Here is a 72,089-nt window from a genome sequence, read left to right as displayed (position 1 = left end):
GCCCGAAGCACTTTTCGCTTGTAATACATTGTTATAAAAAGTAGTTGTTAGCCTTGTATTTTTTATTACTGATAGGTTTCATTATAAGATGTTTTGGGTGTATATATTTCCTGTTATAGCAAAAAAAATTAAAGAGTTTGAATACTCCTTTTTTAAGTGTACTGTGATATCTTAAACTATGTGAATTATAAAATTCAAAGGAATGTTTTAAAAAATAAATTTGATTTTCAAACCACATTCTCTTTCCATTACTTTTAATCTCTGAGAAAAAAACAAGGGGTTCAAAATTTTTAGTTGTCCGAGAAATGGAAAATATCAGTATCAAAAGGCACCCTCAATTTTTGTATTGTTTTATAAAATTTAGTGAGATCGCAGATTTTCGCGAGTTTTATTCATTTACGCGACATCTCGTCTGCCCGTGATCACGGTTGCTGAAAAGTAACCGAAACGTCGGGAGTATGTAGTTTTTTACAAAAATAAATCACGAGTAATTTATCCGAAAAATACTAGTTTCATTTAAATTATAAAATTTAGGTTTGGAGCAAATTTCGAATAAGTCTTAACAGATAGTAGTGAAGGGAGAAACAATAAATATAAAAAAGTAAACTCTGACTTTATTTATTAACTTCAAGAAAATCAGTTTCATGAATTATTACAAATTTTAAGTATGAAGATCTTTGTCCATTTGTTTTACTTGATTTATTGATCTGAAAAAAAGGGGCTTTAAGTTAATTGTCACAATTATAGGTTCCACAGTATGACAATACTTTGTATAGTAACTTGCTAAGTTAAGGGTCTTTTAACAAAAATTAAAATTCACCGTTATTTTTTTTTGCGTTAAAATATTTTTAACCTGCCTAGTTTTAAAAAAATATAAAAAATATGGTCAACACACTAACGTAATATACTGTGGGTTATTATGGGAAATATATATTTTTTTATAATCTTGGAATTGTTATTTTTCAACAGACTTCAAAAAAGGAGAATGATACTAATTCGTCCGTATATTTTAATATTTCTTACCTCATAATTTATTGAATAATGCAATAATTAGAAATCCTGTTTTGCAATAGGTTAAAAAAATGATAGTATAACAAAAAGGGTACTTTACCTATTAACAGTCCATGCAAGTATTTTTCTTCTTCTTTCGTGTAGTCTGCAAAATTGTTAATATCATATACAGTCGGAGAAGGTCTGGCATTAGCTTCGTTTATTTTTTTCAAACTCTCAACAAAAGCCTGATAATGTATTTCTCTGTCAGCTGCATCCTTATAATTTCTGTTGTAATCCTTAATGAATTTTTCAAATAGAGCAGGGGCGTTATTTAAATCGTAGTGAGGCTTCTCACCTAACGACACAGTTACCACCGCAAGCAAAAATATGCAAACAATGAACTTCATGTTGATGTTTGATGTAACAGAAATCAACATAATACAGTCGGTCAGGTCATTAACCAGCTTTTATGCTTTTAAGAGTTTAATGAGGCAATGAAAAAGAAATAATAAAACATATATCTCTTTCATTTATTGCTGTCTTTTTCAGTACCATTTTTAAGGGTTATCAAAATGAAATTATGCACAATATCTGTATTTTTTTTTTATATACGTTTGTATTTTCTTGTCCTAGTGAAAAGAATTGTATTGATGTTTAAAATAAAATTAAGTATCCCTTCTTTCTCTTATACATTATTTATGTCAAGCGAGAAGATGAGTAAAAGGCCGTTAATATTATTCTGTTTCAAAATGGGTTCTTCTGAATGTTTATGATGTTTGGAAGCTTTACTTCTTTTATATAGAACGCATTAATCTCTGATTTACCGTAAAAATAGATTTCCTCTGAAACGGTGGTTTTCAAAGGTTGTGCCAAGGATCCCATTTTTTGGGGATAAAGTAATATATAGCTCATGATTATTTCAAAAGAGTGTACAACAATTTTCACTTGCCATTTATTTCCATTACGAGTATTGAATTATTCAAAAAAATAAATAAATTTCTAAGCATTTCATTTCTTTACGTTACCTTAACATATCTTGTATGTTTAGAATGATGTGTCTGTTTAATATCGGTAGTTTGATTTAACTTTTGGATTGAAATAAGATTATAAAGTTGTACATTTTGAGAAATATTCTTTTACCAATTTTAAAAGCAGTTTAAAAGTTAAGAAAAATACTTTGTTACAGTCATAATTTTGATTGTTGTAAATCTATTTTTTCTATAAATGTTGAAATCTTTCCTATATTATAAAGTGTTTTATCATTAACTTATCTAAACGTCATTGAAAACTAATTATGTGTCTTTATCTTTTCACATCAAAGTAATGAGTTCATTTATATTCCATTATTTCTGTTTATTTATATATTTTAAGTGTTTGTGGTTTACTTGAACCTGGGAGGTATATATCTATCTTATCGCTTATGTTTAAGGTATAATATTAATATAATAAACTAACTTATATAAATAAATTCAGGTACATAATTTTATTTATATGCTGCGCTGTTGTGATACCAGTAATTACTTTACAATAAATGTGCTGTAAAATAATTAAACGTGAAAAATATAAATTGTAAAGCCTTACTCTTTATTTCAACTTAATAAAGCACCTGTAGTGTTTTAAGTGCATGAGTTTTATAGCTGCACCTTCGTCTGCTTTTACAATTTTAATTTAATATTAACGATCATTCGTTATTATATACATTTATTATATTGATTGAGCGACCGTTATCCACAACCGTTTAATTATTTTGACTAATTATACTTAAGTCTGTCCTTAATGGTTTTATTTATCTGTTTAATGTTTTTATATAGTTTTATTTTTCAATATTTTTTTTATTAAATTTGTTCTTGAAATAAGTTATATATATGAAGGATCTCTGTGTATAACCTATATACACAGAATGATCAAACAGTGTTGAGGTTATTGTGTTTGCGAATGTCATAGTTTTCATTATGATCCAGGCAGTTGTTTAATAACGGTATGTTTAACTACTTATCCTGATGAGTAATTGTGTCAAATCACATAATACGAAACAGGGAATTTATTAAATTGAAACATGAAATGATTTGTCTTTTTGTTAAGTCATCAAGAATTGTTAAATTATCAAAACGTAAACTACATAATATGGTGTAAATAAAATATAATGTTGTTCATATCTCGTAAAATCTCTAAGGTGTAGCTGAACTAAACTCCTCAGAGATTCATTCCAAATTATTAATATTCAGGAACTATTCATTTTTTAACCATTGATTCTTGCAAAGCTGAAATATTTTACTTCATATTGAATCTGAGTTATGTAGGTATAAGTAAAGGTCATAATAGTATGTATATGTTCTTTACGAAGTGAATTATTAAGACTAAAGCTGTTTAATGGTTCATGGAATCCAAAGGTATTGATTCTTTTTAATACCGAATACGATTGATGAATAATTAGAAAGATAAGCATATGATGCAATCTAATAAAATTGTTTAAACTTTCCTATTTTGCCAATAACGGTGGTCAGTGATATTGCCATAGAAGTTTGTTAGGCTATAAATGAAAAACGTATACAGTCGTATTTCAAAATAAAAATAATTTGAAGAATTATAAAATAAAAATAAAAAATCATAAAAATTATTTGTTGTTATGTATTTATATGTTTCTTAGCAGTTTAGAAAAAAAATAGGAGTGAGTAAATATGAATTGAATTTAAATTGTTCATTTCACTTACAACATTGTCAGTCATGGAAATAGGTTACTTTTTTAGTTTGTGAAATTTTAATACTGAAGTGCATTTATGTGTATACCTTAAAAAAATATAATGTTTCCTCTCAATTTCTTTAATGTAAATAACTTATTAAGACGTATAAATTTAATAATATTTAACATTGGATTGAATTGTGTTTACATGTCAAATATTTTTATTATTATTACTTTTCTTAATGTTTGTTATATGTAACAAGATTTACTTGTATAGCACAACATTTTTTTTATTTAAAGTCGTCTCTATACATAATTTCCCTATTAATTTTTCCCAGTACTTTGTTTCAAATAAACTCATATGATATAAAAGCATTATTTTATTCTATCCTGAAAATTTTGCATCAATGTTAAGGAAAAATCTTTCGATCATACAAAGTTATTATTTCGAATAACATGTAGTGAAATATTTTATACAACTAATATTATATTCCCTGTTGAATTGAATATTTTCAAATCCCAAACTGTACATTTTATTTAAATGATATGATTGTCAATGCTTTATGGACATGAAGATAAATTTAGTTTCGCAAAAGTTTTATTTATTTTTAATGATTTTGTTCGTTGAATGAAGAAAAGATTGTTTTAGAAAGATATTTTTTTATTCAAGATACGACTATTACACTACCATAATGTACTAAGACACCAAACTGAAATGTTTCTCTACAAAAATGCAAAAAATTTAAATTGTATCGCTCTCCAAAGAGCTTTATTTTATTTTTATTTCACTTTCTCCTGAATATTGTTTGTAGTGTTCGTTGTTGTCTGAGTTTTGTAGTAAATATTATATTATTTGAAGAGTTTTTGTATGTATTTATAATATGCTCACAAGTACATAATTATAGTGAACTTGACAATAACTGATAAGTTATTAAGTTTTTTTAAATACGATATCTTAGTAGGAATAAAATTTGGTAGTTGAAACTCCTACTGATTAAAACGTAGCCAGAAAGAAAAAAAATATAAGTGAGAGCGTTAGGCTTTTCATTGACGTATTTTATTAATTAATAAATCGTTATAGTAAATAAAAGACTGGATGTTAGAAACATTCAAAGTATTAACCTAACAATAAAACTTTTAAATATTCGGCTGTTGCAATTTTTTAATACGCCTCATTCTCTATAACGAAAAGATTTTTTTTTGTAATAAAAAAAGTAGCTAATTAATTTTTTATAGTAAAAAATATAAAATATGTATTTAATCTAATCTATATGTGTGATAAATTTATGTATAATATTCTGTTCAGCTACTTTATTTATAAAATAAAACATAATTATTATTAGTTGAAAGGTTTATCGAGTATCACATTTAGTATTAATTGATGAAAACTTTTTTCCATTAATTGCTATTAAAGATTACAAAAAAGTGATCTGCCTGTATGGTACAAAAATTTGTTCAATGTTCCATTTGTAGGATTTGGTTGTTTTACATATGGTTTGCATTCTGTTGCAAACTTTTTCAATCTTCTGAAATAAGCAAGGAGTATTTTCTATTTTGTTCTAAGCTTGGTTGCAAGCGATAGTGTAACGATTGTCAGCAAAAAAAGCATATGACGATATTTCTTTCACTTGCAAAAATAGAAGAATGATTGCTAGAATTTATCTCGTGTTTTTATATTTATAGGTGTTATTATAAAAAGATATACAAAGATATCTGTTTGTATTTTGATGACAAAATATTTTGTCACCCCTTTCTTTTCTTGTTGTCTGCTAAAACTATTTTATTGTTAATTTTAATAGCTAACTCTTGCCTTCGTTTTTGTATGGTTGAAATTTTAAAATGGGCTTTGATTATTAATTTCGATTTCGCTAATTGTTCCCAATAAATTATTACAACTAACAATCAGTGAAGATATTTTTTAAAAAACCTTATTTGGAGGGCAACGTAAATGAAATTAATCTGTTAACAGAATTTTGGATACCCTAATATTACATCTTTTATCATCAACAGTTAAATTATTTTGGGGACTATAAATAATTTGGAAAGTTGGAAAACAAACCAAACGTGGTAAAATAATTTTACTAATACATAATTGTTCCCGACTAAAACAAAATTACACGAACCTTTAAAATTAGGATTAACTTCAAAGATTTTAGTAAAATTGATTATTTTCAGAGCTTAACATGGAGAGAGAAATAAACATATGTGTTGACAGACGAATGAAAAGCTTTTGTTTTTGAACACCAAATTTCATTGAACGGAATTTGTTACATAATTAGTATCTACTGGGTTTCGGAGACAGATAAGTAGATTTAACAGTCAATAGGAAATATTTATTTTTAATACTACTAAAGTCTATTTGATATTCTATTATGTAATACTATTCTTAGGGTATATCCTTAAGCATTCTAGTTAACTAGAAAGAAATCAAAGAGAATATTAGTTTCAAAGGTTGAACCATTTCATTAAATAAATCAGATTACACTCTTAAAGTTTTCGTCCCACACTTCTGTTGTAATCAGATTATCAATTTCTATCCCTCCCTCAAAGTACTCTTTAGAGGCGGGAAGTAGAAAAGGGATGTAATCTTGAGGATACAGAAAAACCTACAAACAGATGGAAGTTTTGCTTAGTGGTTGCCGTGTTAAATAAATTAATAATTTGCGATTATAGCAATAAAAAAACACTAATCCAAAATTTCTTTTAGATTATTATCATATTAATTAATAGGATTTACTTAATTTCTCTTTGAAATGGCTTAATATTTTCATAATAATACATATACAAGCATTTAAAGTTACATTTCAGTAAAAGTATCAGTGTACTGGGTTCATGTGCAAATGTAATTTTAAGTTCAAAAGTAACTTGTGAAACCGTCATAAGGGCACATGCGGTTTGCTATCACCGCGGCTTCCACGCATCCTGTCTGTCATAGAAAGGTTATCACTTTCTTCTGATCTAAAGCATTAACAGCAGGTTAAAACTGTTATTATATTATAATTAAAATGTTCCTAAATGAATTCTTCGGTTTGTCCTTGTTGTTTTCCAGTTTTTTATTAAATGATAGTTAGTCAATGTTTTTGAATGATATAGAATTAAATCGAGAATAATTGTGTTTATTGTCATCACCTGATTACGTGCCTACTTTATGTTTTTCATTAAAGTCAATTAATTTAAAATGAATAATACGTGATAATAGTTTTATATGAGTTGCCATACATTTGGCACAAATATTTTTCGGATTGATCACAAAACAGAGAAACAATTTTAAGCAATAATAAAAAATGATTAGCAATCTGACTAAAGTAACTTTCACCAGCTGGATTTCATTTGAAGCGTGAGTTTGGTGGAAATATTTAAAAAGTCTCTTGTTACTATTAATATCCTCCTTGTATGGTTGTTTTCCACTCTAATATAATGATTGACTTGAGAAGTCACTTGAATAACATTAAAGTCATATCCAAGATTTTATGAACGACATAAGCTCCTAACAGGGTAGGGGTCTGTCTACTTATTTGTCACATTCTAACATAAAATATATATGTTGCCCGATAATACATTTCCACCACGCTTTTAATACACATTACCACAACCGCTACGTCAAATCATATGAACGTTGATGTGACAACCGCAGCCCTCTCATGGTTGGTGAGCTCTAATAAATTATTTTTGCAAGTATTGGCTCCATAAAATATAATTACTGGAAATAAATAAATCTTCAAAATAATGGCTTCTAATTTTATGAATTTTTGAGAATACAAAATAATTGTGAAATAATATCAATTACACTGTATTTCTATTAGCTTTTTATTAGCTTCACATGTATGTTTGTATGTTTGTTTGTAACCGACTTCTTTGGGCGTGATTTTGGCCCACTTTAAACGGCCAGATTTCGTTCAAATTTTGTAGATTTATCGAGGACCGATGACAATACACTAATTTGATAAAATTATTCCATTTTTCAATTTGCAAAATATGATTTTTGTTAATTTATATAACTTTCATCTATAGTCGATAAGGTAAGAAACTTAATTAAATTTAAAAAAATAAGCTATTAAAAATAAACCAAACTAAAAAGTAGAAAATAAATAATAGTTAAAAAAAACCTAAAAAACACGCTTTTTATAGAAAACCGAACTAAAAAATAGAAAATAAATTTTAATAAATTTAAATTAAGAAAATAGTGTTAAAATTTCAATAATTATAAATTAATAATTGAGGGGATTAAAAAAGATAAAAATTTATTTTAAAAAAAGCGTGGGGTGCTTATTTAAGATATTATCGAAATGATAATCACTCTACTCATATCTGTCAATAAAATATTTATAACTATAGACACCATGCACCCCACGCTTTTTTAAAAATAAAATACATTTTTTTATTCACACTATTATTAATTTATATTAATTGAAATTTTTAACACTATTTTTTTAATTTACATTTATTAATTTTTTTTTTCAATTTTTAGTTCGGTTTTCTATAAAAAGCGTGTTTTTTTAGTTTTTTTAAACTATAATTTTTTTCTTGAGACTTAAATCACGTAAATTTTCTTTGAAAACGTCATTCATATCAAATCTTATCATACAGCTATGTTTCCTTATGTTACATACAGTACTTTTTTTGGTATGAAGTTTTTTCTTCAATATTAAAAATAAAGATTTTAAATGCAAATATAGAAAAAAAAAATGATATAATTTCCATTTCCAATACTTTTGTCAAAAAAAAAAATGTGATAGTAATTAATATGTTTGATTTAAAATGGCCTGTATTTTTGGAATCTTACGAAAATTTGCTTTTTTATACAAGTATAGTAATTATGTGACTAAAAGAATATCATATTTAAATAAAACGAAACTGCGATTCTGTTATATATCTTGATCCGAAACTATGTTATTTTTCCCATGTTCTTTAAGAGGTAATTTGAATTATGATATTTCTGGCTTAAAGCAGAAAAGTATTATAAATTGCTTGAAACTAGTACACAGAAGGACACAAATTTATCATATTATAATTACATTATATTTAACATATATACATCGTTTTTATTTTTTTAACGCACATGAAAATTGTATTAAATTTGGTTAAAATATTATAAAATATATGTAGATATAACACTAATTCAAATAATGGTTTATAATGAGATCTAAGACTTTCGAGAGTATTCATTTAAATGAAACTAATATCGGTTCCCATAAACATTTCATTTAGTAAAGGTAATTGACCACCCTATTAAAATTGTGTAAAGCCTGTCATTAAGCGCTTGGCAGAATATAGAACGCCACAAATCCGACCTCAAATCAATCACTGATACTTAAGCCGTAGTAGCACTTGTTTTAATAGTAACACTCAATGGATTTCAGGCTTAAATACGGATATGCCTTATAAATGTTAAAAATATATATTTTGGAAAATGTAGTCTAAATTTGAAAATTCTACCAATGCAACTTTGCAACTTTATTGTTAACGTCTGGATAACTCAAGGAAATAAATTTACATATATTTATACCAAAATATACCAAAGGTTGTGAATCACTCGGAGAAAATATAAAAAGAAAGAGCATAATTTTTGTTTATCGTTCTAAAAATCAAAGATGGTAAAATATAAGACACATTTTTTCGTATTGTTTTATCAATCAGCCTAAATCGTTCATCCTTCAATTAGTTTTTCGACAAAATATAGTTCAGTAAGCATCTGTACGCCAATTCATCAATCAAAAAGGTTCATGAAGGTCAATACATCACGGGCATGTGGTCGACAATATGAATTATATTATTGTTTTCTAACCTCAAAAAATACCCTCTAGGCTATAAAAACTATAAATTTCATAAAATGCTTTTCTTTCTAAATTATATATTTTGCGATAATTAAACCGTTTCTGACATACTAAGAAATAAAAAAAATTAATGTAATTTGATCAATATATTTTAAAATAGAAATATTTCTGAATTTATTAATAAACTTAAATTAAATTAAAAGCAGTATAGTAAAATATTGTTTAATCCGATGACGCAAATTATAGACCAGTTTGTTTACTATTTGCTTATGCTAGTCATTGGCTCCTTAATCACTTCTTTTTTAAATTAGCGTTTGAAAAGAATCATTATAGAAACTTGGCTTAATTTGACAATTTGAAAATTGTGGTCAGTTAAAAAAAAAACAATCGATTTGATTGCATTTACATATATTGAAGATACACATATTGAAAACATGTGAAACTTTAGGTGCTTCGGTAAAAAAAAAAGATTGATACGAATATTTTAATTTTTTTTTGTGCTTTAAGTCGTAATAATATTTCAGAAAAAATATTTCAAAAAAAAGCTACAGCTTTCTGTCGTCATTCATTTTTTTTTTTCATATTTATATGACAGAAAGCTGTAGCTTTGTAGACTTGTAAGTCGGATCCGTCTATAGCCTATCCGGAAACCCCTCAAGGGGCTCTTCTCCAGCCAGTACTGTTTACAAATTTTCATTACTGATCTAGAGAGTTGTGTTTTGCGCGTGGATGATTAAAATTTTTATAAGGATATAAACTGTTTAAAAGATTGCACTGGTTAAAACTTAAGAGGTTATATATCAATTAAAATTATAAAACGTGTTATGAAATGAATTTTTCAAGAAGAATAAAAAACATTGAATACACTATTAGGAATCGAGGGATGTACCATATACAGGTAGCGATTGTAAAACAAAAAACTTTAAACACTATGTCACCTAATATTAAAAATACTTAAAACAATTTAAACATTCTGTTACCAGTTCGACGTTTTCTTAATTGTTGGTAAGTGATTCTTTGGATGTGCCATAGTTGTATTGACTTTATTTTATGTTATTCGTAGTGATAGTATAGAAAGAGTCCAAAAAATTTTTTTTATAATTTTTTTTATATTAAAAAAATCGCATGCAATCCACAAAATTCAACTTAATTATTATGTATTAATTACTCTTTCTCATGCTCGAATACTGCATCAGCTCTGTTGTTACATTACATTGTTTCAAGTCACATAGATAATATTAGTTTACTGAATGAGGTAGAGATAGCAGTTCCAAAAATGCAAAGTTCGATACTTAATTAGAAAATTACTTCATATTAAACGTTTATCAGTAAGATTGTTTTTATTTTTGGTCAAAAATGTTTTTTGTTATACTTTCCTCCTAAGTAAATGTAATGGCTATAGTATTATTTTTAACGGTTATAGTATTTTTTATTTCCCTATTAACTGTCATCCTGAGTTAGCCTGTAAGTGTGGTATTAAATTATGAATATTTGGGAAGGTACCCAAAGATATACTAATAAAATATTATATTAATTTCCAAACATTTGCTATATAATAAAACGTTAACAAAAGTGTAAAAGTTTAACTAAAGTTTATTTACAGCTAAAAAGTTATTATAACTTAAAAAAAAGAAAATTATAGAATTTGTTTGTTAAAGAAACTATCATCGGCCAGGAATGCAGTTTTTTGTGAAATTAAGCTGCAAATTTTGCATAAGTTATTAATAAAGCTAATAGAATAATTAAAAAAAAAGTTCCGCGACAAATAGTAACTATTAAAGGTTTGTTATCATTTAACTAAATGTCATTAAATATGTTAACTTCAAGAACAGGTTAAATGTCACATTTTAATTACATTTCTTTATAAGGAAATTTCCTGTATAAAAATGGAAATCTAAAGATGGTTTAAAACTCTCCTGAAATTTCACCACACTTCTTACCGTCTATAGGTAGCCAACTAAGGGTCGTCAAGCCATAATCATTTCTCATAAGCGTTTAATATATAAAATGTAATTTAGCACTTCATTAAAATATCAGAAAGCCTGTCGTTATAATACGAAACGCCACGAATGCCATATCAAATCAAATTACACTGTGATAATGACGCCGCATTAGCGCTTGTTTGAATATTTGCTTTAAAGTAACTAAAGGATCGAATTAACAGGATATATACTAGAGTGCAACATTAACTAGTACGGTAATACATTTTTAAACCTTTCCTTGTAAAAATATTTTATTGACGTTAATTTCCATATAGATTGTTTACTTCTGTAATTGGTAAAATGCATTTAGCAATATATATATAATAATAATAAAAAAATAGACACTTGTACATTCTGCACAATATATCATCTTTTTGTTATCTGTTATATATATATATATATATGTGTATATATACATACAAAGTGTTGCTCAGAGTAACACTCAATACAAATTAGCAATTTGAGAAATTATTGTATTGGTATGCATGTAACAAGATGTACTTTTGTCCGAATTGCATTATTTCAAGGCTCAAATGCTATGGTTATAAAAATATGTTCACTATAAGTTGTTTCAAACTAAATAAATAAAAAGTTTATTTTGTAGTTATAAAGTTTTATTCACGGTGAAGGGCTTTTTTAAAATAAATTTAATTAAATATAATGGTTATTTTATTAGAGAACCAATCACTTCGACTACCTTTTACAGAATGAATTTAATATTAATACAATATTTAAATCTTAATACTAAAGCCACTCGGGCGGGTCTTCTTATTACAACAATGCTTAATTGTTCTAACTATTAGAAAGACGGCCACTCAGAATAGTATTGTTTGATATTTTAGATTATTGACTTGGGAACAACTCTAGGTGCCGAGTCAGCGGTATTCTTAATAGAATCTTAATAGAACTAGATCTTATGTAAACAAAATTCTAAAAGATAAACATTCTAAGATATAGATGAAGTCTTCATAACTGATATTTGTGTTTAATATATATATGACACTTATTAAACATAGGTATATTTAAATCTAAATCCTTATCCTGAGTATGTTCCTCGTTCGCCCGTCTAGGTCAAAAAAGCTTTGTCAATTAAATAATAAGGGAGGGTACGTACACTCAAGCGTGATTAAATGAAAATGTAATTTTCTTTTAATCTATTAATAACAAAAAAAGTTTGCAGGCTTTAAGATTTATTTATTGTATTGTATGTAGAGTTGAGCAAAAACTAAAATTTTTAACAAATATTTATGTATCATCTACATTACATGATATTATATTAACGTGAATTAATACAATAAAGAGAGACGTATCATTGAACTTACCAATTTGTATTGCTATTGTTTTATCTGAAACAATGTAAGATAAATGAATGAGTTTAATGGCAGCTATTTTAATTATAATGATATTATTTAAGCCTGAAATGAATATTTTAATGTCCCAATAAAATTTTAACGTATTTCTTACTTGATAAATTTTGTTTAATATAATTAATAAATAGCTTGGAATAATAAAAAACTGTATAAAGCTCATTGCATCGACGGTTTCTCGTAATCTGGTGAAATTTAATTTCACTTATAATGTATATGTTTACTTATCTCGAATAGTACACATGTAATGTTGCCTGAGGGAAATATTATTTTTATGTTGGAGACAGAGAACTTTTTATTGTTTTATCTGTTTATAATGACGATGAGCCATTCAGAATTTTTTCGTGACACTGAGGTTCAACAGTTTTAACGGGGGAATAGTTGTTTCGCTTTTCCGATATAATAATATTTATTATAAATATAAAAATGTGAAAAAAAAAATCTTTTACCAATTTGTCAAGACATTGGTTACATTTTTCTTTTTTATATTTTTCAAATATAAAAAGGGAAAGAAATACGTCGTTTGAGTGATAATTAAAAATTTTGTGACAATTAAAATTAAACTAAAAGCTCACATTGGCCACTCGTATATAATGTTTATTTTCTATGTATTATGTTTTTGTGTTGATATATATGTTAATAAAATAACAATTATTAGGTAACTTCTGTTTTAAATTCGATGAAGAAATACACGAATCCTAAACTCTCTAAAGCGATGAAAGCTATATGTCGGCTCGCGATAGGTGGCTCTGAAGTCTCACGGTTGTGAGAATTATCCTCCATTTGTAGTACTTATTAAAATAAGTAGATGATTCAGGCGGATCCCTTGACCACAATTATGAGTTGTGAACAGGACGGCTGCCGAACCACTACTGGCTCATCGACGATTAGCCCTGCTTATATAGGAGCCGTCCCCTCCCTTCACAACTCACCTGATTCACTGATTGGTGGATGAAGTCTGAGTCGTTTTACTTCTAAATAAAACTCAAATTATTATTTACAATCAAAAGTTATTTAACGAAACCAACAAATCAATTGAGTAATAATTAGTATTATTTTAATTATTACATATTTATCATTAACGCCGACATATATGTATTGGAAGAGCTTGTTAAAATTGGACCAAAACTCCATGTACGAATGAGATGCAAAGAACTGTCACGTATTGTTTATCCTTAGGTCAATATAATTAAAATAAGATTTTAAAAGTATAAATATTGAGTACGACTATTCGATATAAAACAAATAAAAACAAAAATATATATAATTACTGCTTAATATTTAAAGAATAATAAACTAGTCATTCAGTAATAATTTGAACTGAGTTTAAAAAAATAATATTAAAAGTTATTTCCTCACGACCAACAAATAAAAAAATGTGCTGCATGTTCACGATTCAATACGTTTAAAGATAAATGTTATATTTCTTAATAAATTGCTAAAGGTTATATTTAAAACGTAGATTTTTAATTAATTTATTTTTATTTTTTTCCTAACCACAAACATTATTTTATTCAGAGCATTTTTAATTAGCCTTAATAAGAATCCTTTCATATTTTTTAAGTAACATCTATTAATAAAATAAGATTTTATTATTTTTGTTTCAGTTTTTTCTTTAGTCTCCAAAATATAAATACGTTTCTTTAAAATAAAAACTTAAATTTTTTTAACGTCAATGTTTTTTCTATTCCTATTTTGTTAAAAGCATTAATAGCACGTCATAATATTAAAGAGCCGGTACATTGGTGTCTATATAAAAACCTATCATTCGTTTATCATACACACTTATCAGGATTCGCGGGCAATTACACGTCGTAGACAATGAAGTTCATAATTTTTTCAGTTTTGCTTACGCTGGCCACAATGTCGCAAGGGAATAAACCATACTACGATATAAACGATGCTCCTGCCTTGTTTGAGAAATTCATAAAAGACTTCGACAAAACTTATAAGGACGCAGAAGATAGAGAAATTCATTATCAGGCTTTTGTTCAGTCCTTAAAGGACATCAACAGACTTAATTCGGAGCAACCTGATACTACATATGATATCAACCAATTTGCCGATTATACAGAAGCTGACCAACAAAGCATGCGTGGACTGATATTGCCAGGTAAGAAAACTAATTTTCTTATGTACCTTTAAGGAGAGTTGTTTTAAAAATATGTTTTACATCATCTTCATATTACATTAGAAAAGATTTCCTATGACTTATTTAGTCATTCAAATCAATAACGGATTATGAAAATCAATACAAACTAAATTTATTTTAATATCTTTTCAAACATTACAAATGTGAATAACGGCTCGATCACTTTAAATAATTATTTTTTTTATTTTTCTTCTAGAAGATGAATAGAAGAAAATAACGTGACGTTCCATCTTCAAAACTAAATCACATTGCGATTGGATTTAAAATATAGTTTTTTTTTAAATATTTATGGTGTAAATAAATATATTTTTTTAATCCACTTACTTTTATTAATTTAACCTGTCTCTTTACATAAAACGGTATTTATCAGATTCAATCAATATTTTAAGTACTGTACATAGAAGTTTATAAATTTTACCATTCATAATATTATTATACATAATCTATACTAATAGCATCCTACTTGGTATTGACTCATACAATCAAATATGCAAAAGGTGTGTCATTTTTGAAACATATATGGAATGAAAAAAAAATAGGAATAAACAATAAATTTTGAGATTATTTTAGTCTCTTATAATGTTTTATTTGCAAATTGGTTTATTTAAGGTATAATATATTTTTTATCATAGTACTTGACATTAATTACAAGAAATGACTTGAATGAAATAGTTTCTCTGTTTCCTTCGACTTCTCACCACGATTCATTATAAATGATAAAATAATCAATGGCATTTAAAGGAAATGATAAGATATAACTTTATGGATCTTCAATATCATGTAATCTTCAGATAAAAAAAAATAATCTTGTCTTGCCGGAAATGTTAGATAAATAAAAATTTGTTTAATAAAATGTTAGACTGATTTTTCTTTTTAATTAGTAATTGTATTTATTCTAATAATGTAAGCAAAACTATAGAAACTTACTGTGATTTAGACTTATATGTAATGCCTATTAAGAAGAAATGGTTTACAAAAAAATGACCTTATTTACATAGATATTAAAAAACAAATATTTGCTCGTGATTATTAGGTATCGATACATAGAAGATGAATAGTAATATACTAAGTTGTGGAACTCAAATACATAGTTGCTTGAGCTGACATATTTTATGATTAATCTTCTTTAGAGAACATCCTTCTTTTATAAAGACTGGTCTTTTAAGTTTTTATGAGCCAAAATAAAGGAAAATTTTAAAAGTAAAAATAGATTCTTTAAAAATTGTGCTTTAATATTTTATCTTACAACTGAATATTAATGAAACGTAATATGATACTTCAATTTTTATTTAATAGATGTTAAAACTCAATCTGTATTTAAAAAAAAAAAACATAAATAAATTGAATTTTACTTTCTCATTAATTGGGAAAAACTGAAAATATAATAAAAAAATAGATTTTTTTTACTAGAGATTGTAAACTACTAAACAAAGCAACCTTTTATTACATTCCACTGTGTGTTAGTGGGAAATAAAAGTTGTTTACTTAAGATGATAACCATTATAATTTTCGTTTTGGTTAAGGGACTACTTTACTTTCCCCAACCTATAAATTTTATATTCTTTAATATTATCCATTCGGGAAGATGAAAGTAATTTTGTAAAATATTAACCATTTTGTAGATAGCTAAAGTTCTCGGTAAATTCTGTCCCCGATTCTGAAAGTTCGCTAGGAAATTTTGGCAGTCATGTGTTTTATGAAATAAAACTATTGTTTTGATATACTTTTTCAAAAAGGTGTAATTGATATATATATATATATATATATATAACTACATAACATTTCATTTAACATAAAAACAAATAGTTTGGCATCGCAGTTTATGTAGTGAAAGTGTTATTAATTATTAGTGATTGGTGTGAATTTCATAGTTCGAAACTTGTGGTACGCTGTGGTCGGGTTACCGATGGGGCTGAGGGCAGAGCAGATGACAGTACTAGTATACTCATCAGACAATTATTAATATTTACATGTGACGATATCTCATGGGCGATGTGTTTTTAGGAAATAATATTTAGTAAAAAATGCTATTTTTATTTTTTACGAATAAATTCGACAGACGTTGTCCTGCTATGTTAAAAATATTATTGAGAAGGGAGCTAGGTAAGAGATGTAGTTAATTTTTAAAACCAGAGATCATGGAATAGAATAAAAAAGTCCTTATTTCCAACTAACATAACTCTAATTAAAGCAGAAAAAAAAACACTTTATTTTAGAACTATGATATCTTCGAAGAGGATATTGAACTTATGCGATCTCACTGAACAACTGACAGACAAATGTCAAACAACTGACAGTTATTTAAAACAAGAGTAACAGAAAGTATATTAAGAGTATATAAATAAGTATAGTAAAGGTAATACGATATAAATGAGATATAAAATTTATAAAAGACTGCGACAAAACTTATAAGAACTCACAAGGCAGAGAAATTCATTTTCAGGCTTTAATTTAGTTAAAAGAACAACCTGAAACTACATATGATATTAAACAATTTGCTGATTACATAGACGCTGAAACTAAAAACGTATGTTGATTGTTGTTATCAAGAAAAAAGTAATATTCTTATGTGTAAGCGGATAAGTAACTAAACAAAATACTTTTTATGACAAAACACAAAAAAGAAATTTTTATTCTTATTTTATTCCTTTAATTTAAAAGACGAATAGAAGAACAGTTTGTGTCTCTCCTTTTTCAAAACCTAATACTATATGAATTTAAAGGATACCTTTCTCATGATGGTAATATATATTTTTATATTGAGTTTCCTTTTATTAACTTTATATGCGCCATTACATAAAATTCGCTATAAATTTGAACGATATCAAATTATTTTAATAAAAAGGGTTGGATTTTTATGATACAAATACATTATAACTACAGAAATGATTGGGATGAAACTTAGTTTAGTACCAAAATTCATAGGTCACTGTTGTCCGTAGAGAAATGTAGCTACCGTAAACACCGGTTAAGGAATTATATTTTTATGATACCAATTATGATAAAAAAGTTAATTAATACGTTGGATAAGTATAATCTACTTTAACATAATTATAGCTGGCCTTATAAAGATGCAACTAAAAATAAAAATCTGAATGAAAGTGAAGGAGTTGCTCCAGGTATGTGATTAGGCAGGTAGCAATGTATCGTTAAAAACTTTTGTCAATCATATATCTGCGTAACGGAATAATGTCTGCGTAAATTCTGGTCAGCTTAGACTAGCTAGGAATGAAAAATTATTTATATAACTTTTATATGAGGAGACAAATATTATATTTGTGACGATTTGATTAGATACTGAAACATAAAAGAAAGTTCGTATAAAACGGTAACCATCGTTAGACCCTGGCCTACCCTGGTAAGGAATAGTTTTTGTAAAAAATACAGAATAAATTTTCAGATTATTATTATTTGTATTAATCTTTTAAAATTATTTGTAAGACTTTGGAGATGAGTATTTTATTAGCATATTTTTTACAATTATTACTATGAATAAATTGAGGAAAATACTACGAAAATGACTAGCTACGACGATTCATTATACATGGTAATATGATCAATTACTTATAAAAAAGCAATTAAATCAAAATAGATAATATACATATAAAATATTCGGTAAATTTCAGATAAAAATACGCTGATATTTTTTTAATCGATCGTCGTGTATTCGCGGAAATGCGATATAAAAAAATACTGAAATAAAATGTCACATATGTTTATCGTTATTTTCCTGTTATTAATAATATATATGTGGGTATGCAGTACGTTTTGTGAATTATATATGTATATGTATTATGTATATATTTATTATAATTATGTAAGCAAAACTATTTAAAGTTACTGTGTCCACTAATTATCCGTAAATTATTAAGGAAAAATATGTGGTTAATGGAGAGGTTGTTTTTTTTATGGAGTAACAGGAGTTCATTTTCCTTTAGGAAAATTAATCAAAAATTGTTTCTCTTTGAGAGCCGGTAAAACCATATGAGATTATTTACAAAACAAACTTTAAGATGGATCATTTGAGTTGTTGGCATAGTTTCTCTGTTCCTAGAAAGGAATATATTAAACGAGTACCGGGATAATCAGTCTGCTGGAGCTTTGATTTAAAAGACATAAATACAATTGCTTTCGTTTGTTATATAAAAATATGTATATATAAGAAAATATATTTGCGTAAATTAAGTTACTTATTGTCACTTAAGGAAGTGAGACTATTTTATCTGGTAGCTAATAATTGACGAAATAGTTTTATTCATAAAGAGTCAAAAGATTATTTGGCTTGCAATAATTATAATTGGGTTTCGACACTTAGAAGACAAGTAGTACTCTACCAATGTTTTGGAACTTAATGACTAGACAAGTGTTTGTTATTGCTATACGATTGATTTATCGAAAAATAAAACCTTTTTAAATATTGTACAATCAGATCGACGGAACATTTTGATGATATTTTTTTTTGAATTGGAGCAGTTAAATAAATGTATTTTGTAAATTATATGACTTATATAAAGAATATAAGGTATATGAATTTACATATAGATTTTTTTAACATTCAATGTTATGGTATGTCCTCTTTGTTTCTTTGATTCTGGATTTAAAAAAATATGCAAACGCCAAGCAAATTAAAATGTTGTAGCAATAAAATTGTATTCTGACTTTAAAAAATAAAAAGGGGGAGCCATAAATAAGGACAGAAAGTAGTAACTTTACAAGGTCTTTACTTAATTATTAGTTTAACAAACACCACGAATATGAAAAAAAACTATCAATTTATAAATAAACATGTAAAAAATTAAATTAAAAATCCACAGTCAGCGGATTACGGTTGATTATTTATAATTAATAACATATTGTAATTAAAATCAAATTATGATACACAATTATAGATGAAATATCATCTTGACCACATCCAAATTTTGGGTAGATTAAACTTATATAAGTCAAAGTAAAAAAATATTTGTTATACATTCCAAGAAAACTATTATAATAATCACTCAATAGCAGTTTGTTTCTTAGAATTGCAAAATGTATGGTCTTGTTTCAAGTATTTCTTGAATTAATGATTTTAAAATCAATATTTTACTTTGAACCAGAACTGTCCCGATATTAAGGTGGCTCGATATTCAGGAGTGTGAAGTGCTTACATACATATATGTCAGCCATCATCAAGTTCACTCAACCATGTTGAAGAGAATGTTATGATCCGATAATCGACTCAACTACTGCCGACAGATTTTAATTTTTCATCAGAATATTGAATGCTTTTTAAATTATATTGAACCCATTACATATCGAGGAGAATTAACAGGAAAAAAATATGAAATAGACGTTTTGTGTTTCATACAGAGCTTAATGATAGAAGGTTATGTGAGCCAATTATAAATATCAACCATAATCAGGCTATGCAAAGAGTTTTATAGGATTAAAAAAAAAAACCTTTTATATCATAAAAAATGTTTATATTAAAAAAAGTAGATTTCCAAATCTTATTACTTATGTCATAGAATTAACAACAACTTACGTGGTTATCAAGGATTCAATATATTGAAAACAGAAATTATCAGTGACTAAAGTAGTTTTGAAATATATTTGTTATTAATATAATTTGACTGCTATTAGATTTGTGCGATAATTAAACAACAAAAAACATTTTGAACTCTTTGTAAGTTGCTTATTTGAATTTGCAATTTTTTTATCATACTTTCAAAGTAAAACAACATGTATAAGTATATATGAATATTATTAATACTTTGTTTTAAAAAAAGTCTATAAATTCCAAATTAGAAAGGGACCATCTAAGAAACTAAACTTAAGTCTCAAAAATAGCAATACAATACATACACACAATTAAAAAAAATGCATAACTAATATAACAATATCTTTGAAGTAAAATAGCTCAAAAATTGTAATACAACTCTTCAGGTTACATTAATGTTATTAGCAGTAATAATAAAATTCAGGAAATAATAAAAGTTGAGGTCAAATAAATATCTAACATACCATAAAAAAATAATCTCAAAGGTAGTAATAATTGGTTATGATAATTAATTTTAGGTCAGTCAATGACTGTCATTAATTCTTAAAATAATCTGGTCAGCTATGGTGAAGGAATGTGTTTGTGAAAGTAGCCTCGAATGAAGGGACTTATCTAAGAGATAATGTTAGCTACCATAAATCATATCTCTTTATAACATTTGCGTGTATTGACACAATTATATATTCTGTTCGTGTTCCATAAGATACTATTTATGTTTCGTGGTGTTAATAAAAGTATTATAAGGATTTCTAAAAACAATGTTTTAAATTAATAATTGTTAAAACAATAATAAAATATCATTAATATGAATTGCAATTTCATAATAAAACTTAATGAAGTGGAATAAAAAACATATTGAAGAAAATTCATCGTGAATACATAATAGATTAAAATTCGAACTTAAAGGCTGATCTTATATTGAACATTTTGACTTCAATAAGACTAAAGTTTAACAAAATTTACTTGCTTTGAAAAGCCCGTAAAACAGTTAAAGAAAATTTCAGAGCTTGTACTAGTAACTTCCATATTATTGACAAAGTTAGGTTATAAAATATTTTTAAACCTATATTAAATACCTGGATAACCAATTGATAAATAAAATTACAGAATGTATAGCCATATGCCTTCTTCTATCTAAAGTTATTGCTAATAATTATATCATTTGAACTTTATAAGTCTGTTTTCTTCAAAACCTTAGGATACAATCGCCGGAAAAAGAATAGCAGTAGGTACCTCAGACAATATATTTTAATTCCCCTTTTCATTGTAACGTTAAAGAAATGTATTGTTATTAAATTAAACAATCTGAATAAGAGAATAAAAATATTAAAAAGTAACTATAGATATAGGACATTCGGGAATTGATCTTCTAATGTATGATAAGAGCAAAACGGATTGTAATACCCAGAGAACAAAAAATTTTCTTTAGCTTTGATTATAATCGAAAACCACTCAAACAACAACAAAAAAGACTATCAGTTTTTGTGACTGCTTAAAAAGTTCTCTTCTTAAAAAGTATTATTATTATAACGTGTTTATATATTATCAATAAATAGAAGTATTTAAAATGATACTTTCTAAATTAAGTTTCATTATTATTTCCTATGTTGTATCTTGTCGAAAATAATGTGATAATACGTTGACTTAAAGGAGCTGAGCAGTTTTTAAAATAACAATTCTTTATGGATGCAAATAACATGCACCATACTGGTCTGGCTATAGTATAAGTGTTTAGAGCTTTAAATAAATTGAATAGTTTCAAACACAATTAAATTAATAATTTTATCAAAAGAAATGAATTTTAATTGTTTCAAAATATTATTATAATTTCGCCAGTCTATATCACAATGCATTTATAATATTCGAAATTCATATATTTTATTTAACTTAGAAATGTCAAAGTGTATATTGTAATAGTTACGTATTTAACTAACTTCTTAAACACATATACGTAAAAATACTAAAGGCAGAAGGCGGATTTATTTTCAATGACAGGTCATACACAAAACACACAAAAAACGGGGATCTGTAATGATGTTCGTTATATGTATTTTATGATTTTAATATTCAAGCAGCGAATTTGTGTGAACAACATCTGCACATAATTTTAATGATTTATGTGATTGTGAACATAGCTGTGGCGGACGAAGCGGCGTAAATTAAAACGAATCTTGTTCATGGTTTATTTACGGGAACATTTTCGTTTATGCGGAACCAATTTATCGGTAGTTTTTAAGCAAATTGATATTTAAGTTATTATTTTAAGTGTTCATTCATTCTGGATTATCTAAAACGTAACTTTTGACACACGTTCGACATAACATATTTTCGGAACGTAATTTTATTCAGTAAGATATTAAACATTACTTTCATCTTAGACAGTAACCCTAAGTAATTGTAATTAGAAGTAATTTTACGCAGTACTTTAACTACGATATTCATAACTCCGCAACTGCTTGTTCAGTATAGATCTGATATGTAATTATATAATATTCGATGTTTCAAACATTTAGGTGACGATAAGTTATGTTATCATACAGAAGTCACTAGTTTTCCCCCATAAGAGTTTCCAAATATTATGTAAGACACGTTATGGTTCTAATTGTAAAACATAAAGTAAATTGTAAAGGATTTAAATTAGTAAATAGAAATATTATAAACATTAATTTAAGCCATTACAACTAATATACAGATGGCGCTAGTTAGCTCTAATAACAGTTCCCGATGAATAATAAAACCTTAAATGGAATGTAAATTAAGCTTAGAATTATAAAGTATTCTGGGACTTTAATTGTGTTAAACAATTATTATTAATATTATTTAATTTATTAGGTAAACGACCACACCATTTTTGGTAACAAAAATAATATGTTGAAATTTTTTATTTTTTTTATTTTTAAGATAAAAATCTGATACAACCTTAGCCTTGAAAAAGGGCACCGAAAAAGGATTTTTTGAAATTTGTTGTGATTTGTGTAATTTTTCTGAATACTACATTCAAGTTTTCAAATTGTGTGTATTTTATTTGAAGGAACGTATGATTTTTTTTTGAAAAGTATAATTATCCTAGAAATGTCGGATACATTGAGTTTTTGAAGTGAAACTTCTTTAGAATCGTTGTGATTTCAAACCTGATGCAACGGAAAAACGACAGGTAAGAGACACAAATACAAAAATGTGTAGAATGAAGCCGGTAAAGAATGAGACAGAAATATACATACTATTTTATATTGTTTAAAATCTCGTAGAAAGTCCGTTAACTGTCAAATGAAACGGGACTCTGATTGGTCGATAAACTGATGATATATTTTTTCCGCCATTTTATTATATTGAATAATGAATATTGTCATTTGTCTTTCTAAGCGCAAGTGAATAAATTTTAATAAGTTAATTAGTGAACAGTGAATTAATTTATTAACGAATTATGGAAAATTATAGCTGTGAGCTCTGTGCTGGTGATGTGTGTTTATCGAAATTAATTACGATTAGATTTTCCATATTGTCGTTTGATAATAAAATTAAGATAATCACAAAGGGAGGGTATGTGACCAGTTAAGAGTGAACTAAAAGAAAGGTAAAGTCATTCGTTTAAATTAAAAGTTTTATGATAGTTTTAATTAGCTAATAGGTTGTGTACACACAAATAAATTATTGAAGTGAAACTTCTTTAGAATCGTTGTGATTTCAAACCTGATGCAACGGAAAAAACGACAGGTAAGAGACACAAATACAAAAATGTGTAGAATAAAGCCGGTAAAGAATGAGACAGAAATATAATCCGTCTTCTAAGCATAGTCGCTTGTCATTAGTGAGCCAAAGCGAGAGAGCACACTGTTCAATACTTGCTTGTATTTGAGCATTTAACGTGTGTTAGTATATGTGAAAAGTACGTCAGCTAATACTACTTTACACTGTATGCGGCTGCGTATTACAGCTTTGTAGTAAGATGTCAGCGTGGTTTGTTATTCTTTAACAGTGTGTTTGTCAGTATTTTTATATCTTGTTGTGCTAAATAATAAATTTTATAAGATGCCGAAAACTAATGCCGAAATGTGTCGTCAATATTGAACTTTAAAATTTAATAATTTAATTTAAAAACATATACTTAATTTATAATTCATGATTTAAAATATTTAAAAAAATTTAATTTAATTTAAACTTATATTTAATAATTCTTAAATTAACAAATTGATTTATCATTTAGATTTATAGGAAACAAAAACAATTTTAAGATGTATGAATATTTTTGAATTGTAAAATAAATTGTAAGAAAATTGAAAATTAAAATGATATTAAAAAATAATAATAATTTAGTTTTAAAATAAAATGTGGATAATTTTTAAATTGTACATATAATTTAATAACGATATTTGAAAACAATCATCATTTTAAAATGAGTTTTTAAAATTAATTTTATATACATTTTCAATAAATTATGTAACATATGTTAAATAAAATATCTTTTTAAATTAATCAAAATACTTTCATTTTTAAACGAATAAACTTTGTAATTATCCTACCCTTGTTATATATATTCATCCCATTCTTTTCTCGATTTACTAAGGTTTCACTTCTATCGTGTGTGAATCGCACACACACCTTTTTGGATTTTTTATTTTCGAAAAAGTATTGAAATTTTAGTTTTCAAATTTATTTTTATCTAAAAGGTCCCGAAAATTATTTAGTAAAAATACATTTTTGCTTTTTATATTAAAAAAAAATAACACAAAGTTTTCAAAGAATATCAATTGTTCTTTTCTTATGGTACAACTTATGGTCAATAAATAAAAAAAATAAATTTAAAATTAAAATCACATTAAAATATTTTATTTAATAAGTTACTGAACAACAAAAAAAGCGAGGACACTGCATTGTTTTTATTTGATTTCATTTTAAATATTTACCGTTTACTGTAGGGGTTGAAATCAATTTTTATTTGATACCTTTAATTAAATTAAATTAATTAGTACTTGCATTTAAAAATATAATATGGCCTTTGTAGTAATTGTTTCTGACCCAATTACTTTTCCATTATAACCTTTTTCACTATATATTTTTGTGAACAAAAATAGTAATATCATTGGTAATAGTATTGAATATTTATAAATTATGTACTTAGTAAAAAAATTATAAATCAATCACGTATAAAAAAACAAATCTAATGTTTTTTACAGAAAACTTATTAAATTGAAACTTTAATTTATTTTATTAATAAATTAAATGTGCTTTATCATTAAATATATAAATAAATTTTAATTATTTGAATATTTACTATTATTTGAATAATATAGTCGTGGTTACCTAGAGGTTTAAGAGCCGCCTCTAATACATGAGGGTGCGGGTTGGAAACCCGGCAAGTACCAATGTGATTTTTCCGAGTCATATGTACTTTGTAAGAGTTTTTGAATACCACTGAAAGACGATGAAGGAAAATATCGTGAGGAAATCTGGACTTATAATTTCAAATTATAAGTTTGGTATCGCCAACCCGTCTTGAGCAAGCGTGGTAATTAATGCTCTAACCTTCTCCATGTGAGAAGAGGCCTTTGTTTAGCAGTGGGCCCCAATAGGCTGATGATGAATAATATAGTATAAATAAAATAAAATAAAATTCAGAATTGCAAAAACAATATAAGTTGAATATGGTTTTCAAATTCATAGGTCTTGTCACTGATGTACAAATATCTATAAATCCCTACAAAGAAACGACAATGTACGTGACGCGAGAAAACCTCTGCATAAATCTAAACTTATACCCAGTTATTTAAAGTTACTGACTCTGCGAATCAACTTGATCTTCCGTTTTCATAAATTTAAATTAGATATCCTTGTTGTAAGCTTTTATATAATTCTTATATATTAAAAATTAATTGAGTAGCAAATAAATATTAGGATTGCAAAATCTATTCACGTGTGAAAGATAATTTTTTAATCTTTATTCAACAGTGCTCAAATGTGGAATAAAAATCGAGAGAATGAAAAAAGATGTAGTAAATCACGATCATAATAAAATTGTATGTGTGTAATTTTATCTTTAGGTTCTTCATTTAAGTTTTTAAAACCTTTAGGATACACATTATTGGTAATAAGTATACATATTTAAAATTAACAAAAAAATCTTAACTGTTATGTAATGTTACGTAGTTTAAAACTTAGTGTTTAAAATAGTTTTGAACAGTTCGAATACCAAACTGTTGTGATTTTTATTAGCAAATCTCGTTTAAAATTTATTTGCAAAATCTAATGTCACAATAGTTACGCAAATTTATAATATATATATACATTGCACATAGAAAGGTGTAAAATTTAATCAAAGTTTCGGACTTTAATGGTTTTGACTTCCTGACTAATCTCCAAAGGCAAATAAACTAACATGGAAGTTTCTCAAGTCAATGAAATGAAAAAACATGTCTAAGGAAGAGTCCAAACTATCAAATAAATCACATTTATCAATTACACTTGCCTGCTTGAACTTACAAAAAGTATTTTCCTTCGCTAATTTAATATTTATTATTGCGCTTTACGGAACTACAATGGTGTATGTCTATTTCATTATTATTTATGTAAGCACCGTAACCCACTTAACGATATTTTTAAAAGAATAAATTAAATAATATTTAATGATTTATAGGTATTTCAATATTTAAGATATAAAAACAAACGGCGTATGAACAGAGTAATCTGCTAAACTCAATTTTATAACAAAGTTTTTAAAATTCACCTAGAAAGATGCTTGACTATCACCATACCTGATGCAATGCAGCCTTAAATGTAATCGTACAATTTCAGTAAAAGCTATTTTCCATATCTTTGAAATCTCAAAATGGTAAGTGCGAGCTAACACAGATTCAGGAAAACTGATCTAAAGAACAGTAACGAAAGTATATAAACTGGCCTAAATTTTCTGCCAGCCTGTTGGTAAAAAGAGGTTGGAGGATTGTATCGAGCAAGTTCTCAATATATTCTTCACAATGAATCGTATATGATAGTGGGATGCTTGTTATTTGAAACCTTTTTTAACTTAATTGTGGTTCCCAACAAGCTTCCTCAAAGCAAAATACTGTCTTAATTTGACGAACACACCAAGTTTTCTTGTAAGTGCCTTAGTTACGACTCAAGGAACTGGCTAAAGTTAAGATCCGGGGACACATGAAAACACAATAAATGAAGGCGCTCGGTGTATTCCAAGTATATATTCAGACACTCAGATTGAATTAAGTTAGTGGTAAAAAGAAACGCTTGTATATTTGTAGGTATAATTTTAAAACATTGCCATCGAGACTGTTTGAAGTCTTTTCACACCTGGAATGTTTTCAAAATAACCCAATAAAGTAATATATCGTTATTGTGCTACAAAAATAGATTTTCAGAGGGACAAGATTATCTTATAAGTGTTCTCTAAAGTCTAAAGTGATCGTTCAATATACGTTCCATAAGTTTACTGAGTGGGAAGGTTATTGAAGTCGGATGTTAAATAATATCACGTTTGTGATTTGATGTTACCACCATCAACAAATTGAAATTCAAAAATATACGGAATATTTTACCTTTCATTCCGACAACATTCGGCTTTCAACAAAGAGCAATATTTGCAACCAACCATATTAGTGAGAGAATTAAATTAATATATCAGCTGCCATTATCACGCCGTTATAGTGTCCTTACATCTCAAACGCTTTGCAGTAAAAAACCAAACCTGCAGCCGAGAAATATGTACAAAAAAGTGTTAAATCTCTTTTGAATCTGCTGACTCATACCGCCACATTTACCATGACGTTTGCGATCATGTGTGTCCTGTAACGTCGATATACATTAACGAGTCAATGTTCACAGATCCCCTATAGAAATAAGGGATCGTCAGCATTTCTGTGTAGATCTGTTGTAATACTAAATAGCTCAGGTTCGTTTTGGATAAACTCTCCTTGGAAGAGTAAAAAGGAGCTTTTACAATCAAAAATAGCCAATAACGTTTACCGAAAATGTATTCAGTTAATATTCTTTTTCTTCGTATCTTAGGTATTCTAAATTCATAAGATACGAAGAAAAAGAATATCTACATATACATACATATCTTATGTATTCTAATTATTTTTTACTCTACCCAAAATAAAGATTTTTTTCCGGTGTCCTATATTGCGGAAATATTATAATCCTCGTAGTTTTTAAATATTAGCATGTCAGCATTTCTGACTGAATTATCACCAGCCTCCCTGGTATTTAAAGAACATCTCGTAAAACTTTTCACGAAACCTTAATTTCAATGAGGTCCAATGCTTGCAACGGCTCGAGTGTTGTGACTGCATTTGCACAGGTGGCTACGCAAGTAGTTTATGCAGGTGACACCTGATAATTTTCACTACCCTTAATTATTGTTTATTCAAATAATAATAATTGCGCAAATATATATCATGTGCTACTAACTTCCAAACGTGGTAAAAATTCGATTAATAAACGATTAACGGTAAATAAACGATTAAATTTAAAACAAAACTTCTTAATAGCTTTCTCTTATCATATTTATTTTAGAAATTTTAGTTATGGAGCACATTCTATACCATATCATCAATAGTATTAAATATTCAATTGTATGTACCCTCGGAGCGTTAGGTCAAAAATCTATAAAATCATATTATAAGATATATCGTTATCGCAATAAACAATATAATTTCATTTCTTAAAATATGAACATATTTATGCCAAAGCAATACCAACTACGTCTTTAATATTAAAGCAAAAATAGAATGTGTTAAATTCATGGTTTATTTACGAGAACACAGTCGTTTGTGCGAATCCAATTTATCGGTATTTGTTGATTGATTTGCTATTAACCTTAATATATTTAGTTTATTTTCAGGCTATAAACATTATATTATGTAATTAGAGTTTAGTGTTACGTTACCTAATTTACTATTGGTTGAAATTTCTCTTGCATAAAATATTGAACGAAGACTTATATATTTTTTATCAATATATAGAATAATCTCGTAAGAAGTGAAAAATAACATATTTCATATAAACACATAAAGAAATGTAAGTAGCTGTGTATGCAAATGCCTTGAGAATCATAATATTCAAACTACAGTATGTGAATAAGGAAAAAGTAGCATTTAATGTCATTTGTACATGCTCGCAGTTTTGTACATGTGTATTTTATTTTAATGCACAGACCTGTTTCTATAATAACTTACATTATTTTTGATATTACGTCTTAAGTTCAGAGTATGATGTTTTTGCTATTTTAAATTTTTGCTAGTGGTTATAATATATTATTAATTCCTCATTATTACAAATCCTGTTTAATGTAAGCTCTATATAAATTTTTACGTTTTTTATTTATGTTTTTTTATCTTATCGCCATGTCAAATCCTTTTCTTTTAGCCTTTATATATTTATTTGTTTTGGATGCTACTATTATGAGACGAAACCTCTTAGCATTCAATGGATTCACCGTGCGGGTGCCGGGTCCATTGCGTTGCAGGGAGTGGAGCTTCAACAGTGCCTGGGACTTGCGACCCAGGTGTAGGTTTAAGGGGCCCCTAACTAACGCGCGTTAAACGCTCACCTCCACTGTCCAAGCTCCTCTCCCTACCTAACCATATTTGAAAAGAACCTACTAGGGCTGCCTTCGAAGTACGTTCCAAGAACGAATTGATGTGAGTTCTGGACAGGCCCAAGTCTTTTAGCAGGTTGTAGAGAGATTTAGCCGTTATACCTCTCGCTCAGACTTCTACCGCGTGTAAATCCACGACGAACCTATTTCGAGTGAGTTCGTTTGTGAGCTCGTAATATTTGTTGACCTTGATGGTATGGTCTTTGGGGATGTTGGTTTCCCAAGGAACCGTAAGCTCTATCATCACAACGCGCTTTAAGATTCGCGAATACATAAATATGTCTGGTCTGGAGGCCGACGCACAAATATCCTCGGGGATTTTGTATTGTTTTTCATACGTATCCATCATTATAGTCCAATCCGTAGCCGCTTTAAGGATGGAGTAAGGCTTGACATTTGTTTTTATAGCCCTAGTGCCCTCTCTCACAAAACCTACTGATCGCTCGTTTGTGGTTATTTCCTTTTGCGCTCTGGCTACCGAAAGACTAACCGCTTCACGTATGATTTCTAGAACCCTATCGTGACGACGCGAGTATTGACCGCTATCGAGAAGTACCTTACATCCCACTAACAAGTTCCTAGCAGTTCCAACTGCCTTCCCACAGATATAGCAAGTCTTTTCGGTACCTTTACCCCATCTTACTAAATTACTTTGATCTGGGAGAGTCATCTGGAACGCATTGAGATAGAATTTTAGCAATGCTGGCGACCAATCATGGATTAAGGTGCGCCATTTTAGTGCTAATGGGATGCAAAAATCTCCTATGTCTAACCACTCGTTCTGCATTTCTAAACTTATTGCATATATATTTCATTTTAAAGGATGAATATTTCACACAAAATATATGTAAAATATTTTTTTAAACATTATTAATTTTTTTAAAGATAATACTAAAATATTACACACTTACCTTAAAGCTCTCTATGTTTAAAATTTTATAGTACTTATTTAAACTATTCATTTTTCTTTAGTTTATTTTGAAAATAAATTATTTTGGTACTTTGTAATAAATAAAAAGTTTGAAAGATAATATTATTAACTCTTAAATGTATATATCAGTTAAAGCTCCTTAATTCAATATTAAACTTAAATACATTTTGATAGAGAAATAAAAAAAGATTTTTTCAATATGTGTATAATGTCATAACAATTTACTTGTTGTTCAGTTTAATTAAAGAAACATGTCCTCATTTCGCTTGTATTTATTACAAATGAAATAAGACTATTAAATTACAACCTACAGAATTTAGTAGTTTGACGTCACGGTTCAAAAATAATTTGACAACTAAACATTAACCATTGGACTTGAAATTAGGTTGATTTCATTTAATATATCTACTTTTCCTACGTAATAATATCTTAATATTTTTAAACTAGTAATAAAATTGAAACCGTAATGCATCATCATGTGTTTTCTGTGATGATATCAAATATAGATATTAACTTTTTGTCCCTGAATAGCAACGCAACGCAAAAAGCAAAAGAAGAATTAATTAGAATGTGACCTGTAGTACCGTAGTTTATATAAGAGAAATTAAATTTCAATTCGGCCACGTTAAATTGCAGTATGCTAAAGCTGGCCTAGATTAATATTCTAAAATATGAATAAATACAACGAATTTAAAATAAAGTTTTTAAAATGTTATTAAACTCTATTTGTTGCTGATAGTATTCTTTTACATGGTACTCCCTTGATTGTGTGTTTTCTTAGGAGCTACTTCTAAGATAAGTAAAAATATATAAGATTATTAGAAAAAATTTGTGTACAAGTGTTCTACTTTTTAATTTCAAGCCGAGTTATCATATTTTATTTTGAAAACAAATCTGAATTTTATCATTTAAATAGGCGGCACTGGAAGTGGGACTCTGCCAAAGGCAGTTGGCGTCAGACGCCGGGAAGTACTTTGAGAAAGTTCGATTAACGATTTGAGTTCCGGAGATTTAGTAGCTCTGTAATCGTATAAAAATTACGTTTTCTGAGACTTTATCCTTTTTAGTGGATAACAAAGATTTTAAGCGTTCAGCTTCAAAGTAGTAAAAAAAATCTAACAAACATCTAAGTAGAATAGCAAATTTCATGCACGAATACATTGCCATAGTTTGAAATAGATATTTCAAAACAGAGCAATAGATAAGTGTCTGATTAAAATCCTTTAATTTCGTTTATGTTATTGTCTAGAAACTAATTCTATACGCCTCCATCCATGAAATTGCCTCAGCCACTAATAATAATACTGAAAGTTTAAAGGAATGGTCTTTGTCAACCTTTCATCTATAATTATCTTACAACTTCACGTCGTATGGTCGGTGCTCACATACAACTAGTTAGTCGTCAGATCAGTCGCAAATTTTATGATTTTATCAGGGGAACATTTTATGACATAAGTTTAAATTAAAATAGTTGTTTTATGTGTGCAGCAATACCTGTTATTTTAGATAATAGGCCAAAAGGACTGTACTGTGTTTTGTGTTTTTTCAGAAATTTTAAATTTGAAATTTTTTAAGTGACAAAGACTGACCCTGTCTCTTCATTAACAAGACCAACGACATTGATAAAATCTTTTGACTATTTATAAAATCTGTTGAATATTATCAAAGTTCAAGAACTCTTTGACATTTTTTAGCTTATTATTTGTTCTACTATTCTAAGCTTCGAAGATATGATCCACTTTTAGTGTGAATTATTATTTGTAAATATGGCAGAATCGTGTATTAGAGTTTGACTATGTACATCCGAGTTGAGCCTACAGTACGTATGAACTGAATATGTAACTGGGTGGTATAAATTTAGATTTTTTTACTTTTAATGAGGATTTCGTAGGTACTTACTTATTTCGAAATATATAAACCTTACTAATTACTTTGAAATATATAAAACTATACAAGAAACAAAAATTATATAATGTAAATTATTAATTACAAAATGGAACGTAGGTCAATCTTTTTGTCAGGTTTGTAACCTTATCAACTAATTATGACCGCTCAAGCTCTATGTATATATTATTTTTCGAATACACGTATGCGTAAATTTCATTAGTAGCTTCTTATTTATTATATTAATAATTTTGAAACTTCTAAAAACAGTCGTACATTTGGATCGCACAATTGTACTTTTATTTATAATCTTTGGATGTGATTTTATACGGAGTAAATTCTTTATTATTTTTTTTAATAAAAATAAAAGTATTCCTAATAACGCTCGGAAACAAAAAAGTTTTAAGAAAAAATATAAAGCGTTTACAGAACCACTTTACGAGGGTCTGAAAAAAGAAAGTGGGTTTCCAATCAAACTGACCATTCTTTTGGTTTCAATTTACCCTTCCAATATAATGCTTTGTTTTCTCGAGGTGCTGTGACATTTTATAGTCTCTTTCAATAAAATAAGCTAAGTTTTATTTAGGTACATATGGAGTGATACGTCAAATTGTTTTAGATTCGGGTTTTGTTACGATAAAAAACAGTAGACGATTTGTGTTTATTATTATTTATTTGTAAAAGAGTTAATGAATTCAATGAATAAAAGGATATAGAAATATTTAATGTCTAAAGATCTTTTACTTTAAACACGAAACAAAAAATTGTTGGTGTAAATCTCTTCAGTAAATAAAATAGCAATAGGCTGATTACTTTTCTTCTTCTGTAACAAAAAAATATTAATTTTTCCTTATACCAATTTATATTTTAATTTATTTAATGTCGTAAAGCAATTTTCATAACGTTATACATAATGATATTATACAGATTTCTCTGAACCCTCCACATCTTAACAGCGAAACAATGTTTTATACGAAATTTGATTTATAAATAGATAGTGTTGTAGAGAAAAAAATATTTAAAATTCCTCATTTATGATTAGGTTTTTTTAATTGTGTACTTTTATAATGTATGATTATGTACCAAGAATTCTAAAAAGAAATTTGTGTTTCGGTTTAAGAGGAAATAGTTTTTTATACATTTGTTTCTGTAACGTAGACTATGTTTTCTATTATAATATCACGTTTCATTACATCAGTCAGATGTCAGTGGCAAAAGCAATAAGAATATGGAATATAAAATAATTTGCTTACCACGTAAATTCAAACCGACCATATTTTTTCGTTCCTCTGGTGTATAATCAGCAAATTTATTTATATCAAATGTAGCATGCGAGGACTCTGCATTTGCTTTGTTTATACTTTTCAGAGTTTTGATGAATGCTTGGAAATGCTCTTGTCTGTCTGCTTCATCCTTGTAGTTTCGGTTGTAATCCTTTGTAAATTTCCCAAATAGTTCAGGTGCATCTTTAATATCATAATATGGTTTGTTTCCTTTTGACATTGCAAACACAACGAAATATAGAAGACAAATAAGCGTTTACACTATTACGACGCGTAATTTACTGTGAATCATACAAAATAACAATGACGAGTGAATCACTCATTGTAATAACTGCAGAAGAGATAAAATAAACTGATTCAGTAAGTATAGTCTTTTATTATTTATAATTTCAAAATTTTATTATTATTATTGACGATGTTCTTACAGGTGTTATATATATTTTTTTAAAGTGATGCAATTTTGTATTGAACAGAATCTAATCTATCTAATCTAATATTCCATTTCCCAATATTAATTGGACTTTATTACAGCTTCTGTTTTACCAGGGATATGAGTTAAAAAATAAATATGCCGTTTATTTATATGAATCTTGATTTTTATTTGGGTGTCTAATTAATCATAAGGGAAAATTAAACATTTTATTAGAATAGTGTATATTTATATAGATTGAAATAATGTAGGTAAACTTTGTCATTGTCTTTTGACTGTTTGTAAAGAGACGGGATTTTTAAGTAAAAGTATAAATATCTATTAAGTGGGATGCTAAATAAATAAAACTTTATTTATATACGATACTATTGTAATGATCCATCAGTGTATTGTGTTTTACTGCATATTATGTACTATTATATCTGACTTCTTTTATAAAATACTTAGGCATGTATGTATGACGGAACAAATCAATTCGTAATGCTCTGTGCACACCTGGCAGCATAGTATTATATTTAATTGCATTGTTATTGGAAAAGTTTATTAATAACTATGTTAAATACCTAAAAATCAAATCAAATCAAACAAAATAAAAATACTTTTTGTTTTTCAAGCAAATGAGACGTACTGATTACAAAACGATTCTAATAAAACATATTATATAACATCTATTATATAACATGCGAATATTATTAGAAGTTTAATATATTATATTAAAGTAAAGTTTAGTTGAGATAAACAGAAAGCCAAAAAATTTACATTTCTGTTTGATTCAAATTAAGTGTATTAATAGACTACGTTGGCACCTTCATGCTACGTACGGAGAGTAAACAGCTTACATTCATAAATCTTCGCACCTTACAGTACTGACAAAGGTAATTAAATAAGAAATGGGAAACGCTATGCTATACAGTGTGACGATATAAGCTTGGACTATGTATACAGCTATCAGATGCAAGTGTGGCAAATATCAAATATATATATATATATTTATAGTGCGTGGAGTTCCAGCTTTAAAGAAGTGGAATTTCGTAACGTGGAAATGAAAACAAATTATATGTATAAAATCAAAGTAAAAAAAATAAAGAATATTATAAATAAAATAATTTAGAACAACAAGTACGTATTACAGCTAATTTCATGACGCTCACACTGTTTACTACGCTGCCTAGCAAGAATACCATGTCCATGTGCGTGGAATCTACTGACTCACTTTCTATGCCTCTCCTATTTTCTATATTCGTGTATCTTTCTTTCTCTCACCCTCTTGCGTTGGAATAACACACTTACCTATAACAAGTATAGTATGCTTATGAGTTCAAGCGTCATGTACTTGCTTTTACTCTGTCTCTGTTGAGCCCCTCCTCCCACAGGAGCGTTGAACGTTTAACGCAACCTAGTTGGAAGTCGCATAAGAAGTTTCATTTCAATAATAAATGTAAGAACCAAAGTTTTATGACAACACACGACATACCTATCTTATTATCTGTTTGACCCGTATGTAATTTTCAAAAATAATTGAAATAGTTGAAAATAATTTTGTTTTTATTACTCACAAACAATAACACTGGTATTCTAAAAGTATGCGCTAAAATAACATGGTCATTAATAATATTTACAACGTAACAAATAATTACGAAATAGACAAGCAAAACATACACATATATTAAATGAAACTAGTATTATTCGGATTTACTACGCGGATTTTATTATTTAAAAACTACATAATCCCGACGTTTCGGTTACTTTGCAGCAACCGTGATCACGGGCAGACGAGGTGTGAATGATGGTTCAACGTCGGGATTATGTAGTTTTTAAATAATAAAATCCGCGTAGTAAATCCGAATAATACTAGTTTCATTTAAATGAATACTCGTGAAAATCTTAGATCTCACTATACACATATATTAACAAAAATTTTAATGAGGAGGCTATATAATTTAAGTTTTAATGAAAAATAATAATGATTTTTGACATTTCACTTCATTAAATACTGCAAATTACTATTGCTGTCAAGCAATTTGGGCTCAAAACCTCAATCATTATTTTAACTTATTTTAATTGTATACTTTATGATTTAAATTGAATTTGAGATAGTATACTTTATTTAGGAACGTAATTATTCAAAGAGGGTATAAAACTTTTGCTTGTTGAAGAACCATTTTTGATGGATCGAGTAATTCGGATAAAATCTTTAATGAACCATAACGAATTGCTGGAAGTCTAAATATAAATGTCCAGATTTTTTCCTCTAATGTGACGTCTAAGCATGGTTTCAATTGTGTGCTTATAAAATGAATGATTATGTCCCAAGAATTTCCGAAACCAATATATAGCTGTTTAAGAGTATACAGCTAATGAGATCTAAGACTTTTGCGAGTATTAATTTAAATGAAACTAATATTTTCGGAATACTACTCGTATTTTATATTTTTTATAAAAACGACATACTCCCGACGTTTCGGTTACTTTTGCAACAATTTTCTATCCATTATGTATATTTATGAATGACTGAAAATGGTCGTCTCTATCCGCTTCGTCCTTAAAGAGTCTGTTATAATCCTTGGTAATTTTGTAAATACTGTTATGTGGCTTCTCGTTTTAAAAAAGCGATTCCACTGTTTACGGTTCTTAAAAGATAGTAAGACACGATTCTCCTATTTTTTTAAATATTATAGTCTCATCGTCTATTTTAAGTACCAGAATTATTATATAATCTTTATGAAAATCATCCTGACGCAACATTCTTGTCTGATTTTAAGGTTTCTTATATCGAATATCAGGACCTATTTGCTTTAAAAATAAAAACAGGCTTCTACTTCTAATTGTGTAACCACCATTTATTTTAGGTACTTAAGTAATTTAATGACAATGGCAATTTACAATTTAAATTTAACCTATGACAACAAATTGAAATTTATTTTTTAATTTAAATATCTGTACATGACCCATATCATAGTTTATTAGTTAATTATCACGTTTAGCCATTACTCTTAGAGGATTTATCTGGACGAAGAGAAAAGATTTTAAATTGTTTTCATTTCTTGAAATTTATTTAATTCTGCAAATTATGCAAAAAATCATACAAATCCACTTTTTTTCCTGAAACAAATAAGTGATTTTTATTTTAAAACGTAGATATCCGTACATAAATGATACGACAAGTGTATTTAGGTTGCTGTTTTCAAAACTGATAAAAGGAATTGTTTAAATAGTTTTTAACATTGGAAAGAAACAGGTTTCAAAAACATACATTTTAAGGTAATTTTATTCTATTTTATGAGCGTGTAAACAGAATATGCATATTCAAATATGCCAAATAGTAATAGCTTTGTGATAGCAGTTAGAAAAAAATAATTTTTCTTACTCTGTTTATCTTCAACGAAGCCAAGATGATGCTCATTTTCTTCTTCTGTATAATCAGCAAATAGATTAATATCAAAAACAGTGCCTGGATGTTCCGCGTTAGCTCTATTGATTTCTTTCAAACTTTTAACAAATGCTTCGTAGTGCACCTGCCTATCAGCTTCATTTTTATAATGTCTATCATAGTCTTTAATAAATTTTTCAAATAACGCAGGAGCATCTTTTAAATAGTAGTATGGTTTGTCTAATGCATAGGTCACAGTTACTGTAAGTGAAAGGAAACAAATTAAAAAATTCATATTTTAAAGTTGTATATAGCTTTATGTCGTAAGAATGAAGTGAGTTTGCTAAGTAAATTGCACGCTATATATATATGTAGCTACAAATGACGTAAGCGTTCATTACTTACAAATTATATGGACCTTTTGTTTCGATTTAATTTATTTTTTCAACAATATTTCCTTTTAATTATTAATGAAATTATAGTTTAATATATTTTTTATTTTTAAATAGTTCGTAATACTTTGTCGATATTTAGTTAAACAATCAAATAAATTCTGAAAAAGCAATTATTCATTTTGTGTCTTATAATTTATTGCAATATTTTCTATCTATTGAAATATTAATCTAGAATCAGATTGTATTATTTATAAACCAATAAAAGATTGATTAAAAAAAATCCTTATTTAAAATTTTATGAAAAAATTATTTTAAGCCAGTTTGAGAACAGAAAATGTTCAAACAAATTTACAAAAAATTACCTCTAAAAGGGCAAAAACGTGAGTACAATTGTAACAGGCTGATCTCTTTTAGAGGATCAAAACCTTGTGACTCCTACAGAAAACTCAGATTTTCGCGATTAGATATTTTAATATAACCACGTTTTAAAAAACTGATCCCATTTCATCTCGTTTTTTCGTGTTCGCGGTTGCTGACTATTATCGATATGTCGGTTGAAATTATAAAAAACACAAAAATAAATGCGAATTAGACCTGAAAAATATCGTTGTATTTAAACCTTTAATGAATAAAATATAATAAAATAATAATAGTTCCCAAAACAAAAAAAGGAAACTCAATTTATAATATTGAATATTATGGGAGTATATATATTTTTTGCTAGGTTTCCGTTTGAAATTTTGGTTTCAGTTTATACTGTTTTAATACTGACTTCATGTACAGGTTTATTCATTATAATAATTCTTTTTACACTTTAAATGTACCTCAATGAAGAAAGATAATTAAAACGGACACAAAAGTAGCGATGATTAATGAAAACTTAATTTTATACGATAAAAAATAAGTAACCGGTTAAAGTTTCTAGACATCTTGCTTCATTCAGTTAATTATTCTCACTTCCTTAAAGAAATAATATTCATTATAAGGGAATTCACATAAAATCTTTTTCATCTTTGTAATGTTTATTGTACCTTTTGAAATTATTTTTTTTCATTAAATCAGAAGCATCCTTAAAAACTTGTTGAGGGACATCTTCTATAAGTGAGAGCAATAGTATACAAAAAAATATGTAAGTATACAGTCAAAGGATAAAAACGCTAAAAATGTGGTAATCTATTTAATTTAAAAAAATACATTTATTCATAACATGTTAATGTTTTTATTAGTTCTACCATTAAGTTTTCACATTTTCAAGTTTTTCATTTATCAAATAACTTTTCGAGTCAATCAATTCCGTTTTCTCTTTCGAACTCATTTTGTGACATCTACAAAAAAAAATTTTTTTCATGTTACTTTGCGAAAAACAAATTGCTCAAAACTCATATATGGTATTTAAAAAGGTATATATTTACATAATACGGTCGTTATTAAATATTGTATGATTTATATAACAAATAGTTACGAAATAGACAAGCAAACTATTTGCATTAACATAAATTTTAATGAGGAGGCTATACGAATAAAGTTTTAATACAAAATAATAATTACACATTTAGAACATTTTACTTTACATTAAATCCTAAAATTACTATTTTTTTATTCATAAACAAAAATGTTGTGGAGCAATTTGGGCTCTAAATCTTTTAACTTATAATACAATTAATTATTTATGAACGTAATTATTCAAAGGGCAAAAAAACTTTTGCTTGTTAGGAGTCTTTTCAGTTTGATCAAGTAATTCGGGCAAAATCGTACATGATCCATAGACGTGTGGATGAATGTTTTAATATACATTTTCATGTGTTTGCTTTTATTTGCCACGTTAGTGTGGATTTAATTGTGTGCTAATATAATGAATGATCATGTCCCAAGAATTCCCGAAACAAATAGATAGTTCTGTTTAAGAGTAAATAGTTTTTCACACCTGCCAAACTTCTTATGACGTAAATTCCAACCGAATATATTTTGTCATTCTTCTGGTGTATAAGGTAATTTTCTTATATATTTATCACAAATGTAACAAAAAAAACTTTGTATTTTTTTCCATAAGTCTCCGTTTAGTTGAAAATCATTTTGACGCAAAATTATTGTGATTTTAAAGTTTCTTATATCGAATAGACCCCATCAGGACCTATGTGTTTTAAAGGGAAATAAAGAACAACAAACTGCTACTTCTAATTATATAACGATATTTGTTTTTTAATTTAAATTATGACACCTATGACAATGAATTTAAATTGTTTTTTGAATAACATAGTTTGTTAGTTAACGATCACATTTAGCCATCACACTCAGAGGATTTATCAGGACAAAAGAGTAGTTTTTGAATTGTTATCATTTCATTGCAAACTTATTTATATTCCTGAAACAAAGACATAAATGATATGACAAAACGATGTAGGGTGCTATGTTCAAAATTGATATTGTAATGTTAGAGTCCAGTAGTATATTACTGAAAAGTCAACAACATATTAGTTTCGTTACTGATAGAAAATATTTTTTGAATAGGTTTTTAACATTGGAAAGATACTTCATACAAAACTGGATTTATTATTTTATTTTATGAGAGTTTGATCAGAGGCTCCATATAAAATACATCAAATAGTAATGGCAATTAGAAAAAAAATATTTCCCTTACCACGATTACCATTAAGCATGCCATGATGACCACTCGTTTCTTCTTTTGTATAATCAGCAAATAGATTAATATCAAAAACAGCACTTGGAGATTCAGCGTTAGCTTTATTGATTTCTTTCAAACTTTGAACAAATGCTTCGTAGTGCACCTGAATATCAGCTTCATCTTTATAATGTCTGTTGTAATCTCTAACAAATTTTTCAAATAATGCAGGAGCATCTTTTAGATCATAGTATGGTTTCTTTAATGCATAGGTTAATGCATAGGTCACAGTTACTGCAAGTGAAAGGAAACATATTATTAAAATTTTCATGTCTTAAAGTTGTATATAGCTTAATGTGGTAACAATGAAGTGAGTTTGCTGGGTATATTGCACGCTATATTTATATGTAGGTCCAATGAGATAAGCGTCAGTTTACCTATAAATTATATGTTTCTTTTGTTTCTTTTCAATTTATTTTGTTTTAGAATATTTCACATTATATCTTTGTAACATGTTGTTTCATACTATAATTGAATTCGCTTTTACTTTTGTTAAATGTTTAATAAAGCTTCATAGATTATATTATTTAAATACCGATATATCGTATCGAATAATTTATACTAATCTGTGTAATTTTTGTACTTAAAATATGTAAAAGTAAGAGTGAGAAAGAAATATCTTGAATATCCGAGAACGTGGTTTTTTAAAAAGTTATAGAAATGTCGATTAAAATTATAAAATTATAAAAAAGCTATTTTAATCCGACATTTGTGGATTTGAAACTTATAACTGGCATAGATTGATGTACAAAAATATACATACAGTGTCAGTATCTTCTTTATTTTTTCAATAACAATTGAATTCCACAAAGTCTAGAAGTTGGAGCAGCTTACGCTAAAGTTAAGTTTAAGTTTTTAATGCTATCTACACTTTAGTGACTAAAAAATTTATAGTGATAAGTCAATACATTAAAATTGCCAAACTTGACAAACGTTAGGGCTAATTTTTCGATATTTTAGTGCTGTTCTGTTCTTCTTGTTACTTGTTCTGTACTGCTAAAATATTTAAGTGAAATTAAGAACGAGTTTGCTTCCCAAATTTTCTATGTAGGTAATTAAATTCTAATTCAAGTATTTTAAATTTTAACACTAAAATTAAAAATAATTGAATTAGAATTTAAGTAGAATAAAAAAACAATGAATGGTAACTTAATTAGTAAAGCAACTGCGATGATATATACTGAAGATTGCAAGTTTGAATCCGGGTCGTATGTGTGTGAATTTTAATTCAAGTATTAATTACCTATAAACCTTAAAATAAGTCACAAAAACCGTACATCCGTAACCGTAATCTATAGATGCTTGGAATAGCACGGTTATTTCCCTGGCATTGTCGACTTTGAAGTTTTTGTCGCTTATATATTTCATATTTATAAATATAATAAATATTTCAAACCAAAGGTTTATGTCATGATGCATCACGATATGGCATACCTACATGGTTGCCTTTGTAAGCAATGCGTAATTGTTTAAGTAATTGAAATAGTTGGAAATAAATTTTTGTTTTATTAGGTACGGACAATAAAGCTGGTACTTAACGAACTATTTGATGTGTTGTGATGTTTAGGATTGCATTTGTTACAATACTTTAATATTGATATTAGATGTAATCTTTATTACGTCTATATTTTGACAGCTTTATTGAAATGTTCGTACATTTAGTTGTTTTCTTGTTGATCCACTGCAGAATTATCCTAACAAAAAGTGTTTTCTTTTTTTGTTTTGGGTAATACATATCTTTTTTAACCACAAGCTTATTTACTTTATACCTTTAATTATTGAATGGCAATAGATGCATACATATATATGACATATGATTGTAATAGGTGAGCGAACAGAAACATATTAGTTTATGAACAGTAATTAAATCGAATCGATTTAACATCAACGTTAATAGAGAAAGAGAAACTGTGAAGTTTTACTGCAAGGTAATTACAATGTGTGTCGTTTAATCTCATTATTTTTTTTACTTTCCTAATTGCTTTTAATTTGTAAGTGAAAACGTTAAGAATAAATTCTTGCATTAGTCATGGGTGAAACGTGACTCTATTTTTAAATTAAAATATATATTGACGTAATCCTAGTTTAATTGAATAAAACAATTTTTTTTACGACTTAATGGATTTAAGTTTTTGATTATATGATATATAATCTAAAAACTAAATAATCGTAAAAGTATTTTTATCGATTTTTCAACTCCATAAAAACTATTTCTGAAGAATGCTTATGTTATGGAATTTAAAAGGTTTTTTATGAATATTATAAATTTTTTCATTACTCATAGAGTACAAGACAATCTTGCTTTTATTTACTAGTATATATGTATCTGTATTTTTTTAACGGAAACACCCCTGATAAGACTCAGTGGACATGTGATCACTCTCAGCACATTATTAATTAAAATGATGCAGTTCCTTAGCCAAATATATGAACCCTTTCCCTTTTTTACCTTGTTAGGTTTGTTAGAATGTGTTACTTAACCCCTCCATATTTTCTAGCAAGCGTGAAACACAACGTCATAATATTTTCACCTCTTCACGCTGTTTGTGTATACGCGATAATCTGCTCTTCAGAGAGCCTTCAGGCTATTGTCATACGCCTATACTCATGGAAGAAAAGGTTGTCTAGAATTCTGGGAAACTGAGGTGATGTGTAGTCGTAGCTTCTTATCGCAGCGGGGTGGAACCGATTACGTAATCATGTTAATAAAAAAAGTATTAAAACAAATATATATGTGGTAATAAAATATGTCAATGCGAAATAATTATATTAATATACATTCTATTATTAGTTAATGAGTTTGATAAATCTTTCAGTTGTTATTGATATTAAAATTTTTTACAGAATTACTTATCACTTTTACCAACCGGAACCAGGTTAAGACGAAGAGAAAGTATCCTTTACTTGTCTGAAGGAGTTAGTGCTTGATGTTTTTTTTAGTGACCGCTGTCTCTTTGGGTAATTCAAGGATTCTATTAATTGGACTGTTTTATCTTGTTCACATTAAATAAAATATGATAAAGCGCTTTTGCGAGTACACATTTAAGTAAAATTACTTTGTTTGTGTTAAAAATTACACTTCCATGGGTAATCGTAAATACGTACCTGCTTTTTCAATAAAATTTAGGTACTATTTGAACTTATTACAGAAGAAACGCTCTCCTTATTACAAAATAAATATTTGTTCACTTAGCGAAAACAGATTCAACACCTACGTTAGAAGATACTGTAGTATACTTACACTTAATTCGATGATGTCACTTGTGAATTTTTTATTCCATTAAGTGTGATATGTACTGCTCAGTCCTAAATGCAATTATTAAAGAAATAATGAGCAATATATGTCTTAATAATATTATAAGAAACTTTTCAAAATAGAGAAGGATTTGAGTGTTGAATTTAATTGTTTGTATTAAATGTAAAGTATAATAGTCGTATTCATGACCCTTTTAGTATATATTTTAATGTGTAAAAGTAGTAAGTTTAATGAGATCTAAAATTTTCGCGAGTTTTATTCATTTAAATGAAACTAGTATTATTCGGATATACTACGCGGATTTTATTATTTAAAAAACTACACAATCCCGACGTTTCGGTTACTTTGCAGCAACTGGCAGCAACAAAATCTGGCTTACTATTGGACGTAATGGAACATCTTGTTTATGGATTTTAGGTAACCTATACAATTTTGGAGGTTTTGCACACGATTAACTCACACCACCACCCTATCCAGCTAGCTACCGTTGGCAAATCTTTGTTACAGAGAGCCCAACACCTTTGTGATGCTGACCACCTAGACGCCGAGCTGCAGCATGTAAAACATGCTCTCACCATCAACAACCTGCCCGTGCCTCGCCAGCACCGCAAGAACCACTTGAAGCCACCCACAGGTGAACGAAAACCTGCGATACTACTATATGTGAAGGGAGTTACTGACAGAATAGGCAACATTTTGAAGAAGGTTTCCATTAAAACTATTTACAAACCACATAAGAAAGTGAGCCAATTTTTGAGACCAATCAAGAGTTACATTCCTTTACAACAAGCGGGTGTATACAAACTCGATTGTGACTGTGGCTTGTCATACATTGGACAGACGAAGAGGAGAATCGGTACAAGGGTTAAAGAACATATCTCAGGCAAGAAAAACTGGCGCGCGTCGAAGTCAGCAGTGTGTGAACACACAATGGACAAACCAGGCCACTACATTCGGTTTGATAAACCTCAAATCCTCGCTCGGGAAGACAAGTATATACCGAGATTAATTCGCGAGGCTATTGAAATTAAAAAACATCCCAATTTGAATAGAGAAGATGGCTGGAATCTATCAAACACCTGGGACCCCGTTCTTAAAAATATAAAATCCCATGTCCGTAACCACACCGCAGGACCTCAAGACACCGTAAGCGCATTCTGCTGGCATCCAGAGCGGTACGCCAGAAAATTAAGAAATCAATGGCGGTAGGTGATAAATAACAAGGACCAACTGACAGACATTCACATCTCGTCTGCCCGTGATCACGGTTGCTGCAAAGTAACCGAAACGTCGGGATTGTGTAGTTTTTTAAATAATAAAATCCGCGTCGTATATCCGAATAATACTAGTTTCATTTAAAAGTAGTAAGTTTTGCAACTTTGTAAAGGGTATCTTAGAAACTTTTCATGTGATTAGTATCTTTAGGTCTGTAATGGAATTTATACCTACATATATATGCATATCTGAATCGAAAATAAAACTTATATTATAGCGACCAAACCCTCGAAAATTCAGATGACAAAACTATATCCAATAATTGCCTGAAATAGTTTTAACAATATATTGTGTAATTATTTTTTTACTATTTATAAATGTGTTTAAGTTTGTTTAATAACAGATATGCAATAATAGTATATACCTTAGACAATCTTGTGTGATGACTGAATGTAAGTATATATATATAAGAAGTAGTCCAGTGAGTGCAAAACGTTTTTATAGCTGTAATTTTTTTGTGTAAAATTATAATTTGTTCCTCAAACTAGAAGTTTTTTAATTGTTTTCTCATAATTGGCTACTTTTCAATGTTATATTAAGCCTTGAAATTTATTTGTATTATTTTTATTGTATTCTGATATGACCATTTCTAATTAATTACGTTCCAGACCGACCGGTTACATTTTGCACGTGTCAAAATTTGTTACACGTCCGTAATTTTAATTCGATTTTTCGTTTTTAAGTCCACGTGTAGTAAGTAGTTGTCCGGAACATACTATTTTAAGAAGATTGTATTATATGAGTTAAAATAGTCAATAAAATTGCAAGAAATATATCTAAGGGACAGCATAAAATTGATATAGTAATATAAAATGTTTTGAATTATCATAAAAACATTTCTGTATGCTTTGAACTTTTCTTAAACCCTTTAATGTATGCGAGCCTTTCAAGGGACTATAATGTTCAAAAACTTATAAATTCTACCAATAATAACTTTCTTTTATTATTATTGTACACAATAGTATTAATATAGCGATGAATTTTAGGTGCTCAACTTTAACGAATTAGACAGTAATTAATTCGTATAAAATAATTAGTGAAAGGAACTTTGTGAACTCTGACGTTACAAAAATTTTGCTCTTCTATTTTAAATCTCATTCAAGGTTTAATGTAATTCCTGACTGGGAATTTTCTTATATCTGTATATTTTATTTTGTCTTTAAAACAAAATAGATATTTCCATAATGCTTCCCTGCATTTATGTTGGAAGTCGGACGGCAATTGAAAACGATTTTATACAATAATATAAGAACTTTACTATTTCACAATACAAAATTTTACTGCGTGACATATATCATTATTTTAAAATAATGTTTAATCATAGCTTTAAAGAGAACGCAGTACTTTTAGGTTTCAGATTTTCTTTACATTACAGTACAGTAGTACAGTATTCAGAAACCCGTTAGCAGAAAAGAATCTAACATTTTCTGAGTAAAAATCGTATTATAAAAGAGACCATTCGAACATTATTTTTGCAAATATTTATATGTAGCCTTGTAAGAGAGGGTTTTGAAAAACTATGTTAATTAATGGTATACATTAAAGAATGATAAAACTTGTGAACTTCTCATGGCAGTTATGGACATTATCATAATGGCATTCATAAAAAGTTCGGAAAATTGTCAAAACGCAATTTGAAACCAAATTTAAAAATCTAGTATTTGACGGTTATTTTAAGTCTCAAATTCAATATTTTCCTTATACAAAGGAAATTTCCCGATAACGGGTTTTTTGTTCATTTTGCGATGAAAATAGTTTTTTAATAAGTAAATGTCAACGTTATGTTTATTGTATGCTATTTTCTTGACATTAATTATGAAATTCATTGTTTAAATACCTTGTGTATATTTTTCTTAATAGTAATTATTACTCATTGTTTATATTTTTATATTTTGTCGTTGTGTTTAATAATCGAACAAACTACCTTTAAACTTATTTTTTAGTTCGTAATTTATGGAATCAAAATTCTGCTTGTTCGCTGTTAAGTTTGCAAATTCACTAAAGTACTGTTTTGTCGATGCAAGTTTTTGTTTGTAAAAAACGCTTGAAAATACAGTCGTCTGAAAGTTCTACTTTATTTACCAGTTAGTTACACAGTAACTTAGACCACTTACCAAACATGTATAATTCATATATGTATTATAAGTACAGATGCATAAGGGTAAATATTTGTTTTGTTCCAAGAATAGCCCGTTTGTTTTGTTCATAGTTCTAGTACTGTATACAGGCTATGTAGGATTTCAGTGCTTCATTCAATATCGGTTCTTCAAGAGTTCACGAAACCAAATAATGGAAGAAATCTTTCTATTTATATATTTTTTTTGTAGACTTATTTTTTTTTTTGCAAATTACGTTAAACACAACATACTGAATGTCTCATGAGCAGAAGCGATGGTCTCCTGTTCAAACAATACTTTGGGATACAATAGGTTTTATAACTGACTTTTTATTATTAGAACTATGAAGGAATCACATAAAAATAAAGTTAAAAAACATCTAAATGAAAATTATTTTTAATAACTTGCTTATGGTCTTTAACAACTACCGAAAATAATAATAATAATTGGAGATATCTGTTCTCAAAGGGCATCATTAACCATTTGACTGAGCTGGTGTAACAATAAAAAATAGTGAATCTTTTGCTATTTAAATATATGCAAGTCTTAAATTTCCATTTCTTGATATTTGGGTTTAAAAAAAATACATGTTTTATATCCTATTGTTATTTCATGTTACATAAGAGAAACATTTATTTAAAAAGTTACCAAACATCGCTGGAGTGATGCTGTTGTATTGACATATACATAAGTATGTATATAGTGCTATAATATGATACTGCAAGTGTGGCTGCTCCGTTTTGATAGTATTTTTAGATGGACATATGACGCATGTATTGTCTTACATAGTAGTTTTAGACTCTGGTTTTTATTGTCACTTCGTTTTCCAAATAATCCAATGAATATGAATTTGTATTACCAGAAGACAAATCATACCTGAGTACAATCACATTTATATTTTAATTGTCAAATTTATTTCACAAAATAAATACAATACCAAAAGTAGTCCTTCTGTACATTTCACAAAAAATTTATTTAACGCCTTGTATTATATGAAAGAATATTTATGATAGTTGCACAGCAATTTATTGAGTTTATATTTTTCGGTAGTATAATGCAACTGAACTAACGGTAAAACCGTTAGCGTTCCAGCCTAATTGAGTCTTTGTTTTAAATTAGAAAGAAGGATGTTAACTGTAATCAAAAACATTTTAATAATCAAGAAATCGCTGTACAATGTAATGCTTAATTAATTAAAACTATAAGTAGCCAGACTAAAAGGATAAATTATTTTATGGTGAGATAAGGTTTCCTCGTGAAAGTCTCCAGACATGCAGTTAACCGGTTACGTAATTTTTTTGACTCTGTGTGGTTTTACAATAGCTACGAAACCTTTTTACGATGTATATGAAGCTCCAAAATTATTCGAAAAATTTATGGCTGATTATGATAAACATTACAAAGATCAAATCGATACAGCAAATCACTACAACGCCTTTCTAGCAAGTTTGGTAACCATCAACAAAGGTAATCGAGACTCGCCCTTAACAACATACGATATTAATCATTTGGCCGACTATACTCCCGAGGAGATTGATTCCACACTGAATGGCCTGGTAAGTTGTCTATGTTTATTAATAGCACTGTATTTTAATTACTAATATTTGATTCCATATGATGTGTAGTAAAAGTTTGTTTATAACCAAAATAAAAAAGGTAAAAATATATGTCCTTATTTTTAATGGCGTTTGTATGTAACAACAAATACTTCAAAAAAATAACGAATTAAAATTTTACAGGCAGTGCCATTCCATTTCTTTCAAAAAGAGATGAATAATTTTGTATTCGTATTTAATGGCTAGCACTTTTAGCAATTAAATACGAATATAATTGTAAATTACACATTCAATTTATTTTTGTTCCATTGCTTGATCGTATGCTTCAATAATTAGAGACTAATAATAGATTATTATTATTATTATCATCGTTATATGCTACTTCATCAGTGATTATGTGAAAAAAGCACAGTACAGTACATTTAAATTAAAAATTTAAATAAACTTGAAAATATAGAATTCCGAGGGATATCTAAAATATATATTTTTTTTATTTTTCAGAAGCACAATTAAATATTCTACCGAAGAAGTTACTTCTATCAAAGCAGACATAATACAAATACATCTATATAATTCCTATCACTTTTTTAGACAAAGGCTTACTAAGAATCTCTAATAAATTTGATCGTTTCCGAAACCGCTAAGATCAAGACTAAGCATAATTCAAAATACTATTCCTTTTTTATTAATCTTCTTGTCAGTATCAATAAAACAGACATTATTGATAATAGGTATTTATATTATTTGCAAATGAACTCTCACAATAATGAAACAGGATACAGACACAAATAATTTCCAGAAAATATTTTAAAAAGGAAACCTTGAAACAGAATTTTTTTATTGAGGCGTATCAAAAATAATATGATGTTAGCAAAACAAGTGTAGTAGTATGATGGTCTCAAAAATATACTAAGATGTGCATCACTTCGTCAAGAGTAGTTGTAAACTTACTATCGCTATTCACTATGGTGTTTTAAAATCTTTGTCTATTTTAAAACCCCATTAAGAATTATGTTTATTAATGACCATAAATACCAGTGTAGAACCAGATTTTTTTTTTTCAATACCTAGTATAAATTGTTTTCTATTATTTTGTACCAGCTAGTCTCAACGCAGGTTAGGTAAAAAATAGGCTTAATATGATGCTTGCATTCTTGCAAACACTATCTCATACCATTAAAAGAATGTAGAAAAATATATTGCATATCAACGGTAACGTCACTGAATATTATTTTACAAATACTAATTAAACACTTTAAATGTTTATTTCCGTATATGGTCACATATAAATGGAAAACAATTAGGCCCAAGTTAAGACAGTATGTTCTTCTGATACGGCTTCCAGTGTTCTTCAGATCTGATAAACACAATTAAATTAAGATTTTTGACAAAAATCACCATGGTACGTTAGTTTTGTTAACCTCTTCAACTTAGTTTTGATATTTTGTCTTGACGTCTTAAAGACGGAAAATATGTGATTCGTGTAAAAATTTATACCAAGCCTATATATCTATTTCGATGAGACATGCAGCTGTTGTTATAAGTTTTATATCTTTAATGAAAATAATAAAATATAACGTGGATGGAATTTCAATGTAACTGAAAAATCAGTTTTATTTCAGTTATATTTTTGTCAACTAAAAGTAATTATTTGATAAGTCCTAGTTTTACTAAATCCTGCTGGCTTCGTTTATACAAACCTACATATGTAAATGTTTCCTGTTCATGTACAGGAAATATTTTAACTTCAAGCAACAGTCAAGAAGGTATCATAAAAGAAGGTTATAAAATAATTTCCCTTTACCTTTATGTTATATTTTATAACTGACGTACACTATAAGGATTTAAATAATAATTATTAAATTGATTTAAAAGTTTTCCCGATTAACAGTTACTAAATTTTTTATTAAAATTACTCCTGTTATAAAACAAGACATTTTAATGTTGATGAAATCACATAATTACTTTAAAACAAAAATTGCTGCGTGTTTTATTTCTGTAGAATGACGTTTATTCGTTAGTGAATTTAATACACGCCTGAAAATCTCTTCATTTACATATTGTGATTGAGTCGGAATGAAGAACACTATATTTACGCTGACACTCGTCAAAATACCAGATTTTTACGCATTATTTAGTTGATTGACTTTATTATAATAAAATTGACGAAAAGCCCACGTAATTGGTACCGCCTAAATTGTATGTTAACGAAAAAATATCCGGTATTCAATGCTAATGAAAACCATAGACTTTACTTTTTAATACGCCGTTACGCCTCTTTAATTTAAGAAATTAATAATAATTTAATATAATTAAATCAGTTCCATTTAAAACTAATAACTTTATAAAAATATTTGTTTTATTATACTAATTTTGTTTTCAAATGTTTGTTTAAGACATTAGCTACGTTATTGTACTTAAATTAAATTTCTAAACATAAGACCTCTTTTGATTTCATTGATTATTCTTATTAATATAATTTTTATAAATTGATAACAGTTAAATTTAGTTAATTATGTTCTTCGGTATGAAATTCAATATCTTTTAAATTTTTATGATTCTGCTGAAGGAAAGAAGATTGTATAGTTAATTTTTAGCGACATTTGTTTATATTTACACAGTTTTATTTTATATTGAATAGAGTACCAATGATAGTATTCAATAAAAACAGGTCATACATTGAAGCGATTATAATGTACTGTAAAGTGCATTTACAACTCTAGTCAGTATGCTTACTGCAAAAATATTAAACGCTCACAATATTTTATTCATTCACTAGCATAAAAAAACCTACCCATAGAATTTATGAGTTACAGGTGTACAGATCATTAAGATAATCTAGCTTTGTAATTTTATGTTTTTACTTTAGGGTATTTTTGTTCTTGCAATAATATAAGCAAATAATGGTCTCGTATTTCATAAGACTGACGTTTATTGTACGGATAAAAAAATAATAGCTCGAAAAGTGAAGTTTTTGAAATGCGCATTTCAATTGGCACTAAAATGATTTAGAGATATCGGCAGCTATAAAAATATATCAAGAACAGTCAGGCAAAAAAGAAGTTAAAAGCTTGAAGATAGATTTTCGATAAAGCAATCTCTAAAAGAGAGCAAAAAAAGAACAGCCGTGTATCACACTGCAGCTTTATCTGAAGATAAATCCTATTGAGGGGGTCTGTAGAGGTTGTAAGGCATGCTGGCACGCCATGACTGTCGTAAAAAGAAATTAAGATTGTAATCTGCTGTAAATCAGAACACACTATGACATTGTTTTGTCACAACCAAATCATCTCTTGGACTAGTTACCGTCATCACACGACCTCGATTTTATAGAACATAATTTACAAAATATGTTCTATGGAATTAAAACTCGTAGAGTCAAGTCAAACTATAAATTTAAATTTTTTGATAAATATAAATGATTATAACCTTAAATTGTGTTTTATTTGAACAATGTATTACAATTATAATTTATCATTTAAAAGTGACTAAAATATAATGAGATCTAAGATTTTCGCGAGTTTTTTCATTTAAATGACTAAAGTATATATCGGGCAAAGGTACCGAAAATCTTGCTATATCTGCGGGGAGGCAGTTGGAACGGTTAAGCACTTGCTGGTGGGATGTAGGGTACTCCTAGATAGCGGTCAATACTCGCGTCGTCACGATAGGGTTTTAGAAATCATACGTGAAGCAGTTAGTCTATCGGTAGCAAGAGCGCAAAAAGAAATAACCACGAACCAACGATCAATAGGTTTTGTGAGAGAAGGCACTAGGGCTACAAAATCAAACGTCAAGCCTTACTCTATTATTAAAGCGGCTTCGGATTGGACATTAATCATGGACACGTATGAGGAGCAATATAAGATCCCAGAGGATATTTGTGCGTCGGCGTCTAGACCGGACATATTTTTATATTCACGAATTATAAAGCGCGTTGTACTAATAGAGCTCACGGTTCCTTGGGAAACCAACATCCCCAAAGACCATGCCATCAAGGTCAACAAGTATTACGAGCTCACTAACGAACTCACTAAGAATATGTTCGTTGTAAATTTGTACGCGGTAGAAGTAGGAGCGAGAGGTATATCAACCAAATCTCTCTACAACCTGCTAAAAGACTTAGGCCTGCCAAGAACTAACATCAGTTCATTCTTGGAACGTACGTCAAAGGCAGCCCTAGCAGGTTCGTTTGATATTTGGTTAGGTAGAGAGAGGAGCTTTGACAGTGGAGGTGAGCGTTTAACGCGCGTTAGATAGGGGCCCCTTAAACCTACACCTGGGTCGCAAGTCTCAGGCACTGTTGTGGCTCCTCTCCCTGCAACGCGATGGACCCGGCACCCGCACGGTGAATACATGAATGATGAGAGGTTTTGTCTCTGTATTTTATTTTAATATTTCTTATTTAAAGTCACAAAAACGGAAATATTTCTGACATGTGTTTACTAGTAAGCCCTAAATCTGTATTAAGAGATCATTTTTCCTAGGTACACCTGGAGATGTCAGGCCAATTTTCCTGGATAGGTGTACTCCAAATTTAATGTGAAATTGGCAACACGCTTATGACTACGCTGGATACTCCGTCAATTATTGGTCAAATGTCATCCGAGCAAGTGTAATGGTGACACGAAACCATGGATCTTCTGCTAGACGTATAGAATAGATACCTCCTGAAACTACCATGTCTATAGAAAATCTGGATTAGCCGGAATATTACAGACACGTATTGAGGGTGGTAAAGCGCACAAATTGCAACCATGCTCTTCAATCTGAACTTTGGCTGAGTTAAACGGTGACTCAATATTCGAATCTACAGCCCCCACTCGAAGTGCCGTAAACCTTCAAGCTGATCCCGAACAAGGTTTACGCTTGCCACTGGTATATTTCCGCCAGAAAAACGGCAGAAAAAAGCCAACAACCGTTACCATTACCACCACCACTATGATTATCAGCTTATCGGAGCCCACGGCTGAGCAAAGGCCTTTTCTAACATGGAGAAGGTTAGAGCATTAATCACCACGCTTGCGCAAGGCGGATTGGCGATTTCAATCTTATAGTTTGAAATTATAAGACCAGATTTCCTCACGATGTTTTCTTTCTCCGTCTGTCAGTGGTGTCTAAATATTTTTAGAAAGTACATATGACTCAGAAAAGATCACATTGGTACTTGCCAGTTTTCGGCCCCTAGCCCTCACTTATGAGAGGCGGGCCTTTAACCTCCAGGCCACCACAATATATGCCGTTACCATCATCACTGCGTAAACATAACAGGTTTTCAAAGTAAGAAAAACGTTAATCCTTTTAGGGCTATTTGGCACTTTTATTATTTACTTAAATTGCGATCTTTTTGTTTATTGTGTTTTATAGAACTCCCCAACCTGAAACTCAGTAGGGTAGTACATTTGAAAGTTTAGTTTTCTGGTTTATTTATGTATATTTTTTTTTAAACTTCATCAACCTTTTCAAAATTAATCCGCTGTTAATAAATTTTCTTATATATATACATAAAATAGGTCTTTAAAAATATTTTACCGTAGACAATTGAAAAAAATTTGGATTATTGAAACTAGTTAATTATATTAAGGATAATTCTATGTTTTTGGTATAAATCAGTTTATTATTTATTTAAAGAATTATGAGGAATTTGAAATATTACATTATTATTATTTGTAATGTATACTTATATATATTCTTGTACACTTCTAATCGCCAGCTGAACGTAACAGGGAAAAAAGTCTAAAACTATCTCTGCGGGGCAATTATTTCAGTCCCTACTCTATGTTATAATATATCTAATAACAAACTCTTGAGGCACTCACGTTACTTTTAATAGCTGCCTGGGGAACAGAAAATATTAGGCTTTCTCCTTTTCTAATAAAGATATATCCAATCTTTAATTTAATTTTTTATATGACTAAGGCTTATTTTAAAATATGAAAGTACATTAATATTAAAATTCAAAATTGAAGCATATTAAATAGGTATTGGCCACGAACAGACAGAGGATAAATCAGGAAAACTCCTTAAATGTGTATTCTAATAAAAATTATATAACTACAATTTATAATGTCTTAATTTTTATTTTATGTTGTATAGGAAATCTTTTGGTTCTCCGGCGGGGTTAATAGTTCCAGAGAGTCAGCAATGTTTCTCATTATCTGATAACGTTGTTGCAACGACGAATGAGTATTTCTAAAGGTAACGAAAATTTTAAGATAAAAAATGTAACAAAAAGTTAGTTATATATTTAGCTATAAAAATTTTAAAAATCAATTTTTATGTAGTTAATTTTAAGATAAAAATTTAAGATCATTGACCTAAGTTGAGCATCTTCTATTGCAAGCGTCAGTCCTGTGTATTTGCGTACTTGTTTGTATCTCTAAATTTATGATTTTTCTCTTTATTTACTAATCCCTTTATCAAATTATTTAGTTGTGAATAAATTAACATTCTTCAGGTACAATTATATAATGTGTAAGCTAGACGATATGATACTGAAACAGACGTGTATGTTGTCATAAAAAATTATTGAGTGTCCCTTGTAAGGCGGCTGAGAATAAAAACAGAAAAAGCGGATAGCAACTCTCTATTGTCAATGTTACCTACCCATATCGAGGTACATCATGGAGGTGACATTGAATGTTAAGCGGATTTATGTTGTAAAGCTTAAAAGCATTAAATATGCTGAAACTGACTTATATTTTATAAACCATAAACAGTTTACAAATTTCTTTTCTATTGCCTCTCGTTTATTTGCGAATAAAGACTAGAAGAGAGATCAAATACTATTAACGTAGTCCAAGATAATTCGTACATAAGAATTGTAAAAAAATTTTACGCAACTTATATCACGTCGCTTTACTTATCATAGTTTATGTTCACTTTGCTTGTTGATTGGATTTCCAGATCCCTTACAGAATCAACTGCTACAATAAAAATTTAATATATATATTTTTTTTATTAAACAGCTGAATTATGTATATGTTATATTTTTAGTACTTTTTTTTCTTCATTTAAATTTTCCAAAACTATTAAATGTTAGAGGTAAGTTAAATGTAGTTGTTTTTATTTAAATTTGTACATTTCAAAGAGAGGGCTTCGTGAAAAATTATAAGAAGATAGGCAGATAAAAAAACAAAAGATATGCAGCATTCAAATAATTTTGCCTTGAGATAACATGTTAGCTCTTATTTACTATAATAACAAAAAATTATAACCTAACCTAACCTAAACTAACCTAACAAATGTATATCAAAATAATTTTAAGTGCTTAACACATTAAAATTTTTTGTTACTAATAAAGAAGCAAGTTTATGTTAGTGCAAGTTACCTCAGATATGGGTTTTGTTAAATAGGTAATGGAATATAGTATATATATAAGATAATTTAATTTTTTAATTGTTTGTAAAATTATGTTTATGTATAATTAATAATTTCGAATTGGCAGTACTCTGCATAATGTCGTATAGATATCCCATTAATTTTAATTAATGTTGACAATAATTGCATATTCATAATTATTCCGAATTTTTGAATGTAGACAAAAAATATAAAATAAGGCTACATATAAATTAAAGAATAGAAGTAAATTCAAATTTTATTTTAATATAACTATAATTTATAATGAATAAATAAATAAAATGTTCAAGTGTATAAGAAATTAAAAACTAGGGGCTATAATAATACAATTTTTGTAAAAAGTTGTATAATGTGTAAATGTACATACTAAAATAAAAGTATTTGGTTTATTTTGAGAAAATTTTAAGACATTAAATAAATCCTGTAAAGGCCTCCTGAATAATAAAAGTTCCTTGACACTTTTCTTTGATCATAATTTGTTTTATTTTTAGAGAACTTATGGAAGATCTAAATATTTTAGTTTAATATAAATAAGTACAAAGACACTAAGAAAGTGTTTACTACAGCTATATTCTGTGACCTGTTTTATAAAAGATAATGCTCTAAATACTATAGACTCCTACAAAGCAGATTGGTTTTAATAAAAAATTTTGTTTAAAAATATTTGGTCTATATCTCTTTAACATAAATTAATCGATATTCGAATATAATTATGCGTAATATAACTTATAACTTGATGTAATCAATTAAGCAAAAAACTGGTAAATTATGTTTATCATAGTAGTTATTATTTTTTGGGTTTTGAATTAAACAAATGTACAATGAAGTTGGACTTATGTTAAATAATAGTATGAAAAAGAAAATCATAAAAGGAGACAGCGAATAATCAAGAGATTCCTTATGAATATCAAATTGATGAATCTTCGTGTGTCGATTAATATGACTTCCAGCCAGCAATTTAGGAACACTTATATGAATCCAAAGAGTCTTACGTCCACGCCTCAGGCTCAAACAACAGCCTTCCAGTGAATCCTAATAAAACCCGTGAAGCTCCAAGCACTGAAATTAAACACATGACTAATACCTTATCACAATATAAGTCTCTTTTTTGCTGAATTGTGTGGAATATTTCAGCAAAATGTTAAAAAATGTGTTCAGAAAATAATAAACTGTACAGGAACGGTGAAATATAATGCTGTCGGTATTTATTGCGAGACAAAATGGGACAAATTAGAAATTATTAGCGCTTTCTACTCATCTGGTTTTCAAATTAATTCAGACCAAAGTAAGTCATGGGAAATGCTTTCTAATTATTGGACAGATAAATCATCAAATTAGATATTGAAATTGATTATAAAATTTTATATACTATATTAAATGTATAATAATATATTAACATTCGAATTAATTTTATAAAGACAAATCATAAACGGAATTTTAATTAAAAATTTATTATTAATTAAAATGCCATTGAATCCACACCACTAGTAATGATAAACAATATATGTATAATCAAATTTATAATTGATAGAAACAAATTATATTATTATGTGACAAACCATCATAAAGTTAGCATTTAAAACATAAATGGTATTTAAAAATAGTCTAAATAAATATAATATTTACTTAAATACAATATTAATTATAAAAATAATAATATATATAAAACATTTAATAACAAGTATAACTTCATGTATATTTAAAACATCAGGTTGAAAGAAAAAGGTAACTGAATAACTGCAACTTTAACTTACAGTGCTAAAGTTTCATATCGCATAACAGATTTAACGTAACCATCAGACCATTCACAAAGTCATCAAAGTACTGAAAATTAGAGGCAGGATCTTAATTTTTCCTTTTGAAAACTGTTATCAGTACACGTTCACATTCACGTACAACCCCAAATGTATTCACATTTGGGGTTGATCATCAAAAACAGGTCTATAATCACTATATAAAATTTTTGTTTCGAAGTTATACTCGTATTTATAGCTTATTTTGAATTATAATGTAAAATAGTAATTTTTTTATTAAATATATCAAAATAATTTTTAACTTCTTAGAAAAATATTGATGTGAATTACGTGGAATTTACGCATTTAGACTAGATAAATAAGAATCAATTAAGTGTATATGAAAGAGTAAAGTCGAAATCATTTCTTTTAGCATTAAAAAGCGGATATTTCCATTTTGAACTTTCAATTTGCCTGAAAGCAATTACTTGGGCCTTTTGTAAATTTTATTATAATAAAGTCAATCAATTATATGATGCGTAAACATTTGGTATTCAATCGTCAGCGTGAATATACTGATCTTTGCTGGGAGTGAATCCGAACATATTTTAATGTAGAAATTTTGGGGCATGTATGTAATTATCATTAAATAACAAATGACTTTCATTGTGCTTTCATAAAGTACTCGAAATAACGTTACTATGTGCACAATAATATAGAATCCCAAGCGTTGAGGACATCCGTACAATAATTCGTTGAGCGTTAGAATTTTAACCAACAGTGGCATTACAAGGGGTGTTGTGATTTTTACCATGTACCTATTAAGTTTGTCAAATAGACCTCAAACACTGGGTTTGGAATTTATTTCCGATTTGATATCGGGAAAACCAAATTTATATAGACCCGACTTTCAGTAACGTATATTTTTTAATATGCCTTTTAAGTAAATTCGACAGCCACATAAAATCTTTTTTACGTCTCTATTTCGATGTTACAGTTATGTTACAGTATACTTATGTTACAGTAAGAAATCATAGCTGGGATTTAATAGGATACTTTTATTCAATTTTCTTATTGAATAAAATATTAATTTATCAAATGTACTATGTAGGTCTCACAGTGTAAATAATTGAATTAAAATTAAAACATCAAAGAATTAGGGCTAAGAACCCTGGTCGAAAAAAAGAAAGTTGTTTTCATATATTAAACACTTTTTACACTTAGGAACAAAGTTTTTTCAGGTCAGTTCAAAGTCAGATATAAGTTCGATTAAATCGTCGAATTTAGTTTGCGTTTAGCAATCTACCTCTCTGATAGTCGTGCCTTTATATCAATGGTTAACGTCACACAGAGATTGTTAGTTCAGTCATCTTTACCACTACCGCGGAAAGTACTACGTAGAAAGTCACTGGTAACTTAGGTTATAGCGATAAAGAGAAAGCCAATGTACTAAGTAATCTTGGATGATGATTAGATGATGAGCATCGCCCCTACATGGTGCATACTCTATTCTTGAAATAAGCATCTCGCAGAGGGATGTTTGGCACGAACTGCTTTGTTTTTTTTTTAATTTTTATATTAACTTGGACATTTTGAATATGGAACAAACTCCCTGCTGAGATTTACCAAACGTACAACTCCGTAAGATTCTTCTACAAAGGGTTTTAATAGGTATTTGAAAGGTGTACAACACGTAAATAACACCCTTGGTATTTCAGGAGTCCCTAGGCTACGGTAACCGCTTTACATCAGGTGGGAAAAACCTAAAAATATGCATATAAAACACTTCATTAACATATGTGCAATATTGTAACTTAAAATATCAGTTTAAATTAGACATTAAGGCTAATACAAAGTAAAAAACTAAAAGAAAAACAATATTATTACTATTATTAATACTTAAAATTGAATTTTATAAATTACTCCAAGTAACAAGTTTCAATTTAATATATTAATATTATATTAAAACTTAAAATATACGTGGAATATTATATAAATGATCACTGGCCATTATTTATGCTTATTTGATCTAAAATATAAGAAAATAACAATATTTCAATAAGAACAGAAAGTAACCGAAAATCGTTATACAAGGAAAATTATAATCGAGGTCACCTAACATTTAGACATAAAGTACTTCATCAGCAAAATTTGGGACCGAATATTGATTGGTATTATATTTTCTCATCCTTAAATTGTAGATTAATTCAGATATGAAACTAAGAAAATAAAAAAAATGCATTATGTTATTGGTTTCTCAAGACGGGATTTGAAAAAAATATATACAATGTAAAAATGGTTGAAAAAGCGGAACGTGATGAGTGAGCTATTACTTAATATACGGATAAATTTAAACCCCATAATTTTTAATAGCAGCACGTAGTAGCTATAGGAATGTGATAAATAAGTATTTGTATAAAAGGAAAAATATATGTCAACTATTAATAAAAACGAATAATTAAGAATAATAATCTATAGAAAAAGGAAAAAGAAATAATGAGTGTAAGCCCAACTTTTATTTTTTTGACAAATTGTCAAAAATTTTATTTTCACGAGAATTGACTCTGGAAGAGTATCTGTCTTGTAAGTTTATTGAAAAACAGAAGCAGATGGTTGAAATTTTAATATTTGCTTTATATTGACTAATATTTAAAAAAAAAACCTAAATTATGAATATGAAAGAATTAAGCCTAACTTTATTACTTTATTTAATTTATTTTATTATATCTCGGTTTGTACAGCATGAGCTCATTAAGAATATATTACAGAAACTGAAATGTATTTTAATGAAAACAATATTTTATTTCATAAAGGTGACAAAGTTTCAGAAGACGTAGATTTTAATAAAATGAAAACCTAATAAATCTGCGGGATTCGTTAATCGAATTTTCTCGAAGTACTTAACGGCTTCTAGCGACAACTGCCTTTGACAGAGTTCTTGTATTAGTGCTGGCAATTTAAATGACAAAGTTGAGATTTATCTTAAAGAAAAATAGATAGCAAATATTTATATTATATACAACTTGAATACTAGGTAAAATATTCGATACATATGTGCACACACATATACAAAACAGTATTTATCAGAATGCTTTTTCAATATGCAATAATTATAATTGATTTGAACGTATTCCTTGGTATAAGCATGATACATGATTACTATAACGTGTCTTAATTATTATCAGAAACAATAAAAAATAATATTATAATCATTTTTTTTTAATTTACTTAGAAGTATTCGTAATAGTTTATATATTTTTGACAAATCGCTATTTTATTATATAGCGACTAATTCCAAATACTCGTATATATGTTGTATAGACTATTGCTTACCTAACATTTAATAATGTGAAAAATTATACAAGAAATTTATATATTTGGAAACAATAGCTTTCGTCGACTAGAAGCATGGGTTAAGGATAATTCTAAAAAGAATGCCCTTTTTTATTTTTATTGTTCGGACATAACAGATAAACTGTTAAAATTTATTAAAAGTCGATTTTGTGATTTTAATTAAAATAAAAAGAAAAACATTGATAGATATTTTTCTTTTACAACGCTTACATTTTAATCACAGAGTCAGACTAGAAGTTTCTATTATAATGACACATATTGATATATCTCACCTGGTAGATTAAAGCCATATATTTTTTTTTCAGTTCTTCCGGCGTGTAGTCAGAAAATTAATAATTTCATGTGTAGCGCTATGGGGTAACGCATTCAGTCTGTTGATAGTTTTCAAAGTTTCAACAAAAGATTGATAATGAACTTCTTTGTCAGCCTCGTTCTTGTAGTGACGATTGTAATTCTTCATAAACAACTCGAATAATTCAGGAGCATTATTAATATCTTAATGTGGCTTATCTCCATTACAAATTGCTATAAATGCAATGAAAGGTAAGCAAATACCAGCCTTCATTGTGAAAACGTAAGGATGTTTTGGACAAACGCTTGCTGAATAATGAAACTGGGAAGCGAATCATTCAATACAAAATACATAAAAGTTAATAGAAAATTAGACACGTAACTATTATATTCATAGGTTTTTAAAGTATGACATTCACATGTGTACAATTTATATCCTGTTTTGACTCGATTGTAAGAAGGTAGTCAATGTGGTACCGGTATCTAAGATTTAAAGTGCTTGAAAGACTGTTTATCAGTGAACGATTCATTTACCTCTACAATATGATGTTGGAATTTGATATTCAACGGATGCCTAAGCTGAAGCTGTAAATCTTAATCGAATTTTAAACGAAGCAATACGCGGGTTTCTTTAAGTTGAGGTGTTACTTTTAAAACCTATGGTTTCGTTTCCACTTATAATTAGTTATCTCCAATAAAATCTAAAAAAGGTTACAGGCGTGAATCTTTAACCTTACTAAAAAAAAAAAACAAGGTAAAAGTGACATGTTTCACAGGTTAGGTTTATTTTATTTTATGGCTTCTTATTTACGATAACATGGCTTAAAAAAGAACCAAATTTTTGATGTCAAACAAAATAAGAATAACAAATAATTTATTGTAGTTATTATAATTCACTCATAAATGCACTCACAACTTTGTATAATTGAGAGGGAGTATTTATATTTTTTATACTAATATTCAATATTATGTCATACTTTATATGAACTCCAAAACTGTGTTTTATAAATTAAAAATAAACTTTTATCTATGTTCAAATAATATACGAGTTCTATGTTACTTTTCGTGAGACGAAAATATAAGTTATTGGGTCTTATGTAATATTTTTTCTCTAAATTTTAAGATGATTCCACATACCAAGTTACAAACATGAATTTACTAGAGTTATCAGGTTTTAAACAGAATATTATTTCAAAAGTAACTTCTATTATTTAATTTAAAATCGTTTTTTTTTATATAAAACGATTACTGTTTTTGTTTTTTAACGTGTAAAACACTGACGTTTTTGCACAGCAAGTACCACAATTATTTGATAATATTTTTAGTATTACAACAATTTTATAAGACAGGATAGAATAGTGGGAGTTAATTTTTAACGCGCAGGAACGGTTTGTATATACATACTAATATTTATCGTACTTTTCTATGCACTGTCTCTACAGCCTTAAGCAGTTCGAACCTCTATCTTATTCAGAATCAAAAGTATAATACTAAATGAAATAATTAAGATATGATTTTATTCTGTTCTTATAACATATTTTATAAAAATAGGAATTTCATATTTTATATTCCATATTTTTGTTTCTTTTAATTGCGTTGAAATGTTTGAACTACCGTGGAGACAAGACTGATGAAATGCAACATATATTAAATTATTTCATATTGACAAGGCTTACTAATAAATAAATAAAAATATGAAGCGTTCTTTTTCAGCTGTGAAAATTCTAAGCAGCTGGTGTAGTTTTCTTTTTCAGTACCGCTGCTCATTGTATTTACTTGTATTCTAGTATCAATCAATACATAAAATATAACTGGATATTGTGAAAATACCTTAAATAACTTGGTTGTGGTATTTCCATGAAATACTAATTATTTAAAATGAAAGTAATTTTAGATATTTTTTTGTTCTCATAATGTTTACATATCCCTTAAAGTAAATTTTATATACAACCATTAAAAAACGATAGTCCAACTACTTAAAAAAAACGTCAAATAATTAAGAGGAAGTATAAATCAAGTATTAAGTATAAGAGGATGGACAGAAGGATTTATTGATGTTTGCGACGTTTGCTTGATTGCGGCTGACAAACAGCTAAAGGTTACAGAAAAAACATATACCTTACTAAAACATATATAATAAATAAAAATACACAACTAGAACTTATAACTATAGGATATACGTAGGATTACATAATTGGCCCGATTATAAGATAGCAATGCCATCATATTGCTTGTGTCGTTTCAGAAATCTTCTGTTTCACGGGATCATTCCGCGGAGTCAGCCGTCAATTTCTATATGATATTTCGTACATACAAAGGTATCACCCCGGGGATATTCGATCAATTGCTACATATGTTTCGTGAATCTAACAACATCATAGAGAAAATTTAAAAAAAATAATGAGTGTAATATTTTATTTATTTATCCATAACGTAAGAGGAGAGGATGCTACGAATGTTTATTGTCTTTATATATATGTATATAATAGTTTGAAGTAAATAATATTCCTATCACAAAATAATACTATCTAATACCGTCACTTTTTTCAGGAAAAAAAAATATTTTTTTCAGAGATTAAAATCATACAATTCACATAAAAATTTTGCTTATTATAAAAATGAACGAAAAAATTCCAATACTGTATCAAATTTACTTTCATTGTGTAGGTCAAGTAAATAGTTTTATTATATATAATACATTTTTAATTATACGTTAAAATATTAACATAGACATTAAGCTAGATTAGGTAGATATTAAGGTAAAATATTAAGATAAATAAATTAAAAATACGATACGAACGTTATTTCAATGAGAACTGGAAGTGTCTAAAAAATCTTGAAACAGTAAAATATTAAAACTGGTGTTAGGTAGCATTCAAAGATATTTATGGTGTACTCCATCACCAAAATTGGCGACCGATCATAGATTGAAATAATATTTTTCATCACGACCTTCCCATATTCATCTATCCGACGAATAAATAAAGGTAATAATGGCTTTGTTCAATGGATTCCTCGGTAAGGGTTTTGAATAAAACTTTGACATTTTAAGTATGATGAAAATGACGAAACCTGACAAGTATCCTATAAATGTAAGAAATTATGATGATTAATATACACAACAGCGACAAAGTTTTACTAGGTTTGAATTTAATAAAATGAGAACCCAATAAAACGTGGGATTCGATAATCGAAAAACGGCTTTACAACGAGTCGGTGTATGCAAACCTGATTATGATAGTGGTTTGTTATACATTGTACAAACACAGAGGAAAATTAGTATAAAATTCGAGGAACATGTCTGAGATATTATTAGAGACGCGCATCAATGTGAGTATTCAGTAAAAATATTGTGTTAAGGCCAAGAAATTGCACCCGTTTTGACACAACAAAAATGCTCCCCCGTAAAACCATACACTAGTCAGCCATAGCCATATACCAAGGTTAATGTACTGAAGGCTAATGACATTATAAAAAAGCCTAACTTCAATAGAAAACACCACTGGAAATTATTTAGAACTTGGATTCCCCTCATCAAAAATATGAAATACCATACGTGTGAGCACATTACTGAACCTCAAGACAGCGCATTTGGTGTGCATACAGAGTGATATCTGATAAACTAAGAAAATCTTTAGCAGTAGATAACAAAAACAAAACTAGCTGTCATTTATCCCATCTGCCTGTGGTCATGGTTACTGTAAAGTAAAAAAACGTGGAAAACAATGTGTAGTATCAAAATACTAGAACTAAATTTTGAAAACATAATAATATTGAATTGTCTAACGTGTCTTATTATTATTTATCATTATTCGTTGACGAATATTCTCAAAGAACTTGGCAGCGTTTACTCGGTGCGTTTGCCTTTGACAGAGTTCTTCTATTAGTACTGGCAATTTGAGTCATAAGGTTTAGAGTTTCTTTAATAACATAAAGAAATTGAAGTGGAAATAAGCTCACATGCTTTATTTATACAAAAATTAACTTTCATTAAAATTGTTAGTTAATGAAACAAAAATTTGAGAACAGTTTTATTGGCATGATAAGACGGTTGTCATAATGATGACCGATTTCAACTTGTCCAATGTTTTAAAACAAAATCAGCGTTTATGTACACTAATTGTTATCTGAAACAATTAAAATAATAATTATTACAAAAGCAATAGCGGTACAAAATGTATATTTTGTATTTTTATAAGAACCTCTTATATCGAAACATATTTCTGATAACTAGCTACACGCGATAACACTTGTGACGAAATTATAAACGCTAGCTTTTTTTGCGTCATTACAGGTACACATTGTTATGTTGTTACACGGTTACGGTAATAGGCTGTACATACGTACAACCTTAGGTATCTTGTGTAGATTTTATAAAAATTACTAGCGTACATCGATAAACAGTTTCATTCAGCAACGTATACATACAAATTACAAATTTAAAATATTCCTTACCTCATGATAATAAACCATGAATTTGTTTCAGTTCTTCCGGCGTGTAGTCAGAAAATTTGTTAATGTCATGTGTAGCGCTATGGGGTAACGCATTCAGTCTGTTGATAGTTTTCAGATTTTCAACAAATGCCTGGTAATGAGCTTCTTTGTCAGCCTCGTTCTTGTAGTGACGATTGTAATTCTTCATAAACAACTCGAATAATTCAGGAGCTTTATTAATATCGTAATGTGGCTTGTCTCCATTAGAAATTGCAATAAGTGCGATGAAAAATAAACAAATAACGGCCTTCATTATGAAAACGTAGGTATGTTGTGGACAGACGAGAGCTAGCTTATGAGACTGGGAAGCAAATCACTCTCTTATATAGCCACAATACAGATAACATAATAGGTAATAATATATTAGTCACGTAGCTATTATTTTCACAGCTATTTATTTGTATCATTTGCTATTTTATCAAGGAATTTACAAAGTTCGGTTAATAACCTAACCACCCGCAGTTTGACTACTTTGTAATTTTATATTTTATGTATTTTTTTAAATAACTATAAATCAAAACAGCAGTTAATCACATGCTGTATGTTTGGCCATCATGAATAGTTCATAGATCTTCTTAGAGTCAAAACTTTACAAGGAAATAAAGGTTCTGTATGAAAAACCCAGCGTGTGGCAAGGACCAAGATATATGATATTTTAAGAACTCTATCGACTCTAGAAGATAAATACGTTAATATTGTAGCAATAATTAATTACGTATTGGAGCACAAAATAACAAAGTAGGGTTCGAATCATGTAAGAAGGCTCAAGATTCCGAAATATTAAAGTTTTTATTAACATACATTTTGGAAATATTAAGTACCAATTTTGTTGATAGTGTGACTATTTCGATTTCGTAACCACATTTGTCTTTTTTGGGTTCATATACGCATATTTTTAAACATGGGTATAGAAATCCTAAAATATAGTTTGTTTATATTTTTTTTCAAGTAGCTTATCTTAATTTAAGACAAAAAAAAATCAAAACAGTATTTATCAGAATGCTTTCTCAATATGCAAAAATTATAATTGATTTGAACGTATTCCTAGGTATAAGCATGATATATGATTACTTTAACGTGTCTTAATTATTATCAGAAACAATAAAAAATAATATTATAATCATTTTTTTTTAATTTACTTAGAAGTATTCGTAATAGTTTATATATTTTTGACAAATCGCTATTTTATTATATAGCGACTAATTCCAAATACTCGCATATATGTTGGATAGACTATTGTTTACCTAACATTTTATAATGTGATAAATGATACAAGAAATATATGTATATATCTGGAAACAACAGCTTTCTTCGACTAGAAGCATGGGTACGTTAAGGATAATTCTAAAAAGTATGTCCTTTTTTATTTTTATTGTTCGGATTTATGTCCGTTATCTGTTTTAATTTATAGACTTTTAATAAATTTTAACTATTTTGTGATTTTAATTAAAATAAAAAGTAAAACAACGATAGATATTTTTCTTTTACAACGCTTACATTTTAATCACAGAGTCAGACTAGAAGTTTCTATTATAACGACACATATTGATATATCTCACCTGGAGGATTACAGCCATATATATTTTTTTCAGTTCTTCCGGCGTGTAGTCAGAAAATTTGTTAATGTCATGTGTATCGCTATGGGGTAACGCATTCCGTCTGTTGATAACTTTCAAAGTTTCAACAAAAGCTAGATAATGAACTTCTTTGTCAGCCTCGTTCTTGTAGTGACGATTGTAATTCTTCATAAACAACTCGAATAATTCAGGAGCATTATTAATATCTTAATGTGGCATATCTCCATTACAAATTGCTATAAATGCAATGAAAGGTAAGCAAATACCAGCCTTCATTGTGAAAACGTAAGGACGTTTTGGACAAACGCTTGCTGGCTAATGAAACGGGGAAGCGAATCATTCAATACAAATAACATAAAAGTTAATAGAAAATTAGACACGTAACTATTATATTCATAGGTTTTTAAAGTATGACATTCACATGTGTACAATTTATATCCTGTTTTGACTCGATTGTAAGAAGGTAGTCAATGTGGTACCGGTATCTAAGATTTAAAGTGCTTGAAAGACTGTTTATCAGTGAACGATTCATTTACCTCTACAATATGATGTTGGAATTTGATATTCAACGGATGCCTAAGCTGAAGCTGTAAATCTTAATCGAATTTTAAACGAAGCAATACGCGGGTTTCTTTAAGTTGAGGTGTTACTTTTAAAACCTATGGTTTCGTTTCCATTTATAATTAGTTATCTCCAATAAAATCTAAAAAAGGTTACAGGCGTGAATCTTTAACCTTACTAAAAAAAAAAAACAAGGTAAAAGTGACATGTTTCACAGGTTAGGTTTATTTTATTTTATGGCTTCATATTTACGATAACATGGCTTAAAAAAGAACCAAATTTTTGATGTCAAACAAAATAAGAATAACAAATAATTTATTGTAGTTATTATAATTCACTCATAAATGCACTCACAACTTTGTATAATTGAGAGGGAGTATTTATATTTTTTATACTAATATTCAATATTATGTCATACTTTATATGAACTCCAAAACTGTGTTTTATAAATTAAAAATAAACTTTTATCTATGTTCAAATAATATACGAGTTCTATGTTACTTTTCGTGAGACGAAAATATAAGTTATTGGGTCTTATGTAATATTTTTTCTCTAAATTTTAAGATGATTCCACATACCAAGTTACAAACATGAATTTACTAGAGTTATCAGGTTTTAAACAGAATATTATTTCAAAAGTAACTTCTATTATTTAATTTAAAATCGTTTTTTTTATTATATAAAACGATTACTGTTTTTGTTTTTTAACGTGTAAAACACTGACGTTTTTGCACAGCAAGTACCACAATTATTTGATAATATTTTTAGTATTACAACAATTTTATAAGACAGGATAGAATAGTGGGAGTTAATTTTTAACGCGCAGGAACGGTTTGTATATACATACTAATATTTATCGTACTTTTCTATGCACTGTCTCTACAGCCTTAAGCAGTTCGAACCTCTATCTTATTCAGAATCAAAAGTATAATACTAAATGAAATAATTAAGATATGATTTTATTCTGTTCTTATAACATATTTTATAAAAATAGGAATTTCATATTTTATATTCCATATTTTTGTTTCTTTTAATTGCGTTGAAATGTTTGAACTACCGTGGAGACAAGACTGATGAAATGCAACATATATTAAATTATTTCATATTGACAAGGCTTACTAATAAATAAATAAAAATATGAAGCGTTCTTTTTCAGCTGTGAAAATTCTAAGCAGCTGGTGTAGTTTTCTTTTTCAATACCGCTGCTCATTGTATTTACTTGTATTCTAGTATCAATCAATACATAAAATATAACTGGATATTGTGAAAATACCTTAAATAACTTGGTTGTGGTATTTCCATGAAATACTAATTATTTAAAATGAAAGTAATTTTAGATATTTTTTTGTTCTCATAATGTTTACATATCCCTTAAAGTAAATTTTATATACAACCATTAAAAAACGATAGTCCAACTACTTAAAAAAAACGTCAAATAATTAAGAGGAAGTATAAATCAAGTATTAAGTATAAGAGGATGGACAGAAGGATTTATTGATGTTTGCGACGTTTGCTTGATTGCGGCTGACAAACAGCTAAAGGTTACAGAAAAAACATATACCTTACTAAAACATATATAATAAATAAAAATACACAACTAGAACTTATAACTATAGGATATACGTAGGATTACATAATTGGCCCGATTATAAGATAGCAATGCCATCATATTGCTTGTGTCGTTTCAGAAATCTTCTGTTTCACGGGATCATTCCGCGGAGTCAGCCGTCAATTTCTATATGATATTTCGTACATACAAAGGTATCACCCCGGGGATATTCGATCAATTGCTACATATGTTTCGTGAATCTAACAACGTCATAAAGAAAATTTAAAAAAAATAATGAATGTAATATTTTATTTATTTATCCATAACGTAAGAGGAGAGGATGCTACGAATTTTTATTGTGTGTCACTTTATATATATGTATATAATAGTTTGAAGTAAATAATATTCCTATCACAAAAGAATACTATCTAATACCGTCACTTTGTTCAGGAAAAAAATTTTTTTTTTTTCAGAAATTAAAATTATACAATTCACATTAAAATTTTGCTTATTATAAAAATGAACGAAAAAATTCCAATACTGTATCAAATTTACTTTCATTGTGTAGGTCAAGTAATTAGTTTTAATATATATTATACAATTTTAATTATACATTAAAATATTAACATAGACATTAAGCGAGATTAGATAGATATTAATGTAAAATATTAAGTTAAATAAATTAAAAATACGATACGAACGTTATTTCAATGAGAACTGGAAGTGTCTAAAAAATCTTGAAACAGTAAAATATAAAAACTGGTGTTAGGTAGCATTCAAAGATATTTATGGTGTACTCCATCACCAAAATTGGCGACCGATCATAGATTGAAATAATATTTTTCATCACGACCTTCCCATATTCATCTATCCGACGAATAAATAAAGGTAATAATGGCTTTGTTCAATGGATTCCTCGGTAAGGGTTTCGAATAAAACTTTGACATTTTAAGTATGATGAAAATGACGAAACCTGACAAGTATCCTATAAATGTAAGAAATTATGATGATTAATATACACAACAGCGACAAAGTTTTACTAGGTTTGAATTTAATAAAATGAGAACCCAATAAAACGGGGGATTCGATAATCGAAAAACGGGTTTACAACGAGTCGGTGTATGCAAACCTGATTATGATAGTGGTTTGTTATACATTGTACAAACACAGAGGAAATTTAGTATAAAATTCGAGGAACATTTCTGAGATATTATTAGAGACGCGCATCAAAGTGAGTATTCAGTGAAAATATTGTGTTAAGGCCAAGCAATTGCACCCGTTTTGACACAACAAAAATGCTCCCCCGTAAAGCCATACACTAGTCAGCCATAGCCATATACCAAGGTTAATGTACTGAAGGCTAATGACATTATAAAAAAGCCTAACTTCAATAGAAAACACCACTGGAAATTATTTAGAACTTGGATTCCCCTCATCAAAAATATGAAATACCATACCTGTGAGCACATTACTGAACCTCAAGACACAGCGCATTTAGTGTGCATACAGAGTGATATCTAATAAACTAAGAAAATCTTTAGCAGTAGATAACAAAAACAAAACTAGCTGTCATTTATCCCATCTGCCTGTGGTCATGGTTACTGTAAAGTAAAAAGACGTGGAAAACAATGTGTAGTATTAAAATACTAGAACTAAATTCTGAAAACATAATAATATTGAATTGTCTAACGTGTCTTATTATTATTTATCATTATTCGTTGACGAATATTCTCAAAGAACTTGGCAGCGTTTCCTCGGTGCGTTTGCCTTTGACAGAGTTCTTCTATTAGTACTGACAATTTGAGTCATAAGGTTTAGAGTTTCTTTAATAACATAAAGAAATTGAAGTGGAAATAAGCTCACATGCTTTATTTATACAAAAATTAACTTTCAATAA

At 28.1% G+C, this 72,089-nt stretch overlaps 6 protein-coding genes and 2 long non-coding RNA genes across 9 annotated transcripts; 3 read left to right on the top strand and 5 right to left on the bottom strand.

The window, feature by feature from the left end:
• Nucleotides 1-594: 594 nt before the first annotated feature.
• Nucleotides 595-1,444, bottom strand: LOC116775384 (uncharacterized). The gene is made up of 2 exons (XM_032668288.2): nucleotides 1,112-1,444; nucleotides 595-707 (listed from the first exon to the last, which is right to left on the bottom strand). Exons 1-2 carry the CDS (start codon nucleotides 1,428-1,430, stop codon nucleotides 700-702), a joined length of 327 nt encoding a protein of 108 aa, XP_032524179.2. The 5' UTR covers nucleotides 1,431-1,444; the 3' UTR covers nucleotides 595-699.
• Nucleotides 1,445-14,563: 13,119 nt separating this feature from the next.
• Nucleotides 14,564-15,267, top strand: LOC116774509 (uncharacterized). Its single transcript, XM_032667258.2, has 2 exons — nucleotides 14,564-14,909; nucleotides 15,145-15,267. Exons 1-2 carry the CDS (start codon nucleotides 14,618-14,620, stop codon nucleotides 15,153-15,155), a joined length of 303 nt encoding a protein of 100 aa, XP_032523149.2. The 5' UTR covers nucleotides 14,564-14,617; the 3' UTR covers nucleotides 15,156-15,267.
• An 18,299-nt stretch (nucleotides 15,268-33,566) lies between these two features.
• LOC116776316 (uncharacterized) lies at nucleotides 33,567-34,505 on the bottom strand. The gene is made up of 2 exons (XM_032669494.2): nucleotides 34,166-34,505; nucleotides 33,567-33,735 (listed from the first exon to the last, which is right to left on the bottom strand). The coding sequence occupies exons 1-2, from the start codon at nucleotides 34,413-34,415 to the stop codon at nucleotides 33,722-33,724; spliced, it is 264 nt and encodes an 87-aa protein (XP_032525385.2). The 5' UTR covers nucleotides 34,416-34,505; the 3' UTR covers nucleotides 33,567-33,721.
• Nucleotides 34,506-37,028: 2,523 nt separating this feature from the next.
• On the bottom strand, nucleotides 37,029-38,329 carry LOC133318886 (uncharacterized). The gene is made up of 2 exons (XM_061521350.1): nucleotides 37,993-38,329; nucleotides 37,029-37,727 (listed from the first exon to the last, which is right to left on the bottom strand). Exons 1-2 carry the CDS (start codon nucleotides 38,288-38,290, stop codon nucleotides 37,681-37,683), a joined length of 345 nt encoding a protein of 114 aa, XP_061377334.1. The 5' UTR covers nucleotides 38,291-38,329; the 3' UTR covers nucleotides 37,029-37,680.
• Nucleotides 38,136-41,369, top strand: LOC133318887 (uncharacterized). Its single transcript, XR_009752618.1, has 2 exons — nucleotides 38,136-38,246; nucleotides 41,283-41,369. It is a non-coding gene; the product is annotated as an uncharacterized LOC133318887 (long non-coding RNA).
• LOC116776305 (uncharacterized) lies at nucleotides 39,553-41,399 on the bottom strand. 2 transcript variants are annotated; one of them, XM_032669473.2, is made up of 2 exons: nucleotides 41,029-41,399; nucleotides 39,553-39,715 (listed from the first exon to the last, which is right to left on the bottom strand). In XM_032669473.2, the coding sequence occupies exons 1-2, from the start codon at nucleotides 41,339-41,341 to the stop codon at nucleotides 39,702-39,704; spliced, it is 327 nt and encodes a 108-aa protein (XP_032525364.2). In that variant the 5' UTR covers nucleotides 41,342-41,399; the 3' UTR covers nucleotides 39,553-39,701. The 2 variants fall into 2 exon arrangements, with proteins under 2 accessions (XP_032525364.2, XP_032525374.2); XM_032669483.2 differs by lacking the exon at nucleotides 39,553-39,715 and adding an exon at nucleotides 40,560-40,752.
• A 7,536-nt stretch (nucleotides 41,400-48,935) lies between these two features.
• On the top strand, nucleotides 48,936-50,004 carry LOC133318896 (uncharacterized). Its single transcript, XM_061521402.1, has 2 exons — nucleotides 48,936-49,274; nucleotides 49,776-50,004. The coding sequence occupies exons 1-2, from the start codon at nucleotides 48,990-48,992 to the stop codon at nucleotides 49,785-49,787; spliced, it is 297 nt and encodes a 98-aa protein (XP_061377386.1). The 5' UTR covers nucleotides 48,936-48,989; the 3' UTR covers nucleotides 49,788-50,004.
• A 15,946-nt stretch (nucleotides 50,005-65,950) lies between these two features.
• LOC116776193 (uncharacterized) lies at nucleotides 65,951-68,636 on the bottom strand. Its single transcript, XR_004353890.2, has 2 exons — nucleotides 66,467-68,636; nucleotides 65,951-66,138 (listed from the first exon to the last, which is right to left on the bottom strand). It is a non-coding gene; the product is annotated as an uncharacterized LOC116776193 (long non-coding RNA).
• Nucleotides 68,637-72,089: the final 3,453 nt, after the last annotated feature.

This window comes from Danaus plexippus, chromosome 8 (assembly GCF_018135715.1).
Source record: "Danaus plexippus chromosome 8, MEX_DaPlex, whole genome shotgun sequence".
Taxonomy (NCBI): Eukaryota; Metazoa; Arthropoda; class Insecta; order Lepidoptera; family Nymphalidae; genus Danaus; species Danaus plexippus.
This window is presented reverse-complemented; position numbering and strand designations above follow the sequence as displayed.

Bases quoted from the DNA above. Each gene is read 5' to 3' on its own strand.
- LOC116775384 (XM_032668288.2), bottom strand. From the start codon at position 1,430: ATGTTGATTTCTGTTACATCAAACATCAACATGAAGTTCATTGTTTGC.
- LOC116774509 (XM_032667258.2), top strand. From the start codon at position 14,618: ATGAAGTTCATAATTTTTTCAGTTTTGCTTACGCTGGCCACAATGTCG.
- LOC116776316 (XM_032669494.2), bottom strand. From the start codon at position 34,415: ATGTCAAAAGGAAACAAACCATATTATGATATTAAAGATGCACCTGAA.
- LOC133318886 (XM_061521350.1), bottom strand. From the start codon at position 38,290: ATGAATTTTTTAATTTGTTTCCTTTCACTTACAGTAACTGTGACCTAT. The intron at 37,728-37,992 runs GTAAGAAAAATT...TATTTGTTTCAG, and splicing joins CTTCGTTGAAGATAAACAGA to GAAAAAAAGTGGATTTGTAT.
- LOC116776305 (XM_032669473.2), bottom strand. From the start codon at position 41,341: ATGAAAATTTTAATAATATGTTTCCTTTCACTTGCAGTAACTGTGACC.
- LOC133318896 (XM_061521402.1), top strand. From the start codon at position 48,990: ATGCAGTTAACCGGTTACGTAATTTTTTTGACTCTGTGTGGTTTTACA.